Source organism: Caloenas nicobarica, chromosome 6 (genome assembly GCF_036013445.1).
Source record: "Caloenas nicobarica isolate bCalNic1 chromosome 6, bCalNic1.hap1, whole genome shotgun sequence".
NCBI classification, from domain to species: Eukaryota; Metazoa; Chordata; class Aves; order Columbiformes; family Columbidae; genus Caloenas; species Caloenas nicobarica.
In genome coordinates this window covers 22,221,205-22,293,293 of record NC_088250.1, presented here as the reverse complement: position 1 = coordinate 22,293,293, position 72,089 = coordinate 22,221,205, and the positions used below count along the sequence as shown (strand labels likewise).

General features: G+C 35.9%; 1 protein-coding gene across 15 annotated transcripts; it reads right to left on the bottom strand.

The window, feature by feature from the left end:
* Nucleotides 1–15,218: 15,218 nt before the first annotated feature.
* On the bottom strand, nucleotides 15,219–60,664 carry LOC135990089 (sodium channel protein type 2 subunit alpha-like). 15 transcript variants are annotated; one of them, XM_065637476.1, is made up of 26 exons: nucleotides 60,386–60,664; nucleotides 58,653–58,771; nucleotides 58,188–58,277; nucleotides 57,171–57,299; nucleotides 56,440–56,531; nucleotides 55,338–55,574; nucleotides 51,793–51,856; nucleotides 50,389–50,530; nucleotides 49,307–49,553; nucleotides 48,211–48,488; nucleotides 47,197–47,577; nucleotides 45,528–45,660; nucleotides 44,466–44,704; nucleotides 42,501–42,674; nucleotides 41,368–41,724; nucleotides 38,949–39,401; nucleotides 29,643–29,760; nucleotides 27,644–27,798; nucleotides 26,450–26,623; nucleotides 24,318–24,440; nucleotides 23,766–24,047; nucleotides 21,347–21,404; nucleotides 20,422–20,555; nucleotides 17,413–17,517; nucleotides 16,741–17,011; nucleotides 15,219–16,396 (listed from the first exon to the last, which is right to left on the bottom strand). In XM_065637476.1, exons 1-26 carry the CDS (start codon nucleotides 60,656–60,658, stop codon nucleotides 15,219–15,221), a joined length of 6,006 nt encoding a protein of 2,001 aa, XP_065493548.1. In that variant the 5' UTR covers nucleotides 60,659–60,664. The 15 variants fall into 15 exon arrangements, with proteins under 15 accessions (XP_065493548.1, XP_065493533.1, XP_065493538.1 ...); XM_065637461.1 differs by lacking the exon at nucleotides 56,440–56,531 and adding an exon at nucleotides 56,631–56,722 and having other exon boundaries at nucleotides 48,211–48,491; nucleotides 49,319–49,553; nucleotides 60,386–60,658; XM_065637466.1 differs by lacking the exon at nucleotides 56,440–56,531 and adding an exon at nucleotides 56,631–56,722 and having other exon boundaries at nucleotides 20,422–20,559; nucleotides 21,351–21,404; nucleotides 47,230–47,577; ... (1 more) ...; nucleotides 49,319–49,553; nucleotides 60,386–60,658.
* Nucleotides 60,665–72,089: the final 11,425 nt, after the last annotated feature.

Genomic DNA, 72,089 nt, shown 5'->3' with positions numbered 1-72,089 from the left:
TCTGCTTATCTTCTAAAGTAAGCTCCTCCAGGCAGGGACTGTATCTTTATACTTTTTACAATATCAAGTGTGCTGTAAGCACTTAACAATTAATAATGAATAGTAAGTAAATGCAAAGCTTGTGAGAGGTGCCAGCCTGATGTCCTGGAGAATTCTCTTGTCCATACAGAGAACAGGCAGAGCAGCAATGCATGCTTGTTTACACTGCCCCTCAACTCACTAGTGCATTTCACACAGGCTGCTGTCAATGGTAACTGCTCATAATCACTAAAATCTTAGAGAGACTTGGATTCCTGGCTTAATATTCTAAAGCTAGAAGTACGGGTTATACCTCATTGTCAGTCACTGAAATTAAGTAGCATCCTTTATTTTTAACTGGAGTAATACTACTCCAGGAAATGAGAGTTTTGTTAGGTACATCAAAAAATATTGCAAGTAGGATTAGAGGAACAGCTATTTGCCAGATGTCTGTTTATGTGCCATAGTAAGTGAGTTAAAAGTAACCTGTTCACTTTTTAGCCCTATAATTTTTATTTTAGTTAGCATGTCTTGTCATTTTCTGAAATGCTGTGGAACATAGACATAGTATAACTGGTGGCAGGTAAAATTCTTAGGTGATATCTAATCATCCTCTTTGAATTTCCCTTTAAAATACTGGTATGAAATGCTTTTCAAAGAAAACTTGAACAAAGTAGAAAAATACTTAATTCAGTGTTCTACTTGCTAGTAGTTCTTTGGATGGCAGTCAGGAGACAGGAGGACCTTCTTTAGGCTGTGCAGAATTAAAAAACAAAGAAACCCCAACTATTTCATCTGAAATTGTTTCCTTGTCTACATCATTCTACAGAACGATTAGTTTATCTTCACATCAGTTAATTAGCAAAGCAACAGCAAATCAGCTTATCTCTGTTACAGCTACCAAAACACAGTCCTTCTCATTATCCAATAACGGGAAAAAAGGGAGTAGCAAGGTAGCACTCTGTAAAGGTACCCATGTGCTTTTGCATTGAGTCCAGGACAGGGCTGGTGTTGAGGCAGAGTAAATAACGTCAATCTGACTGAAACGAACTCCTGCAGACCTACTCCCCCATGGCTGTGCACTCCAGGCGTAATGGGTTTGGGCACAGAACGGTACAAATGCATTTAAGTCTAACTGTGTCACCAAATGTTGAAGGCACCTGGTTTGTCTAGACAATATGGCTTTTAGGAAAAGATGTTGCACTAATTGCTACAACCCCACCCCATAGCTGTCGCTTCTAGAGAAGAAGCCCTTTTTAATAACAAAGTCGTCTTTGGCTCATAGGGCCTCTGAAGCCTGCATGCCTCTCTCCCCATTTGGCAGGTAGAAATGAACACCGCTACAGTTGACTTGTGATGCTGGTTTTTTAATTATCAATAAAATAAGGTTCAAAGTAATGTCTGTCTGCTCTGTTAACATGCATATATCTTCATATTTGACTCAATAATCATGTAGCAACCACAGTACTGCATGTGTTCACCCACTACACCAGCCATCAGCCTGCAGTTTTCTTGCTACCATTCTTGGCTATTCCTCAAGTTACCATGCACTAGCATTTCATTTGATGGTACATGTAATCAGTCGTCTAATTTTGCCCTGAAAAAAAATCATCAAAATGCAACTAATAGGCACATGTCTACCATTCACCTTGAAATAATAAATTCACAGGCACTATTCTCTACTTCCCTTCTACTCCCCGAAATATTGTGACAGTGAATAAAAGCTTTTTTTTTCCTTTTAATCCTGAAGTTCATTAGTTGATTAATTTACATTCCGCACTTGCAACAAAACCCACAAAAGCCAAAGAGTCACTACCAATCCATTCCTACAAACGTAGTCAATAGCACTAGCAGGCTTTTTATTATTTGTTACAATAACATAGACTCTTCCTTGAATCTGTATAGTGAAGAAGACATAATTTTAGCCAGTTCACACCTCTGGACTTCATAGTGTTAATTTACACTCATAAGCCTCTAAGGAACCAAGAGTTTATTGAATATTTCCATATTCTCTTAAAAGGCATCAGCAAAATCAGTGGATTTCTGAGAGCACAAACTGCAAAAGGTTGCTGTCCTAACCACACCTGCAAACTGCTGCAGCGCAGCAGAAATTCCTCGTCGCTCAGCAAGGCTGCTGCAGAATTAATCCAGACTCTCTCCATTTTAGCCCCCAAATTCCCAGTACATGTACTGAGCCTGGCATCCAAGTGATTTATTTGTTCCATTTTATTAGAATTTGTGGAGAGAAAGGTGAGATCTAATTTTAAAGCCTTCAGTCTAATTTTTTTGCCATGGTCAGGAATTTTGGCAGAGAGCTCAAGGATGAGGGAGGATGATTCTATCCATTCATAAGGGAGTACTGCTTTGATTAAGTCCTTTAAAGCTAGGAAAATATAGTTTAATTCTCTTAGTAGTTTAAGAGGCATATGTAATTACTAGATCTATGTTTGAATTTGGTTAATCAATTATTTTGAGATGTATGGCTTAGATATATCAGAAACAATGGTTATTCAAAGAAGTGAATTGATGCATGTTCTTTATCAAAAGGTTTATTGCTGCTAAAAGCTGAATTTCTTAAATTTAATGACTGATAAGGATTTCGTGAGATAACTCTATCAGGTTGACTTAAAAAATCACCATCTGGGAATCCTTGCATTCAGCTTAGGTACAATCTGCTTTCTGATGGTGTGACTCGGGTTGGTGAGCTGAGGTGGCCAAAGTAACAAAAAAGCCACTAGAGATAGGGTGGCAATACACTAAAAACACCTCATGGGACATTATGTCTTAATATTATTATCTGTCCTGTCAAACATTAAGAAGAGATTAAAAAACCACAAATCCCTAATTTTGACTCTAAACACCTTAAGAACAATTAGTGTAGACATTTTTTTAAAAATCAACTGCATAGTAATAAACATCTACTCAGCCTATTTTTTATAAAAAAGTCATGGAGATATTTTGCTTCATAAAAAGATCTCTGGAATTCTTTAATTGAATAAAACTCAAAATCTCTTCTGATCCCTGGAAAACACGGCTATAGCAAAGAGAGTTATGCATGACGCACTTCCAAGTTATGCAAATCCTAAAGAGGAAATCACATTAATCCCCAGATTCAATGCATTCTTCGCTAATAATTTCTTATGTATGCTCGAAAGCCAGAAAGAAACCCAACCTAGCTTTTTTTTTTTTAAGAAGTCTAAAATTCACAGATCATCATGGAATAAATAATACAGGGAGACACAAACAAAATATGAAAGTCAACTTGAAAGTGAAGGTAAATTCACTGAATGGATATCTTATCCCTGGCCCTGGATTTATACAACTGCCACATGCCAAAGGTATCACATCGCTTGTCTGTGGTAGTTGCTCTCAGACATTTTGTAGCTGAGCCACAATGATGAGTTCTGCTCCCACCTCACTAGGTCACTGCCTCTGCCTCAACCCACCCACCCTGCTGCCATCTCACCGTACCTGCCAAGGTACCTTTTCATGTCAGACAAAACCAGAGTTGTATGTACTACAACTGAGTAACAGATGAAGTTCCTCTGCTTTGAACTGGAGCAAAGTCCTCTTCTAAAATGGAAGTAGCCTGTGTTGGCTTCCTCTACCTCTATGCCCCTCTAAATATTCACTGTCAGAAACCAGTGTTTTTGGAAACTGGAAGTGGCACTACATATTATTTATGGACTGCATTGTAGTCATAGTTTCATCTAACTTTTTATAGCAAGACTGAGTAAGGAGAGGTAACTCCTAAGAAGGGCTATAAAGGATCCAGCTTTAAAAATCATCAGTCAGAAGAGTAAGTGATCAGCTACACATCTTCTCTTTCTCTTACAGGTAGAAGAAAAGACTAGCTGATAAAATCAGTAGCTACAGTTTCCATAAATATCTTGTTGGTTTTTTGTTTGGGTTTTTTTGTGGTTTGGTTTTGGTTTTGAGTTCGTTTTTGTTTGTTTGTTTGTTTTCCAATGACATCAGTTTATATCTTAGAAATTATAGTAGAGACAAATAATTCAGGAAAACAGAAAAATATAACACACCATATTAATTGATGTTTAATCTACAAGTCAGCTAGCATTTGTACAGAGGTAAAAATAGCATGGGGCTGGATTTTGAATAGCATGCAGCAGCCATGCTCCTGGGAATCATGGCACCAGAGGCTGGTGAGGCAGGTTAACTCATGACACCCAACTCCTGGCCTCTGAGCTGTGCTCCATGGGAGCTTCACATCTTGGCAAAATCCTCACTGCTTTAAGAGGAAGCGCCCTCTGGAGTCCACCGAGTTTCTCCTGCTGGATTTAACTAGTAACTGGGTACTTTTTTAAATAAAAGAGCTTAAAATAAATTAATCATATACCAATTTCTAACCAAATAGAATTTTGAGAATTTTGATTAATATTTGCTTTGTTGATATGAAAAATTTCTACTTTCGCAAAATGAATTTAATACCCAAAGTGAAGTTCAATTAAGATAAAAATGGAATTTTCATCCATATTATAAAAGTGAAAAGCTACCAATTTTAGTTAGCAAATTTCTTGGTTTTAAGAACAGACTATGTCAGGGGTAGACAGTATTGTACACTGAACATACACAGGTTTGCAGCTGATCTGCATTAAGCATAGGATACCACGGGGTCTGAATCCTGATTTTTAATTCTCATAGGTGCTTTATTGTTTAATTTGTAATTTTATTTCTCTTCTAGGAGGGAAGGAAACCATCAAGGCTTTAGCTTGAGAGAGCACCAAGAGATACCCAAAGCCATAGTTTCACAAATACCAATTAGTACAAGAGGGCATTGCTGCTGCTGTCCACATCCCTCTGTCTACCACAAGCATTTGTGCAGCCATATCGTGAATTGAATAGGGAAATTATCTAGGTTAAAGATGAACTTTTTTGTTCTCACTCAGTTTTCAGTTTTGCAATCTAGTCTGTTGTAGCACAACACAAATGGTTGTGCTAACCTGGGCAAAAAGGAAGAGCAGGGCTGCTTCTTTCACTTGCATTGCCGGCTTATGGCAGTCAAATATGTTTGTGAAACTATGGCCTAATTTAGACCTTCGACTTGACACTTAGTAAGGATGAGACACTTTCAGAGATGTCAGCTGTCAGAAGTGCTACTGAAACAAAAATCACAGTGAGTCACCAGCACCAGATCTTACTCACCAAAGAGTTCTCAAGAATTTTAAGAAGGGAAAGAGAAGGCCACAGATACAAAAAATATACCCATTCAAATGAAATTATGATTCTACGATAGTCAGCTTTATGAAAGTTATGACTGTCAGTATTACTCATACTATATTCACACTGAATCAGGAAATACAAGATTAATACATTATTTTTCAAGGAAGGAAACTGGAATACTGGAAAATAATTTTATGTAAGTCTATAAAATAAGAGAATAATTTTGCATTAATAATATGCAAGGAATGACATTTTCTTCCTAAATCACTCAACTTCAGGAAAAGTCACTTATTTGGTAAGATTTGACTTCTCTGTGTTCCATTCACTATCTAGCAGCTGTGTAAATGTCTCTTATATAAACCCCGAACACTAGAAGTACCTAACAGCACTGTAACAAATTCTTTTCAGAAACACTTTGACAAGGCTTTCCCATAACGTGTTTCACAACTGCGTTGTGAAAGAACTGCCAAATTGATAGTGTATCCTAGCAGATTTCTCAAGCCACTTATTCTTCAGTTATACTGGAATATAAATGTCCCCATATTTTTATCTGCTTTGAAAGGCCAAAACAAGTTTCTAAAAGTATTAGGGGACAGTGCTGATAAAACCAATGAGGTGACCCAACTCCTCTAAACTAAAACCAACTCAGATTAGGAAAGGTCAGTGATACAGAATGCTAACTGAAATACAGTGCACTGTGATAGTAATCATTAATCACAGTAAGCGTCAATGTAATTGACAGTAATAGATCTAGATTATTTTAGACAAATTTGTAGTAATCCCTTAATATATACAGAAATTGATCAGACGCAGCCAGAAACTCTTGAGCATGCGTGTATAATAAATACAAAGAAATTAAGCAATTGCTCAATACCCCTTTATCCTAAAGAATCCCCTCACTGAAATCAAGTTGAAAATTTTTCATATTTTGTCATGATTTTATGACATAGTTTTCCTTAATGCTAAATTAAACAGTGCCTATAACACTAGTCATAAACCAGTTCAGGTAATTCAGTCTTTGAGAGTCTGGAACAGAAGTTACTACCCTGCTTCAGTTTGTTCGTTTCCTTTGTGTTTGTCCCTACTCTGCCCATGTCCTTGAGAACTTTCTGAATTGAGTCGCTTCTCCTTTTCCTTTCCATGTCTTCCCTTATTTCCCTTCACCTCACACCCTGGTAAACAGTAAAGAGCATAAAACTGTGATTGAGAAATCCTACCTCATCCACAACAGTTTGCCAGTTCTGCACTCAAGGCTTTTACCGCAGTGTGCAAGGTGGAGGAATGAATTGCTAATTGTTGTGCTTTCACAAACAGACGTACTGAAGGATTAAGATTCTCTGCTCTTGTTTGTGATGTGCTGAAAAGACAGAATTTTCTACCTGCTTGGCAACTACCATAACTCATCTACTGCATCTTCAATGACCAGACTGGGAAGAATCAGAAAGCAATAGATTGGTCAGTCTCTCAGCCAGGCAATCAGCTAAGCTTTAGTTCACCTTTGTAACACCTTTGGTAGCTTGTTGTCATTAAAGGCACCTCAATGTTTCTTACCACTGAAATGGCCAGCAGCTAGTGAACCTCGAGGAAGGCTTTCCAGACCAGTATCTCAATTGTGCTCAGAAAGACTAGAAATTTGGACTAGAATTTTTTTTTTTTTAAATATACTTAGTGCTGTATAGATTTGCAAGATTTTAGAAAATCTTTGGGCAGTATGAGAAAACTTCTAAAGTGTTAGAGAAGTTTGTAGCTGAAATTGCCTTGACATTTAACTATACTCTTGAAACTGTTAAGAAAATGCAGTCAAACCTAAAGAAAGTCTCAAAAGATTATGAATAAATCAGATCCTTTCCAAAAGTCCTTATCACTTTCATCAGATGGGACAAGTTTTAAAAGGATAGAACCAACTTATCTACATGAAAAAATAAAGTACAAGCAGAAAGTAAACTGGTTATCAGTTTCTAAGTATGAACTATTATCTGCTTCTGCTCACAGCTTAAAAAGACATTTTAAGGTAGTATTTTTGTTATGTTTCAAAGTTTTAAAAAATCACTTCTGGAGTGTCTTCTACTCCCATAAGGGAGGGCTGAGTACTGCAAATCTGCTTTTCAAAGAATACCTAAACAAAGCTATAGTTTTATGTGGCTTAAAGTTACTTATAAAACTGAAAAGACTTCAACTCGTCTCTAATTTATGTTTCTAAATGTCTTTTTTCTTCATTCTTTAACTTTTCTTCTAATTGCTGCAGAAGTCTATTTGCTAATGAGGTTACCTACCACCATTTGCTGGTGCTGTCATATATGAAATAACTGCTACAGCTGATCCAATTACTCTTCAGCTCCACTGTCTGAACCATCTGCTGCAATGAACTGATTTCTGGTCTTCCTACTTGAAAGGCAACTCTTTTCTCTTCCAGACTGGGAACAGAACAGGGAGGAGAAGGAAAAGAGATGGAGACTGCATTATACTCTACTAGAATTCCCTAAAGTCAGAAGGGAAAAGAACCTATGGCTAAAGGAACAGGTGTAGGCTCTTAGACATAGCATTAAAGGTAGATGTATTGACCCCTTCATATCAAATAGGTGCTACATGAATTTTGAAATAGTTAACATTTTTTTCAACTGTTAGGCATGTATTTCAAAAATTCAGTAATTCTTTAGCTGAAGAGAGGAATGGTATCAGAACTGAGGAAGACTGAAAACTTAATCAAATTTAATCCATTGTTTTGTTCAATTGCAGTTGGCCCTCTAATAGATCTTTTCACTGGACTTAATATTCTAAAACCAAAATCTGGGGACTAAGAAAGAATTTGGGTATCTGAAACAGGATTTGAACTGCAGCATGCGACAGTATACTAATTCCCACTTTCTCCAAAAACAGACTACTCATTAAGCAAAAAGTGCTATACCTTTTTCAAGTTCCTTGTTCAACCAAAGGAACATGCATTTGAAACACAACATTTCTCTGTCCTTTGGAAGGGGAAAAAAAATATTTTATTTTACTTCATCATGGATTTTTAAAAGGAGTTCATTCATACCACTTCAGTTTGAATCGTAATATGAAATCTTCAAGTCATGCAAAGGAATTGATAGTGGAAAATGGAAAGAGAAGCTGGAGTGCCAGTAGGTACCAAGTAATACAGAAAAGTTGAGACTGCATGCCTTCCTATTACGCCTTTTCCCCTTTTCTTTTTCTTAAGAATTTTACACTACAGAATTATTAAATAAGTTTCTTTAATAATATACATATATATGTTTTGGATATTAACAGATATGTAAAGTATTTTTTGATCCTAGGTTTTAGTATGAAGTTTTCTCTCTGGTCACAAAAGCAAAACACATTCACTTGTGCCAAGACAACCACTTATAATTGTACCCTGCTGCAGCTTTTTCTCTCTTCCACGTTCTTTGGTACAATCTTTTAGGTTTAGAGTGCATCAACTTCCAATTAACTACTGAAACAGATTATATAAAAATAACCTTTCAGAAATATCTGCACCATAATTTCCTTTCCTGTCATCAGTTATTCTATGTACCTTTTGAAATTTCCTGTGTTTGAAGCTCTCCTTATACAGGGTAGAATTCAATTGTGAAATAAAGGTTTTAATCCTAAAATACAAGTAGAAAAATAATGTTAACATTTCATCTTTTTCCACATCTGCCATTAGTTACTATCCTTTCAACACAAACATTTTCAACTCCTTGTTCTCTTAATTTTCACTAAAAAGTAAGAAAATTCTAAAAGATTGTTGCAACATGGCAAATAAAATTTCAAGTAAATGCTTTTCAAATAAATGAGAAAGCAAGAGCAGTAAAGCTGGTGAGTTCACAGTGCTCTTGAGCATCACTCCCAAAATAGTTTTGTTTCTTGGATCTACATGCAGCTCCAGGTAGAGCCTATCAGGGGCCTGCATTTATCTGCCCACCCATTCATCAACACATAAATCACATCCAATTTCCAATCTTATACAGTTAGAACATGAGCAGCTGCTTTCTGTCTATATAAATAAATACACTAGTATTTGCAGCAATGCTGCATGAGCCTTTATACATCACATTTGACAGACATCAAGTCCATCAGGAAGTTAAGAGAAAGGTTACAGGGATTCGCAGTACCTATTATTGGAGAGAGTATTTTAACACTTTGCCTGCCTCAGACCATGAACATGATCAGCATTGGCATAGTCTAGTTTGCCTTTTGTGATGGACGCAGACGCAGAATTTACTAAACATTATATACAGATATTAATGCAAGTATTGATGCAGAATATGGACATAAAACTACAGTATATTTGCGTAATCAAAAAGTACCACAACAGGGGTTGCTATGGTATCTGCAAGCATGACATTTTTGTAAAGCAATACTGCAAACGGCAGCACAGCATGTAATTCTCTGACCGTTTTTGAACATGAATGTTACAGATACTTCCTACTTTGAAAATGAAAACAGCTTATTACATTCTGCTTCAGATATACATTTTCTGAAAAACGTGAGGGTTTTCTTAATCAGCTGTCAGATTCTACAAATATTATTATCAAGATTGCTGTTAAAGAGAAAGTAACATGCTTTTAAGACAATAGAAAATGCAAGTGCAGAGCATGTCTGGCACTGCTGGGTTTGATTGTTATAAATTGTTTATGAATTGTCATTCCTTATTTTCATCAAAAGCTTTTCTTGCAGCAGAGAAGTGTGCTTCAGCATGCAATTTTCCCTCTCTGGAACGCTGAGAATGTGCCGCAGTTACTTTGCTTGGGTTACACTGCAGTATTTTTTTTTTTAAAGGCAAGCACCAGAATACGCCTGTTCCACCGGGCAACAGCTCCCACTGACCAGGAAGGAAAAAGAAAATATGCTAAGTAACACAGACTGCATGCACAAAACCTAGCTCTGCTCAGAGAATGAGAGATGTGTACCATCCCCCACTGAAAATGATGTTGCTAATGCAGAGGTTTGTGAGCCATTAAATATTCCTACACTACAGATATTTCAGATTATTTCTCCTAATGCATTATAAAGCTAGCTAAGCCTTTCTGAGTATATACTACAGAATGAGTATCCTATGAATTTTCTATGTCCAAAAAACCCTTGCATTTTTAATAAAACTTCATGTTATTTATAACTGTTTGCCATGAAAACGAGAGATACTCTCATAGGTGACTCTTTTAGAAGGCTGGGGCTGATTCATAGGTGCACTGTGGAATTAAATGAATAATGCCTATTTAAAAACGTAAAGCTAAAGCCATCTGTGGAATTCCCCAGTGCATCAACACCCTTCAGTTATATTTCAGTAAGCTCAGGCAGGTGTGGCAGTTCTTAACCAATGTGGTGTCAGCTCTGGATATAGAGCCACCTGCCCTACAGCGTACAGAACCTAAATCGAAAAATTGCTGGTCTAGTCGCAAAAGTATTATCAACAAAGCTATCTTTACACTACCAGCCAAATTACCACGTCGTAGCTTCATTAGTTCACTAGAACAAAACACATATAAAATCTATAAATTCTCTGGAAAGCTATAAGCTATCCCCTGCGTCTGTGACTGCAATTTCTATTTCTGGATTCTCTCTGTGGCTGAAGACACCAGGCACAGTCCCAGGATCATCTGGCGGGTGCTTGTGCCCTCCACTGGCTGCAGCCAGGCTTCACTACTCCTTAGAAATCCTCCGCTAACAGCTAGAGAAGAGATGCTTTTACTGAATCTGATGTATTTATGGTACTCAGCAACATACCTTCCTGATTAAATATAATACAGACAACTCTCAGGACATATTTCACACCTCTTTACAAAAAAACCAAGTGAGCAATATCCTATCTTTTCCCTCTGCCATCTTTCCCTTTTATATTTTTTCAATCCAAGTAATTTTGTTTGCTGGATGCAGAAGTCTCGTCCTTAGAAGTGAAACAGAGTTTTGTTATAGAATTGAGCAAGGCCAGCAGTTTAAATAACAAGAGCTTTTCCCCTTTTATGCTTTTATGTCCCAATATAGTTTCAGTTTTAGGTGTTTTGGTTTGGTTTTTTTTGAGGGAGGGAGGGGGGAGGGGGGAGGGGAGATTGATGGCACCTTCATAAAACAAAACACATTTACATTCTTGGGTGGGTGAAAGAGAGTAAACAAAGCTCAATTCCGAGAAAATTTTAAGAGAGCCTTACTTATTAATTTTCCATTCTCTGTGAACTCACAGTAAGAGAGTGCCATGTCCTCCTGTTCTAGGAATTTTGCTTAATGCTTGCATAATGATATCTGACTGACCCATTATGCTGAAACATCTGTCTTCTATCAACATTAAAACATGAATATATTTTATACCTCCGGGTTAAGGATGAAGACGGAAAGTCAACTGTATCTTCCATACAATGGAACAAATTCAAAGAAATATAAAAGGATACCATTTTATTCAAATATATACAGTCGAAATCTGTAAATATATTACTCTTTTTGTGAAGGACTAAGAAATTCAGAATTTGAGTCAATAAAAATTGAGAGTGACTTCAATAGAATTATGTTTTCAATGAACATAACTTTAACGATGACAGATTTTATAAGGTAAAATGATTTTATAAGTGACCTCATATATTTCTGCGCATGACCAAATTAGTTGAAAAATTATTCCATACACATTTCTTACTTATTCCACATAGAATTTTTAAGTTAACTACGGACCTATCCATCCTCCACTTAAAAATTTGTTCTTTAAACAGCAATTCAAGAGTATGACCAAGATTTTTTAAAGCAATTACACAAAACAATAATGTAAATATTGTTAGCAACTTAGATATTAAACCAGTAACTGTTCAGGATTTAAAACAAACAAAAAAGTTTTAATTCAAATCAGATACAGTTACTAAAGACATATACACTGTCCTTCGAAGCACAGCGTACTTAAGGTTTTTTTTCCTGTTAGCTATATTGGCCCAAGTATACAACAGCTACTCTGCACAACAGAAATGAAAATGGAGAAACAAGCATTAATTACTCCATGCACAGGTCCACCTGCCTGTGCTCTGCACCATATCCTGCCACCTGTAGGTTGTGACCTCCTGCCAGAGCCCATGCCAGACTGTGTCCAAGCATCAACTGCCTGCGGACAGCTGTGGGGGCGCCACTAACACCTCTAACAGGCCTTTTTCCCTTCTTTTGGAAAGCATGGGTTTCTTGAGGGAGAATGGGATTAAAGTGACTCTGTTATCTCCCTGTGGGGCTATTTTGTCGACACATCCCAGACCACCCACCCCAGGGTGAGCAGTGTCTGCTGGACCTGCTGCTCAGCAACCATGTGGATACAGCCTTTATTGGACTTGGCCACCAGAGGACACCACTGGGCCTCTTCCTGGGCAACTCACAAAAATCTGACAAAAAACAAAGTTGGAATGCAATTCTTTTGTGAATTCTAGAAAAACTTCTCTGGTCAGGACAACATAAGCATTTCATTTCATCTAGATGGTGACAAGTTGATACCGATCTAAGTCATCAAGCAACATATGATCTAGATGTCTAAAACCCATTGCCTTGTTGCTAAAGTGGTTTCACCTTAATTTTGCCAACCATTACTTGTTAATCTGGATAAACTTCATACAATAAACACACAAAGACTAAAACAAGTACATTAAAAGGTTATCTTTATTCCTTTGGGTTGTTAGCAATGTAGTTATTTTTTGGTAAAACAACTTCCTGCATGCAGTTCATCAGTACAGTATGAGCCAATAGTTTCTATAAAAGCAGGAGCCCATTTATATTCTAGTTCTTTTGTAAGAAATGCAAGGTATTCCACTGTCCATTGCACAAGTCCACTATTCATTCTCACAAAGAAAGATTTTTAGTAACAAAATATATTTAAAGCACTTCTACTGCAGTAAGAATCAACAAGAAAAGCAGATTATGTGTGAGACTAACACGCAGGAAAAGCAATGTTTCTATGACTAAGATGACCCTGACAACTGACAGACAGGATTATAATTTCAAAAGAAACCCTTCCATCTTGTTTCCCATACAAAGACCTACTGACTGATCAGAAAAAGAACTGTACTGTCCATTTCTCTTAAAATTATTCCTAATTAAAATACGCTTAATACAATTAGCAGAAACTTGCAATTACCAATTCACTTTGTATCTAAGGTTTCCCAATGGTGTCACAGATAGACACCAACAAAAATTACTACCAATGTGAAGTTATGTGTAGTTTCCTATAAGAAGTATAAAATGTTATAAAATAAAACTATTTTCAAAATAACAAGAATAGATCAATAGATATATATTATAAAAGTTTTTTTCTAGCCCTACTTTTTAAGCAATATATTTGCCCTGTGTAGTCTGGACATTTACTGCATATTTGCTGATTACAAAACTCAAACAAAATAATATCTATAGTAGCAGCAAACTATTGCTTACTGGTATGAGGAACGATGGTCTCGTCGAACAGTTTTATTCTTTTTACCACTCACATGTCTTCCCATCTTAGCCTTTAATAGCTGTAGGATAATAGCAGCAAGCATGCATCAGTTAAAGCTTCCCAATTATGTGGAGTATTACAGAATATATCATATTATCTACTGAAATGTTATCAGCTATACTTACTAGGGTACGTATTAGATGCAATAAATATAGTGCTTAGGTCATTGCCTCTTTGTTCAAACAGGCACCACTGCGTAAAACAATTGATTAAATAACAGAGGATAGTTTACTTACATATATAGTGTCAGCCTTGATGATAAAAAGTCATCTAAACCACAGGACAAAGGACAAAGCTGACTTCAGTATCTCCTTTTGGTCACCCCAGCTTCCAGTGCAGATTGCATTACCTGCAGCAGAAAGCTGACTAAAGTGCCATGGGGGGTCAAAACCACCTCTGATGTTCACATTTTGTGTCTCTGGCATGACCCATCCTTCCAAAGCATGGAAACTTAAGCCTGAGGTATACATTAAGGTAGGATTTGTACCAAAAGATACTTTGCTATCAATTTATTCATGTAGCTTTGATTATTGTCCTAAGTGTGATATATTCTTGTGAAATAAGAAGTGTAGAAACAAACTTTGGAAGGAAGTATGGAAACGACTCATGAAATTACAGGGTCTACAGTTAAAACAAGAAAAAAGACTGATTTCAGTAATTCCCTGTAGGCACAATTTGGCATTCGTAGCTTTTCTGTGAAAATAACTGTTTAAATCTCTCAGGAATTATGAGATATCTCGGACTTTGAAAGTAACTATGTTTTTTTTAGTAGTTTCACATTTTTTGAAAACAGGAGTTACATGAGTAGCATCACTTATTTAAACCGCTATATCTGAAATGGACTGCATAATGAATTAAGAATTACTAAAAAGTATTAAACATAAGTATAGTAAAACCAAGAGACTAAACTACCAACCTCTTTTCTGTGAAAGTTATCCCCTTGGGTTTTTTTCTGATAAATTCTCTATCTATACTCTGTCCTTTTTTTATCATTTGTTGTTCATTTCCTCTAGGTCCTGAGGTTCAATAATCTAGAATCTTGTTTTTCTGCTTTTAGAAGTGGCTTGAAGAGAGCTATGTTCCCATTATGCCATAATTACATATTCCTGACATCTGCATTCCTCTGCAAGAGTATTTAGTTTTTCTCAGCAGAATTACAAATAGCAGTATGTACATTAAAGCAAATGAGATCACGAAAAAAACTGACACACATGGAACATCCATAGAAGATGAAATGTACACAGTGGATACACTTATTCCACAAAAATACAGACTTATTAGGACTGGTAGTTTTGCTATCCATTAAGGGTTCCTACAGGCCAAGTAGAAATGTTGTGCCCCTCTCCATTAGTGCCAGCTGATGATAAAAACTATTCCTGTGGCAAAGTTGTTTCCCTGTTACAGAGAGAGTTTCATAGTGAAGGGTCATTGTCTTGGTACAGGCACTGACTGTAGCAGCAGGTAAATATGTAAAAACTTGTAATTTTGGCATAATCCTCCAATAAGAGTGCTATTAATAAAAATTTCATCTTCTCAGGCTTGTGAACATTCATCATGGACAACCTCTTTGTGTCTTTTACTTTTTGTTTCCTTTTCTGTCTTTCCCCTTGTCTTCTTTTTCTGATTTGTCATCTTCATATTTTTCTTTTTCTGGTTTTGTTACACTATCATAAGAAGGTGGAGATGTGGTAGATGCAGACATATCCATTGGAGATGAGTTTTCACTTAACTTACCAACAATCATATCTTTTTTCATAAGCAGATCAACCCCATCTTTCCGATACATAAATGAAAGTTTCTTTACCGACTGCCTTAAAAGATAACGCCTATAGGCACGCTGAATGATGGTAGCAGACACTTCCTCCTGTTTTCGTTTTAACGTAGTTGTAATTGGTTCATAGGAGACTTTGGAAGGATTGGCTGCCATAAACCGATCTTCCATCTGTATTCTCAGGGCATCCATCTCATCACTGTCCCCCAAAACACGCTTTGTGAAGGCAAACAAGATGTCAAGGCAGTGAATTCTGTCACCGCTCACCATGGGTAGATCCATCGCAATAAGCTGAATTGTGTTCGGTTTTGGTATATTAAGAGGAGGATCCAGAGAAGCTGCAAAATCAGATAATTTGCTATATTCTATGAACTGTGTTGCATCTGGATCATATTTTTCCCAAACCTCATAGAACATCTCAAAGTCATCCTCGCTCAAGGGTTCAGCACTTTCTTCAGTAGCAACACTGAAGTTCTCCAGAATCACAGCAATGTACATGTTCACCACTACCAGAAATGAGATGATAATGTAGCTGACAAAGAAGAAAATCCCAACAGAAGGGTTGCCGCAGTCGCCTTTCACAGAGCTTCCCGGATGAGTTTTGTTAGGGTTACAGTCTGGCTCCCCACTGTTAAGAATTGGGGCAAGCAAACCATCCCAGCCAGCAGATGTGGTAATTTGAAACAGGCAGATCATGCTGTTGCCAAACGTTTCAAAGTTGAACATGTCATCAATCCCAGCTTCCTTCTTGACATAGGCAAAATTGTACATGCCAAATATCGCATAGATAAACATGACCAGGAACAGCAGCAGCCCAATGTTGAACAGAGCAGGAAGAGACATCATCAAAGCAAAAAGCAGAGTGCGGATTCCCTTAGCGCCTTTAATGAGACGCAGGATTCGACCGATTCTGGCAAGTCGGATGACTCTGAACAGTGTGGGGGACACAAAGTACTTTTCAATCACTTTAGCTAGAAACATACCTGTCAAACATAAAAATAACATTAAAAGGGTAACATCACAGATTACATTTTTCACAAAAAAGTATAATTAAAGAACAACTCTATCTATGGAATTAGTGGAAACTATAATTGGAGATTAATTTTATCTGCTACAGGTAACTTTAGACTTCCCAGCACTCTTAGGGAAAAAAAGTATTAAAATTAATGCAGACTTAAGAAAGTTCATACTCTAAAGTATGATTTTCATTTCTTAAATAATCAGAAGAAATTAAAATGTACTCTTTCTTCTATTTTGCAAAATTTGACAGAGATAAAGCATTTAATACACCTTACTATATTTCCTTTTGAATGTAAGGATTTCTTACCTACTATTGAGAGAATAACAACCACAAAATCAAAAATATTCCAGCCAATGGTGAAGTAATAATAACGGAGTGAGAACATTTTGAAGACACATTCTCCAGTGAAAAGGACAACAAAGACCAAGTTAATCCAGTATAAAATATTTTGCGTAAGTTCACCCTGGTCATCTGTTTCTATCATCATGGTGACCATGTTAAGACAGATGAGAACCATAATGGTGATGTCAAACGCTTGCTTTGTTACAATATCAAACACCAGACCTTGCAGTTTGTTCTGAGGGGAGAAAAAAGAAAAGGTGATAGTATCTTGTACGTAATGAACACCCTCCCATTTCCTTCCTCCTATCCCAAAATAGGCAACCACGCAATAGGTTGAACAGTCTAAGAAAAGCACTGTCCAGTAACTTCTTTATTGGCCAGCTCTAAGTTTTCCCCTCAGAACCCAACAGGTTTCTATTTCCTCAGATTCTTTGATTCTCTACTTCTTCGGGCATAACAAATACCAGAGATTTTTCCTGCAGAACAGAAATATGTACATTTTAATTCAGAATGAAGGACTAACTTGAGTTAGGCCTAAACCATTTTAGAGTTAAGGGAGAAACGTCTTTTATAGTTAAGGTACTGCTGCAATTTCTTCCCAAATGTAGATGACAGAAGAATGGAACAAATTCTTACCGCCGGTCTAGGTATAGGTTTCTGTGGTTTCTTGGACCCCAGTTTCTTCATTGCATTGTAGTATTTCTTTTGTTCTTCTGTCATGAAAATGTCTTGACCTCCGAGGTAAAATAGTAAAAATAAAACTGATTACAATCCATAAATTCACAGCATTGCAGAACATGTTTTTTATGAACCATGTGTTCATTCTTGTACATTGTTACCAAAGCATAATAAATTTATGAAAGATTGTTAAAATATCTGAGAATTCTTGATGGAAAAATAAAACAAATTAATAGAGAAAAAACCCAGACCTTTTTTTATTTAAAAAAAATACCTAACTGATTAATTCAATTAAATATGTACAAAAACCCCATAGATGCTTATACATTTAAATCGCAAACTCCACACTGCAAATCAATCAACCAGCAATACAAAAGCTGCAAAGGTAGAAAGATTCACTGAGTGCTGATTTGCCCTCGGGGAAACCATATAAGGAAAAATTACTGATGTGAGTTTTCAGGATGCATGTTTTATCATGCAAGTACCGGTATCTCAGCTCAGACTTTTTTTGCCACAAAAAAAGTAGTACTTCTACAGTGTATGTGAGGCTTGATCATCCTCCTACGCTGTACAGAGATCATCAGAAGCGTGGGATTACTCTGCGATTTCTTGCCTGAATAAGAGGGCAGCAGTCAAGTAAAAGGGTGTCTAGACTGGTATGTGCAATACACATATGGAAACACTTGTCAGAAATACAATTTATATTGACAAGTAACTGCCTTTTTTTTTTTCCATGCATTTGTTTGTAAGTACATTGCAGGTATTCATAATGCCAAAGCACTGGCATTTGGAAAAGAATTTCAGAGTCACTAGTGATTCTGTGACTTTGTCAAATGCAACGTCAATCTTATGGAGAAAGTAACAATGAATGTGGATGAAGATGTGTTTGAGTCTTTCAGCTGTGGTGACATATAAACATAAAGATTTTGGAGTCAAAAGAGATCTTGCTTAGCACACTCAGCCCACAAGCCAAATATTCAAGTCAAATTCAGTTCTTAGAGAGTAAGAGTTTTAGGAGAAAAACAAAAAATTAATTTGCTGATTATGGTGGAAACGTGATCTGGCTCTGTCAGGAGATTTTATCCAGTAGCAATTTTTAAAAAGGTGTAGAGGAACTGGCATTGAACTGGGGATTTCTTCTGCTGCCTCACTGATGTAATGGCTATCAAGAGTGAACAAGCCATCGTTGTCTCAGTGTGCTGTCCATAGGGAGCAGTCTCGAGATACACCTTATATGCTTTTCAGGACTGTAACTATTTGGAATTCAACAGCTAATGGAACATTTTTTTCCCATGGGAACTAAAGTAACAAAAGTAAGACACACATAGAGACAAAAGAAACGCACACAGTTTAACTACACGGGGACAGTATAGTGCAGCATCAGGTCTTTCCCATTCATTGCCCAAAATGAAGAGATCTCAGGACTGTGAAGGCAGAATAAAGACAAGAAAAATACTGCGAGGTAGCCATAGATTGTGTGATCTGCGTATTTCTGTGAGCAAGGGTGCATCTATAAATTCAAAGGCAGGTGACTAATATTTGCTAATTTGCTACACGAACCTGGCAAATAGCACATATATAGAATTTTCCCCAGCCTAATTGTAGTCCTTTGTGATACCTGTGGTATTTTACTTTCTTGGTGACAGTTACAACAGCTACAAATGTACAAAGGGTGTATACCACACTCTCAGAAAAAGCCCTTTGGCAGGAACCCTTCTCTGCCTTTTAAATCACGACTACAGTAGACAGTGTCTGACAAGCAAAATGAATAGAATTTATAATCATCTCATTCCTGAATAAGGTCACCTTGTTACATACGGACTGCCAGAAATGCCAATAGCTTGTATATAACATTAGTCTTCCTCTCCAAGGATAAGAAACTGAACCACATCCCTCTTAAGTACTGGAAGCCCCTGATGTTTATTCCAAGGGAGGTGCAAACATCTTGGAGGATGAAGATGGCATCAGGTTTGGAATCACAAACTCACCCTTTCTGCTACGTGGGTCTGCAGACAAGAGACTTAAATGGTCTGAAAAAGCAGCATATGAAGCTGCATAATCCAGTCTCAAGTGGAAAGATTTACTGGAAGTTTCCACTGCAGTAAGTCCAGCAATATCAATGAATCAAACTTGACAAACCATCCAGAATCACAAATTAAGAAATTATGTACTGCATTGCTATTACTTAGCTTACTTTAAAATTAAAAAAAAATCAATATTTCAGTGTGATTCTGCTCTAAATGTGTACAGAAAAATAAGACTACTGTAGACCTTAGACAGTATTTATAGTTTAAATAGCAAGTAGAATTTAATTTGCCATCATAATTTGCCGTTCTTGACATAATACGGTGTTCATTTGAATCGTGGAAATTATTTCAGTTGAAAAAAAAAAACAACACTCATTTTCAAATATCAACAATTTTCTCTCTCTTGCAAATTCACTACTAACTCATGAGACAGTTTCCCAATCTTCTCTAATCTTACAACACAAGAGCAGTAGTTCCAGCATTCAGCTTGCCTGTATTAGTCTGTTTGTAATTGAGAAGGTCTTCACAATACTGCTACACATTATCTGCTTACCAATTTTGACATTTGTAGTTTTGCATATTCTCTTCTTCCCTGTCATGTATTTGCTTGAATTAAGTCATCTGCTTTTTCACAGCACTGTAAGGCTAAGCTAATAACAATAGATAATTTTCAATGTACAACATATCATTGGGCTGTACAGGGATGTGGAGAACATTCAGACAATCAGTGTAAGTTTAAATTACTTCAAATGTCTTAAAAATCAAAGACTATTATTTCATTATTTTGAATAGAATAAAAGGAAAACGTAATAGCTGATTTCTTTTTTAAAAAATTTCTTTTACTATGAGAAATTTCAGACACTCATATTTATCCTTATATATGTTTGCTGACTGCTTAATAACAATGAAGCGTTATGAAAATGAAACATGTGATACTTATCTTCTTTTTTTGTTGGTTGAAGTTATCTATGATGACACCAATGAATAAGTTCAAGGTGAAAAACGATCCAAAGATGATAAAGGCAACAAAGTAAATATACATGTACAGGTTGTACTCATACTTCGGCTGTTTCCCTGTCTATGTAACAGAAAAACAGCAATATATAAAAAATAACAGTTAAGACAAATTATAGAATACTGAGCAGAAACAACAGTTGCATCCAGCTGAACAGTGACTCCTTGGCAAGGGGGAAAACCAGCTGTTCTGGAGCACACTTGCCTTATTTTTGAACTTGAAAGTCTATTTAATGCAGATGTCTATAACTGCACACCTGCCACTCCTCCCCTTTCTATCCACCAGTTCCTCTCTAATGACATTTGATGTTTCATGTAATTCCTACTAAATTCGACAGCAGCGTGCTCAAAAACAATTCAGTTCCCATGGACTTTATACAAATCAGGAGCTGGATTAGAGGACACATGCAAAAAAAATACTGACATTAACAGAAAACCAGGCAAAATTCAGCCATTTTATTTTTAGAGATCGCCAAATTCTGCAGCTCTGTATTAGCTATTGCAGGTCTTGTCATTTGATCATTGTGGTTATTTTTGGAGACACAGGAAAAACCTATTTCCTAATCTGTACAATCTCCGTGGCATATATTAATAGGAAAACAGATTTCATTAGTTTTTTTACTTACAGATGACTTATTAAATTAGTAATACTTTATGCAGATCTACTGATATAATTATTTTATCTATTAAAAGTATATGCACTGAACTACTTTCCAGTGCATAGATATATATAGAATATTTATCAAGGTTTTACGTTTTTATTCTTTATATCTTACTTTATTTCAACTGCCATTCAAGAAGCATTACATCAATCTTATGTTTGTTTTCACTCAGTAAATTTTATATTGCACTCACTTCTCTAGAATCAACTGCAGCATACATGATCAGCATCCATCCTTTAAACGTTGCCTAAAAACAAAGTTTGTTAATATTTTCGATCAAAGTTCCAGTTTTGTTAACATTCTAAATAAAATACTGTCTTCTACAATGTATTTGCACCCACAGAAAATAAAGATAAATATTAAAAGTCTGGTAAGACACAAGTGAAGTATTCACAGAATGTAATTTACTGTGGAATAATTCTCCCTAATATTTAAACACCGAATAAATTCTAATCTTCACGCAAATTCGCATAAACTCTATGTGGGATGAGTTGCAATCAGTATCTGAATATAACAGACTGCAATTTATAACAAGGATCTCAGTTGCTGACCACCAAAAAACTGGAGGAGAAGTCCAAAATCAGCCACCATGGGTTGGTGTTTTTCAGACAGAATATGCAAAGAATCCTAGAAGAAACTCCAGAAGATAAGTAGTCCCAAGAAATCTTAAGAAAATAATAGAATCATAGCATGGTTTGGCTTCAAAAGAACCTTTAGAGATGATCTAGTCCAACCCCTCTGCCATGGACAGGGATATCTTTCATTACATCACACACTTCCAATGGTAGGACATCCACAGCTTCCCTGAGCAACCTGTTCTAGTGACTCACCACCTTATTGTTAAAACAAACAAACAAAAATTCTTCCTAATATCCAACCTAAATATATCCTTGCACAGTTTAAAACTATTGCCCCTTGTCCTGTCACACTACAGGCCTTGGTGAAAATTTTCTCATTGTCTTTCTTATAAGACCCTTTTATATACTGAAAGGCCACAATGAGGTCCCACTGGAACTTTCTCTTCTCCAGGCTGAAAAACCTCAACTCTCTCAGTGTTTCTTCATGTGAGATGTGTTCCAGCCCTCCGATCTTTTTCTTGGTCCTCCTCTGGACCTGCTCTAAGATGTCCATTTCTTTCTTTTACTGGTGAGGTTGCATGAGAGTGGAGCGGAGGAGGAGAATCACCTCCCTTGATCTGTTGGCCACACTTTTTGGTACGCAGCCCAGGATACGATTGGCTTTTGGGGCTGCGAATGCATATTAATGGCTTGTGTCCAATTTTTTGACCACCGGTATCGCCAAGTCCTTCTCTGCAGGGCCACTCTCAATCTAATCATCCTCCAGTCTTCACTGATACTGGGGGTTATCCTGACCCAGGTACAGGACATTGCACATGGACTTGTTGAACTTCATGAGATTCACATGGGCCCACTCTTCAAGCCTGCAAAGGTTCCTCAGGATGGCATCCCATCCCTCTAAGTGTATAGATTTCACCCCTCAGCTTGGTGTCATCTGCAAACTGCTGAGGGTCCACTTAATCCCACTATGTCACCAATGAAGGTACTAAATAGTACTGGTCCCAGTGCAGACCCTTAAGAGACACCTCTTGTTACTGGTTTCCACTTGGACCTTAATACACTGACAGTAAATCTTTGGACACAGGCATCCAGCCAATTCCTTAGCCATTCAGTCAGCTTTCCATCAAACCTATTCCTGTGAGCTATGGTATTAAGTAAAAACAAGGTATGAATGGCACGTTTACTGAAAACATTACATAGCTGAACCATTCCATGTAAGAGATGTTACAAAATGCTCAAGCACTCGTGTTCCCAACAGTGGTGATTTATGCAATTGCCTAGTACTATTTAGCAATAGCTGTTGCTCCCCAGAGCAATCAGATGGTAGCCTGCTAGCACAGTACTAACTACTAAATACTACCATTTGTAGATTTTTAAAGACAGAATAATTACCAAGTGCTCATGAGCACAAATATTTTCCCAGAAACAGGTTGTCAAGCGAACTCAATTAGTGAATTCTGCAGGTGCTCATCTGAAGTTTAAATACAAGCTAGAAATTACCTTCAAAAAACCCACTTGACAATAATAGACAATGACTGGAGTAGGACTTGTAAGAATAATAAAATGGGAAAGAAGAGAAAGGAAAAGTGAATTTAAAAACTTTTTCTATATCAATAGTTGGCTCTCTTTTCATTTGAAGATCAGATGAGCCCTTGAATGCATCTGTCAGACTGCCATTGTAAAAATCTAAGTCAAAATGCCTTAACAGATCAAGAAAATTGAAGAAAATCAATCCCAGCTGCACTCCTTAAAATTTTTTTTTCATTTTAATTTTTAACTAGATACTGTATTTCTGTAGAACTCAAAAAGGTACTAGCAGTTGGGTGCAAAGGAACTTTCTATCTATCCGGCCACAAAATGTAGCAGATTTTTACCATAAGCAATATTATTAGTTTCATAGAACGCAATTATAAAATCAAATCTCATATCCATTCATATATTCCAAAATAACACTAAAAAATATGGAATTAAATGTTACTGCTATAAAGCTTAATACTGGAAAAACACTTTATGAAAATTTATACACTTACTACTTGAAGCAGAGAAAGATAACCAGCTCCAACATTATCAAAGTTCACTTTCACATTTTGCCAACGGACATCTGTAGCAGTGATGGTAAGATTTTCACACATAGTTACATCATCGACTTTCTCTGGTGGGAATGGCTCACCAGTTGTGGTGTTGACACAGTGATAGAACTTCCCAGCAAACAAATTTACTCCCATAATGCTGAAAATTAGCCAGAATGTAAGACAAACCAGAAGTACATTCATAATGGATGGGATTGCTCCAGTAAGAGCGTTAACAACCACCTAGTAGACAAAGACAGAAAAAAAAAAATTAAAACAGCATATAGGGCTGTAAAAAGATGATTTTCTTTCCAAATACAGCAAAAGATTTAATGTAAAACATTAAAATACATTGAAGTAACGCCAACAGAAAAGGAATAACACATGTAATACAATCAAACATGTTACCGTTGGCTTTGAACACAGACATGCAGTTCGGTATTCCTTCGTGATTTCATAATTAGGCATATTTTTATGGATTTGTTTTACACACTGCTGCTTCTTTTTTCTTACCCTCATGCCTTCAAAGCGTGATAAAGCTCTCAGAGGTCTCAAAGCTCTTAGAGTTCGGAGGGATTTAATCGCACTGAGTTCTGAGAAACCAAGGGCAGTAGCAACTAAGCTAACCAAGGAGACCTAGAGGAAAAAAAAAAAACAAAACAAAACCCACAATTTTTTTTTTTTTAGATATAGTCTTACAATACAAATGTAGTTCCTAGAGGAAAAAAACTCTGATCTGGATATCAGGAAAAAAGTTCATAAGGATCCTAAGCTTCTAGCAGAAGAAGAACAACAAAAACAAAAAAGTGTATATATATATAAAACCTGAATACAACATTGTGTGTATATACCAGAACATTTTAAACAAACAGACCTTAATCTCTGGAACTTTCATCACAAAGTGCTAGTCAGAAGAATGCACATCATACCTATGCCAAATGAAGGGCAATTTGGATAAAAAGAATTTGAATAAAAGCTCATCTTCCCAATAAACTCAGCCAAAGCCTGAAATGTACTGAAAAACTAATCCCATTCTACATGATGTTACAACAGTAAACAGTGCTGTACTACAGATGCATTATTATAGTCATGATAAAATGTGAGCCAGCAGCATTTGCTTCTGCTAATTCGCACTTAGAATAATTCACATAGTAGCAGATACATGAACCAGGAATTCGTATTGCCTACAGATGATGACAGACCTGAAATGGTACATACTCAGTCAGACAGGACTCCGACCTGCGTGACTCTTAACTGTACAACAGACACAAAGAAATACCAATGCCAATACAATTACCTAAAAGCAATGCACTCAAATGCACACAACACTAGACAGCACTTTTCCAGGAAGTAGAGTTATGAAAGGGTTAATAATTTAACTGTGAGCTACGGCTTCTTGTCTCTTCACAGTGCTGCAATCTGGATATTTAAAATCATAATATCAAACACCAGAAGAAAATCTATGTTGTCCTCCTTTTGGAAAAGATCACTGTTCCCAGTTTTTGAAGTTCAAAACTGAAGTTAAAAAACCTAAGTCCAGGACTGATCAAGAAGCTGGCAGTTACGTTTTAGAGTTATCTGCCTTAGAGTATTGAAATGGGTTAAACAATGGCACACTGTAAAATAATACATGGACAGTGAGCAGAAACTGGCTACATTTATGTGTCTTTTAAATGCAGCATGCAATGTTTTAATAAAATCAGGGGTGATTTAAAAAAAAAAAAAATCAAGACAACTTATTTGTAAGTCACGCAAACTAGATAAACCAAATTAACTCAGGGAACTCAACATCTGTGCAATATAGGAAATACAAGTCAGTGATCAATACAATGCCTTATCGTGTATGACTACAAACATGTATTTGTGAAATAACCCATCTAAAACTTCAGATATTCAGCTGTTGAAGGAATTATAATTAGACCACATAGTTCAAGAGGACTCTCTGTAAGCAATAGAGCCAAGCAAAACCAAAATCATTTCAGCTTCCAAAAAAGAATCTTTAGAAAGCCATGTGTCAATGAGAAGTGGAAGAATTGCACTGAAATTAGCTTTGCAGCCTACTACACAGTGAGTGCCACAACAATCAAAATGAGGACTGTGAATGAATGATTCCCACCTTTTTATACTGATCCATAGGCTGTGACTTTTCATTTTCCTCAATCCTTTTTACTCCAATTGCTGCCCCCTTCCCCCCAATCCCTCTTCTTTTGCTCCCTTCCCAAGTTGCTGATACCATTCTCCCCTGCAGTTCTCTGCCAGTGATTCATTATGCCCAGAACCAACTGTCCTATCTCAACCCTATGTGCTCACTTAAATTTCCCTTTCCTTTCTGTGTCTGCTTCCTCCTTGGTCTCTGTCACCAACTCCAGGAAGTCCAACCAGCTGACAGTCCTCACTAACTGGTTGGGACCCAGTCCAGTAAAACACAGAACACATAGAGTCAATGACAGCATAAATATAAAGGCAGATTTTTACTGAATAATTAGAGTGGAATCTTATTCACCAGTATGTCTGTTCTTTTAAGCCCAATTAATATTCTGCATTGTGTATATATACATCTATATATATATGTATCAGATTGGTGTTACATAAAAGGACCTGCTTAAACAACAGAAATAAGCTACTTAGGAAAGTATAGTACCTACATCAACAATCAGGAAGTCCATCCAGCACCAAGCATTAGTGAAATAAGTTTGAAAACCATAAGCCACCCATTTTAGCACCATTTCCAGAATAAAGATGTAAGTGAAGATTTTATCAGCATAGTCCAGTATGGTTTTTATAGTCTTGTGCTGTTCAATATATATATCTTCAAAAGCCTGTAAAAATGGGTTGCGTATGTCAGATATTCATAGGTCTTTGCAAACTACACATTAAACCAAAAGAACCAAATTAAAAATGGCAAAGTAAAATAACTTTCAACTTTAGATGTTTTCACTTGAAGAGGCAGCATTAGCAGAGATCACAATTGCATTCATTCTGAGTTTTAGGGTTTATCATTGCTTGATAATAGAATTACAATATAATGACTGAAGTTGCCAAAAATGTTTTTAGAAATTTCAATAACAGTCAACACAGAATAACAATTTGTCACCCTGAAAAGCCCAGTCAGGCTCAGTCAGAAGGCAGTCTCCCAATTATCATAAATTCAGTTAACAAAACTGAATAATGAGCTACACTGACCAAATATTATGTTGCTGATGATTGCTGAATTCCAATCTTGGGTGTTGGTGGCGGGAGCCTGCAGGGGTGGCCACCGTGAGAAGAGGCCAGGAGCTGTTCTGTGCCAGTTCCACAGTGGACCCACCACAGGGAGCTGAGCCCATCAGTGAAGGCTGTGGTGCCTCTGCGAAAACACGTTTAAGAGAGGGCAAAACCCTGCACAGCAGTGTGAGGACTGAAGCAAAAAGTGGGAGAAACTACCCTGCAAACACCAAGGTCAGAGAAGAAAGAAGGGACATGGTGCTTCAGGTGCCGGAGCAGAGGGGGGACAATTTTAACTTAGTTGAATAACTGTTCCAGCTATTGCATACAATTAATTTAGTACGATTTTTATAATTTCTTAAACAAGATTCTTAGTGTAAGCCTTTTCATAAGCGCTATCACACACACATATCACCTTGTATTCATCAAAAATTAATCTGCAGAGTGTTACTTGACAGCAGAATTTTAATGACTCCTTTTATATGCATTACTCAAAATATTCTGGGAATTTAGTTCCAAGCTCTCTTTCAAGCCAACTTTGTATCTTTTTCTCAATGAACACAGATTTCTTATAATCCTATCTTTGATAAAACATTTTTATAGGTACTGTTTCTATGGGTGTATGCTCTACCTACCAGAGCACCACTGCTGAGAAGAATCATGAAGACAATGAATGTTTCAAACCAGTTGTGTTCTACTATCTTGTAGCAGGTTTTTCGAAGGTTCCACCAGATTCTTCCTTTTGTGCTGTCCACACTGCCTTTACAGCATTTAAACTTCCGTATACAGCCTAATAACACAAACAATGACAAACTGTTAATACGGTAGAATTGTCATTAGGCAAAATCACTCTTGATTAGCTCCTGTTTAATGCGGAAGTCAGCACTTCAAATTACTGCGTGCTACCTAAACCATCCTTACCTTCTTGATTTGATACTTTGGATGTAGTAAAGTTTGCATGTACACAATTCTTCTACTACCCTGATGCTACACCAAGCTTAGAATCAAAAGGAGACATCTAATTATCTAATTTTCATTTATAAACATGTTTTAAAAAATATTTTCCATTTATATACAGATAATCAGAGAACACATGAGAATTGTCAGGGAGCAGAAACAGCAGCTTTCACATGAAGTAGTTCAAGAGTACAGCAGCTTCTTTTAAAAGTACTTTTGTCTCTCAGCTAAGGTTCCAATAAATCACACAGATGTGAACATCCTTTGTTTTGTTACACCAACGAATGACCTCTGCTTCAAGGGCTGACTAATGATACCTCTTTCATGAGATAAACAACTGATTTAATTGGAGACTCTGAGAGCTTTTCCATGTGGTACAGACTCGTGGCAACCATCCACAGAGTTCTGCCCCACCATGCAGAGCTCCCTACCTTATATTGGGGCCTCACAGCACAGTATCTGCCTGGCTAACAGTAGTCTCCTGATTTCTTTAAATATGATTAACCACAGAGAAACATAGTCAAGTTTAAACCATTTTAATAGGTCCCAAAGGCAGCATTATAGTAATCCTGTGTGTCATTAAGTTCATATGTTACAAATAAGTTATGCTATCAGCTCAAATAAAGCAGCTACCAACGCAAAGAGCATGACTGACTAACTTCAACTACTCAAAATGCCTACATTATGGAAAAATTAATCTTATGCCCAAGGATTGATAGACATCACATAAGGATAAGGAAGAACTGTAATGTAACATATTATTTGAGAAGTGTAATTTTTATTTAATCAAGAGCTTGATGTATTCAATATAGCCTCACTTTCCAAAATATATTTTTTTAAAGATGAGTGAAATAATATTTCAAAGGACAAGAGACCTAGCCTAAGTCAATGGTGTCTTCATAACAGTAAATCAAAAAGCATAGATAGGACTGAAGAGTTAATCCTGGAACATATTTTGTTTTGAATTATTTTAATCATGACTTAAAAGAAAGTAAAATCTGTAATACCACAAAAATGGGAAAGACATTCCTATACAGTAAATTTCAGTAGTCTCCTAAAGGATATAGCTGTTCAGAACTAAAATAAATGGAAACTGCTAAGGATGTGCAAGTATGCTGTTAGGACTTCTTTACTTGAATAAAAACATAGGATCTCATTTACCTGTTGCATCCCACATTATATTTATGCACGCCCTCCCTCCATTAATGGTGTAATGTCAAGATAATGACTCTACTGTTTGAGTCGAACTTTCCAAGATCTGAATCATCCACTCGATTGCTTTCTAGTCCTATGAAGGGACCATGGGTAATCACATGATTCTGGTTTGAATTTCTTAGTGGAGCAAACCTGGTGTAGGATTTGGTCTTGCAGATTTCACTACTAAGAATGTCATTTAAATCAACAGGATTCCTAATTGCTGAGAATCAGGTTACAAAATTGTGCCTAGTGCTTATTTAACAATATTATAAATGATCACATACACACATATGTAACTTTCTATCCACAAATGGCTCCATGGACTTCCATACAATTACCTACAACAGGCAAAATTAACTATATCATAAGTCTTGACAAACTAGGATCCAGGACTGCTGTAGCAAATAGCTTCCTTGAACTGCCAATGCTTTTTACAAACAACCAAAACATAAATGCTAACCCCCAATTTTATTTCCATACCTTCTGTAAAGCATGCCTGTAGCTCTGAGGCTTTTTCTGGTTCAGTTTCAGCTTTTTCTCCTCCAAAGAGAGCTAAATTAACTGTACTTCCTTCAGATGAGCTAGAAAAATTTAGCTTCTGAAAACAGAATTCAGTAACTGTTACACTTTATTAATATTTACATTTTTAGAATTGTAATTAACTTCAAGCATGCAACACTGTGTGCAAGTAATAGTAAGAACAATATTTGTCACCAGAAATACACACAAACATCCACATTTAGCAGTCAATGCTGTTGAAATGTGCATAAATCACCCACTTTTTACCTAGAGATTGCAAGGCATATTCTGGCCTAAATATAGCACAGTGTTACCATTCATCAAAGTTAACTACCAAATGGACTTTCTGATACATATTCTATTTATTTTGTTTTCTACTATTATTTTCCTACTGTAATTTCTCTTGCTACATTTTAAACAAATACTATTCAAGTTATACTGTATGCTTTAAGATGACTTATGTTAGTAGCTACTTCCATTAGAGAAGTCTCCTCAACCCGATGACAGTAAATTCTGACAATAAAAAAAAACTTTAAATTGTAAACTGTCAGGGTATACTGTCCAACGGAGAAAACGTAGTAGATTTTTAAGGACTGATTTTAATTCAGTGCCCACTACTCATAATACAAAAACAAAGGAAATGAATTATCAGTTATTTTTTTACCAGCATCTTAAACATCAGTGTGATGCAAGCTAACCACTTCAGGCATATACTACAATTTATAATGAAATTTGGTTACGTTTGAACACAGATAATTCAGTTACTTTTCATTTTAAGATCATTCTTATGATCTAGATTGGAAAATGCTAAAGTAAAATCAGGATTGAAGCCTTGTTTCAGATGTGAATTTGAACATTACCCTCAACGCATTCATAAAACAAATTAAGTCTACCCTGTCTTAACCCATAATTATAACTACTCTGTTAACACCTTTTATGCTTTTTCATATATACAGTTAAGCTTCAAAAAGGAAAAAGTATGATAAAATACATTTCAACTGGCATTAATTTGCATTCCTTTTTGCGAATGCACATATGTATTACATTGTGCATTCTGAAACTACCCATTACTCTGGTACACATATCTGTACAGTTAACACCCAGAAAGAAAGGATATTTTTTAATAATTAAAATTACGTAAGTCACATTAGTATGACAAAAGAATAAGCCTTAATTTATTTTTTATTTTGTAATCTGCATATGTATTGCAAAAAAATCAATAGTCTGGAGATTTTAAAGGAAGATATGGTGTCCTGTACACTTGATTTGAGTATGAGTACCAAACTAAGTCAAAGTAGTTTTGGTCACAGCATCCACTAACATCTTACAGTCTTATATGCAGAAGTACACATCAGTAATGAATTCACACAACTACATGTCTGTAGGGAATGATGTAAGCATACTTTGTAAAACAGCCTCTGTTCTGTAGAAATAACTATTTTCATTAATTTAGTTAGATTTGCATGATTAAGAGACATTTAAGATACAAAAGCAGACAAGTTACAGGCACTATCCAATCAAGCTATCTTTAGACCTCAACTGAGAAATGTGAAAGGACAAAATTATTTTAGGTATTAAACAATTATTTTTGCCATGTTTGTGAAAGAAGACAGAGACAATTTAATAAGAAAAAGTAACCCAGTGTTCTGCATAAACATTTATTAAAAATTATTCAGTAATATTGCCTACTTTGCCGCTACTTTAGAAACTGTTTATTTGGAATAGAACCCCAAAATTACTCATGTTTAATGTAAACACATATTTTCATTTTTAGTAGCATTAATTTTAAAATACCAATATTCACAGCGAACAGTTTTTCCTGTTACTAATCCTACTGAACCTGAGGATAGCACTATGTGCCTCCATCATTGTATTAATATGCTGCTTTCATCATTCCATGACATAGCTTATATGTTGCAACATGTTGCAGCAGTGGTGGGTAAACTGAAATAATGAATTGAATTATAAATCAAATTACTATTTTTTAAAAATATTTTTTTTTTAAGAGTAAGGAAGTTTTGCATCATCTTGCTAATAAAAATTAAAAACAACATGAAGTATCCTGGGTCATTTCTACTGTAGGCTACTTAGTACACTGTTTGAGCAGATGACATGAACACAACTGAACTAATACAGATTTTCATGAGTTAACAACATTAAAAGATGAACAACCAGGAATGGAAAAGAAACTGAAAAGAATCAATGTGTTTAGAACATGAAGTTTTATATCTAATTTAATACATGATAGAAGAATCAGAGATTAGAGTGGTTTTGTTGGTGGTGGTGGTGGTTTTGGGTTTTTTTTTAGTTAAGAAAGACAATTTTCTTGACTCTAGAAATCAAAAGGTAGCCTGGTTCCCTCTTTCTTCTAAGAACAGCATAGGATATAATCTTGTTCCTGAAGAGTTACAGATTTAATTAAACATTGTTTCTCTTTTTCATGTGAGGTACTCATATTTTTCACTAAGATGAAGGTATCAAACAACAACAAAAACAGATGGTAAAAACCATTATGCATAGAAGAGTTTCCTGTTCTAATTCAGTTAGTTTCTTTACTACATACAAAGTTCACAGAGATCTAACTGATTTTGTGAATTGCTCCAAGAACAAGACTTTTAGGAAAGACAGAAACGTTCATCCTTCACCTTCCAGGGCACTCAGCTGCTGTTCAAAGTTCACCGAACTATGGTAAGAAGCCGCATTTTGTATACACTCAGCACTGGATTGAATGGGACAACTCATACTCAAAAGCTGACAATCTGCCTTGACATTTGCAAATCAGCAGCTAAAACATTTTTGTTAGAGAGAATTCCCTCAATATAATACCTTTTTTCTTTTTTACTGTTGGCAGTAAAAAGCTATTCAAATTTTGAATAGATGAACTTTTTCAATACAAGTATCTACTGTATTATTGTAAGGTCAAAATTTGGAGCTCGTGATCTTTCTTTTTTCTGAAGGACTCAAGGTATGATGGCACAAATACTTGGAAGAATAATGTTACTACTACAAATCATCCAACTGAAGCCACTTAGGATTGCTTGAGGTAATTAGTAAAGAATCAATGTTTAGCGAGCATAATCTAAAAAATAATAAATGAAAGTGTATACAAAATCACAGGTAATGACTTTAAAGGAAAATTCATAATAAGAACTAATTATAAGTAGGTCACTAACTATTCACATGATGCCATCTACTGTGCATTCAACTTGTAAGTCATTCACATTTCGATATGCAAATAGTAAAGGAAAATCTGATGCTTCCTGAACTCCAAAGCAAAGAGCAAAGGTACCAGCAATACAGCTGACAATACAAGGAATAAAAGGGAAACGTTGTCTTGTGCTATTTAGAAAAAAACCAAAAAAACCCACAAACAAATAAACAAAAAACCAAAGGAAGACCGTGCTGCTTATTCTCATCTTCTTACCTACTGCAGATCTCTCTCTTTTTTCTTTTTAATTTAACTAGACTGAGTCAATTTTTACTTGAGAAGGAGTTAAAGTAACTGCAGTAAAATGTGAAAGATTGGTAACAGTGCTTTGGAGAGTATGTTCAGGAATCTCTTAGAAAAGAGGATCAGAAAACATTACTATATAGAAATGCAACAGAAAACCTCAGCACACCTGCGTTACGTCACTTATATTCCATCAATTGAATATTTTCCTGCTTAATCAGATCTATTTTCAGCAGGAAATACTTCTTCAAGATAAACAACCTAATTTTTCCATTTACTTTCAACTATTAATTAAACAACAAAAAGGACAAAAAGCACATTTTTTTTTAGTCATCATCTTTACTGCATCAGCTTGACTTATCACCGAGTATGGTACTCTTCAGTATAAACACAGTTGGTAAAGTCACTTCTACTGGGATCTTTTTATTTTCCTTTTCTGAAAAGAGTAAGAGTAAGTATGTTTATAAATAAGTTTTGCAAATTATTTACCTTTTAGAGAAAGCAAAAGCATTGTCCATAGAACGTACTTAGTTTTTTTTCACCAAACTAAACCCAAACCCTATGTCTCCTGGTCTACATAACTTCAAAAAATAAAAAGGGTGCGCATATTTATTAAAAAAAAAAAAAAAGGCACCGCCTTACTATGCAAGGAAGGTCACAGTAAGATAATGTGAGATACAAATGACAAAAAGTTTTTCAGTCAAATGATTACAAGCCCTGGGTTACTATTTTGCATGCTGTTCTATGCCTGTCCAGATACATGACAGCAGAACTTGAAGCAGTAGCAGTGTCACATAAATGATATCCACCAAATCAAAATCATTCCCCCAAAGTTAGCACCAGTAGGATGGGATAATACCACATTCTACTTTCCCCTACTTAAGTACCTTTTCTAAAATGGGTTGGAAAACTCCTTAGAAAGATATTTTTCCACTCCATCTTTCTGAATAGCTTGCAGGCCCCCTGGGCACAAAAGTGAGACCTGAAATATTTCCAATATACAATTCAGTGTAAAAGAATACAAGAAAGATAATGCAGGATTCCACAACAAAACCACATGGGCAAAATTCGTATTTGGAAAAGGAGTACCTCAATGACCCTTAATAGCACAGACAGGTAATGCCCAACTATCCAGAAGAGACCATGAAGAATAATAGCTTGGTACAATTAAGGTTTTTTTTACAGTTGTGGAGGTTCCTGAGTTTAGAGGTTTGGGAAGGTGCCAGTTCCTATTTTGTGGGGGGTTTTTTTGTTGGTGGTTGGTTGGTTTTGGTTTTTTTAAACTATCTTAATATTAGCCTTAGCCTGGCTTTCTCTATATTTTTATTTCTTTCTTGCTTGAACTTTCTAATTTGTACCATTTTAAAACACCCAGATATATTTAGACACTAACATAGAATCCTACATCGGATTTTCACTTTAAATTATGTTTTATGTCTGTCTTTCTAAAAATAAAGCAAATGGATTAAGTTCACAAATAAACAACTATTGACGATGAAGACCAAAACTGACAGAAATGATTCTCTAACTTCCAGTCTCACAGATATACACAAACTTCATGAGTAGAATGTAACTAAAGTATTACATTCATATTCCAAAGAACTATGTATATGTATAAAAACCATGTTTGATTGTTTCCAGGAGTGTATCCTTCATCTTATATTTTAGCTTCTCTCATATGAGAAAACTTGAATGTAAATTATAAAAACATTGTCAACAAACATGAAACAATTTATATCAAAAGATACAAACATGTTAGCATACAAGTAACTGTATATATGCAATATTATGAAGTCATTTTTCAAATGACCATGATCAACAATGTTCATAAACACATTACAGCTAAAAATATGGTTCAACAGATGAACAGAAAAAGTGAAGATTACCTTTCCATTTTCAGAAAATCATAGCCTCTTAACCTCTCTTAAACTTGAACAGTCATGATGCTTAAGGTTCAGTTAACAATAAAAAATCCCTACAAAGCATGCAGGTTGTGGCATGGAAGTAGTACAGAAAATACCAAAGATGTAACAAGGAGAGTGGAACATGTTTGGGTTGCCCTCAACCATGCTGTGATGTGAGTCATGGGACTCAGCTTACAGAGCACTGCGTGTGTTTCCACTATATTGCAATGGATGGGGAAAAATATATTGTAGCTGGGTAGCATGCAGGCCAATCAATCTCAAAAATGATCATATATGTATGATTTGTTTAGGTAACCTGTGTAAACATGCTGACACGTTGCTCTGCCTGGTTAAAAAGCACCAGATCTGCATTCTTGACTGATCCAGCTTGATTTTACTCCTGTGAGAAGTAAGAATGGTACGCAATGAAGTTAAAACAGGGTACCCTTTAGGCTGAGTTCTAGAAACAGCAGAAGTATGGATTCCTACTTATATAAATATGTGTTTACTAGATACATCACACATTTGCAAAACATAACATTTATAGTTGTTGATTAGAGCAACAAAGATTAGATATCCAAAGACATACTGAAAGAGATAAAATTAGCAGAATATCTGAAGCTCATAGATGTATACAGGACTTGGTTCTGAACTTTCAAAAACAACCAAACAAAAAACCAAACCAAAACAAAAAAAAACCAAACCAAACAAAAAACCATACACACACAAAAAACCCCAAACTAAAACCAACCAACTAAACAAAAAAAACAACCAACTAAACAAAAAAAACACACCACAAAAGAAACAAAACTCTCCCCAACGCCTCCCTCCCAAGAAAACGAACCCAAACCAAACCCACAGACAGATACAGCCACACTATGTATATTAAAGTCTTCATCATCCTAGACCTTTAAAATAACAGAAATATATTTTCCCTTGCATTTCATTTTCAAGGTTGTTCCTGGTCTTCACTAGATGCTAAGTATGTAACTAGGATACACTTTCAGAAAGAAGCCACAGGCAAAACAAAACAAATCAATCACATCAGGTCGAACACGAAAACTTCTGGGTAAGCAATTTTTCCCAGCTTTTTTAACTGCATGACTTAAAAAAAAAAAGAAAAAAAAGAAAAAAAGAAAATGTTTCAAATACTTTAATCACAGAATCATAGAATCATTTTGGTTGGAAAAGACCTTTAAGATAATCGAGTCCAACCGTTAACCTGACACCATCAAGTCCAACTCTAAACCCTGTATGCAAGAACCTCATGTAAGCACCTTTTAAACACCTTCAGGGGTGGTGACACAACCGCTTCCCCATACGGACTGTTCTAATGCCTGACAACCCTAAAGGTATATTATGGATTATAACAGACATATACAACATAAAAATGAAAAACTCATGCGTAGCAATAAACCTCAAATTTCCTCAAGTACCTCAAATCTAGCTTTTTCTAAGTGAGACTGGTATAAATCAAATCTCACTTCTTGCCAAAGACCTCTCAAAGGCTCATCAAATAATGTAGCTATCTAACAACCCCAATACAAACCGCTCCCATTTAAAGGGAAAGTCTGAAAGAACTGAAATAACCTACAAAATGAAAGACAATTTCATTACTATGAAATACTGTACATGATTTTTTTTAATCGATAATTTACGTATCTCTTCTGTTTGTCTTTCAAGTACGTCAATCCTTAGCCACCTTTTCCAAATTTCAGTGGGTTAAAATTAATGCTAGATTGTACTATCTCATAAACAGCTAATGCTGATATTTAATCTTCAATATCAGAGGTGAGAAGGTAAAGATTTTGTTACCTAATTCTTAAACGTAAAATAGTGAAGAACAAGGTGTCTTCAATTGCTGGATAATTTCCAGGTAAGGGTTAGATTTAACACAGTTATCTGAGCAAATTACCTGGATTCATCAGATATTCCTTCCACAAATCCAAGTTTTATTAAAACATATCAAGAAGGCCAGTATCCTTTATTCAGATTAATAACATATAAAAGATGTAGCAGCTGTTCAGCAGACTTTATAGCTTCCTTAGAAAGTACAGTTAATACTTTAAAACAAATTACGCACATTATTTGCTTTGCTTTGAAGAGGCCTCTTAGTAACTGTCACGGTTTTGGCTGGGATAGAGTTAGTTTTCTTCCCAGTAGCTGGTATAGTCCTGTGTTTTGGATTTAATCCCACAACAAAGGTGACAACACACTGATGTCTTTGTTGTTGCTAAGCAATGTTTATAAGTCAAGGACATCTCAGCCAGTAGGCTGGAGATACACAAGCAGCCGGGAGGTGGCAGAGCCAGGCCAGCTGACCCCAACTGGCCAAAGGGATATTCCACACCATAGAACATCAGGCTCAGTATATCAACTAGGGAAAAGTGAGCTGTGGGACCGCTGCTTGGGAACTGGCTGGGAATCAGTTCAGTGAGTGGTGAGCAACTGCATTGTGCATCACATCTTTTATATATTGGTTTATTATTATTATCATTACTATAATTATTATTTTCCCTTTTTGTTCTATTAAACTTTCATTATCTTAACCCACAAGGTTTACTTTTTTGTTGTTGTTCCCGATTCTCTCCCCAATCCCCCCAAAGAGGTGGGGTGGTGAGTAAAAAGCTGTGTGGTGGTTAGCTGCCTGTCAGGTCAAATCACAACGGTAATCTAAGGTCTTCTCAACTTAGAGGTCAACATAATATATGGAGTAACAGAATCTCCAAAATGTAGATGGAACAAATCAAGTGTCAGGAAATTGGTTGCTGAAATAACAGATGACTAATATCATTGAACACTGCACTCTACAATAAAAGAAACACTTAAAGAGTCACCTTATTACACCTTCCAAATTTAAGTTCAGTTTAACTACAGTTCGCTAGAACAAACTTATTTTCTAAAATTTGGAAAGAGTATGGGCAAATTCCAGTTCAAAACAACCAAAAACCTAAAAAGCCCACAACCAATCAAATAAAAATACCCCAAAAGGAAACAAAACAATCCAGACAAAGCAACCCAGGGTGAAGTACAGTAGTCTGCAAAAGCAGTGACATTCCACTAATGAATTTGTGTCTTCAGGTGCCAGTGGAGTTGATACCAGACAGAGTCTGCACTGCAGCCACAGTATAGCAATCTAAATTTTCAAAGTTCTCAAAGATCCCACTGAAATCCATGATTTTGCTTCTGCCCTCAGTCTGCAGCTGCTGACAAAAAACTACTTTCCTAAAGCTGGCCCAGTTTAAGATCAAGCAGTTGACTTTGAAGTGACTGGTTCAAACAAACTCTCACAAACAAGCAAGAAATTAATATTTTTTCATTCAGTAATTCTACTTTTTATCATTATTTTTACTTGACATATTCACCTTATAATACTGACATTGTTCCCTTGGCTTTCCCCCATCATTTTAACTTCAGGACTTGAAAACTGTTGTTACTGCTCTCATTAGCCTGAGTTAGCACCTCTGCTAGAATATCTGCAGATTTCAGTAAGCTTTAAAAATCAGATGCAAAGGGTATTTATATTCTTTATTAATGTCTCCTCTAATCTTTTAAAATCACAGTTTATTTTTATCCTCACTTCACGGAAATATTATGATGATGTAAAAAACCCCTCATGTCTTTTGTTTCTGTTTTGTTCTGTACATACATGCTAGTTTGTCTATCCAACTAAAAATTTAGAAAAGCTTGTTTTCAAAGCCCTTTATACATGAATTTATATATGTTTTATACAGTTTTGCCAGGATTTCCTACTCTCTTTAGCTCCACTTTCCCACTTCATTCACTCTCAGTACAGTCCAACAATCTTAAATCACAAACACTCCCTATTTCTAAGCAGGAAGAGCCACGCTATGAAAGAATACAAATGGTATTAATTCATTCATACGAAACATAAAAATATTTAAATCTTACCTCCTTGCTTTCCTCCAATTCTGAGTCACTGCTAAACTCTTCTGTATTCGGATGTTCGAAATCAGATTCTCCAACAGCTATTGGGACTGTAACAGTAAGGCTTGGGCTGTTTATGAATGATGTATAATCACTGCCACCTACAACAGTGGCCATTCCATTCTCATTTTTATGGTAATTTGTATCTATTCTCATTTCAGCAATGGTACAATTGGAAATGCAATGGTCTCTCTCACCATTCAACTGATCTGTTGCTGTTCTCTGATTTACAACAGCTTGTTTCTTCCAAAAAGACTTTTGGACACATTCACCTGCTTTTTTCTTCACATAATCTATTCCCTTCTGAATTCTTGCAACAGCAATCTGTAAGTTGTTCATTTCATTATCATCCTCTGTAGGAGAAAGGCTGTCTGAACTAAATGAACTCAGCAGCAAGGCCAGAAAAAGGTTCAGTACCTAAAAAAAACCAAAAAAACAAAAAAACAAAACAACAAAAAAAAAACAAAAACAGCTGAAAGCTGAATTTTCTCAATTTTTCATTCACATGCTGTTTCTATCACCCATTATGGACACAGGTTTCATGACTTCCTTTGCTGTATATAATTCTGGAAATCAGATACTAAGTAAACTAAATAAAGTGTGATTTAAGCACAACACCTGCCCTATACCCCAATGCAGTTTTTTTGTTTTGGTTTGGGGTTTTTTTTGTGGTTTTGCATTGCTGCATGACCGTGAAGACACTTGTAAATTCTTTTTCTGCTCATGTTTGTAGAGTGTCAGAAATGAATGATTCTTTGGTACTGACTGAACAGATCCAATATGTTTACTTCTTTGGCATAGGGAAACACTCTGCAACAGAAGATCTGTGTAGCTGATCTGTGCAGAAAACAGCTTGCTCAAATGCTGGTCCGAACTCACACAAATATTTTGCTTTATGTGACTTTAGAAAAGTGATGTTCACCCTATCTCCTAACCTCAAGTCATGCTCTTTCCATGGCAAGATAAAACATAGAATAGATCCCAATTATACAAGCCCAGAGCTTACCAGGAGCTCAAATCGTACAAGGATAGACAAAGCAGCAGAGTACGAGCTCTTAAAGCCTTCAGATCAGCTCTTCCATGCAGCTTTGAAGGCAACAGGGTAAAACTGTGTGTTGGGAACACTGAAAGTAACTGGATAACAGAGCCCCGAACTTAAAGCAGGGATTGTCTGCTCATGTAAGAAATTATTCTAGAGCTATGGCATAAAATCAGAATATAATAAACACTGTGGAAAAACTCAGAGACGGATACTTCATTCTACAAAGTTCTGTCTTCTGGTTTAGAAAACTATTTAAGGACGGTGTTTTGTTTGGTCAACCAATTTCACAGTTCTCTTCATTATACTACACTAGATTTGCAGAAAATCCTGGAGCAACTGGCTGTGCTACTAGTAGCATGACTGGTTTAAAGATAATTAGCTTATTCACGTTGTTAGAAATTTTAGTCCTAAAGAATGCCTCCAGGATGGCCAATTTAGAATCTCTTTTGTTACTAACAGTTACCTAAAGAAAAGATGCAGAATAATAGAGGAAGACTTAGTAGGCAATGCGAAAAGCAGAGCAAAAGGTGGAGCAATGTGGGCCTCAAATACTGGTGAGTTAATAAATATAAAGCAATTTTAAAAGACAAATTTATACATAACAATGTACAAACTGGTACATATCTGATGCTTTCCCCTGAAAAAGAAGATATAATACAGACCGCTTATAAAAGTGTCTGTAAAAAGCAGTTACAAAATACGAAGCAAAAAGGTGAAGAGTTGAAAGAAAACATGAAGTATGTGAATGTTTTTTCTGCAGAAATGCTGCTTTCCAATTCAAGTTTCTTTACCCCGTTTGTGTAAAAAGCTGGCTGCCAAGCAAGCAGGGCTCAAAATGACTTAAATTTCAGAATCTAAGAATGTTAAAGCATTCTTCTAGGTAGGAGAGAGCAGAAGTAAAATCAAATTAAACCAACGTGTGATTGGAAGTGATGCTTCAATCAGTTAGGGAGAAAAGGCCCTGCTGTTTCCTCTTCCGCAAACAGCAAGCTCCCGTCCTGGGAGCATAGCACTTGGGGTGCCTTTGTTCTTCTCTCTCCCTCTCTCTAGGAAACCAGGGGAAGTCCACAAAAACCTGAACACATGATGCTTCTCTCTCACCCATATCCTCTGAATTGCACTCCAGACCCCTGAGGGGGCCCATCCTCCAAGCTGAGGATTTTATATAGGATCACAAATCTTACGAACAGAAAACTCTATATCAGAACCCATACTAGCAATAGATTCAAAATAATAAAAAATAGATTTAAATAAAATATTTGATAATGCTTGAAAATTTCATTACTGGTTCTGTTACCATTCCTTCTCTAAACGATTTCTCAGATTATTTTGGCTACATACCACTAGGTTTCCAATCACCATGACCATCATGAAGACAATAAGGCACATGGTTTGGCCTGCAACTTCCATGCAGTCCCACATGGTTTCTATCCATTCCCCGCACAGCACTCGGAATACAATCAGGAAAGAGTGGAAAAAGTCATGCATGTGCCAGCGTGGAAGCACACAGTCACTGGAGATCTTGCAGACACATTCCTTGTAGCTTTTCCCAAACAGCTGCATCCCCACCACAGCGAAAATGAACACAATGATGGCCAGCACCAGGGTCAGATTTCCCAGAGCCCCCACTGAGTTGCCAATAATCTTAATCAGCATATTTAGAGTTGGCCAAGATTTTGCCAGTTTGAAAACTCGCAACTGAAAAACAAAAATACAGAGATGTTATTTGCAGTAGCTACAAAAACGCTATAGAAATCAACAGATTATGAACTAGCCACTCTCAGCCATATCAAAAAGAAGAAACTTCAACGTGATTCCAACAACCATCCCTTACACAGAACCAGGAGTTTTATAAAATCCACACTTTTAAAGCATAATACATTTTAGAATTTGCTTTTTTTTTTTTGCGTGTGGCATATCTGTATGCTTTTCTATATAAAAGAAATAGCACACCGGTTCAAAGTCTCAACATTAACTTCTCATTTATTAAATAGAAATATTTGTCTAATAAAGCATTCCTTTTTTTTTTTCCCCAAGAGGGAAGAGAAAAATCAATCTTTTTTAATTAAAAAAATATGAATTTTATAATTCTGACATTAAAAACCCCAGTTATAGTCTTTTTACAATTTCCAGATATGGAAGTAGACAGAAGGCTACTAATGTTTTATTTATTTATATCTCTCAATATGCACTAAACAGATTGTACACTTCACTGTGCTTTACCCACTCATGTTAAAACAATTACAATAAAATTACAGCTCCTTCCCTTGAAAAAATACTTAGTTGTTTCTGAAACATAAAATGGCACACACTGTTCAGTGATAACACGTAATTTTGTAAAACATGTTTGCAGAGATATCCTGTGACACTTAGGAAAAATGTAAAACTAAAAAGTGTCTTATTTACATGTGTACACTTTAAATACAAATACAATGCATTAGCAGATATATTATTATTATCACTAATTTATTTACCAATCTGAATGATCGGAGAACGGACAATCCATCCACATTTGACAGAAAAAGTTCCACCAAACTAAGGCCAACTATAAAACTATCGAAAATATTCCAGCCAACTTGGAAATAATAAAAAGGGTGCATGGCAATTATCTTGAGAACCATTTCTGCTGCAAAAACTCCAGTAAAAACCTGAAGGAATAACATTTATTGTTACTTTATAGATAAGTATGAAAAAGTCGAACCAGCAGACAAAGAACAACTTAAGAAGTATCAACCCTCTTACAGCAGGATGTAGGTGAGGAATATTATCACAAGCTGAACCTCAAGAAAAGGTAAGTGGCAACATCAAAATGAGCTGTAGTATAACTCTGTTAATTTTAGTTAAACTCCTGTTTGCTCCTCGTATCTGCCATTCATTTAATTAAAGGAAATTTCCTCAGCACGATAATGACAGTTGCTCTTGCTACAATGGAAGCTGCTTTATTAAAGATGTTTGGAAAAATATGAGTTGGTCATAAATTGGAGAGTGGCTGTTAAATGAAGCCTTTGTGAGAACTCACGGATACAGTAAACGTGTCTTCTCTTTCTAGCTGCCAAAAAAACCCCACCAGGCCAATTCCGCTGATGCTCATATATGAAGTAAAACTCCTTTCTGCTTCTGAATGCCTCTGATGCCTTCTGGAGCAGAAGGTAAAAAATGCCATTGAAAAGGGAGTAAATTAATTGTATTTACTGTAGATGTATGACCACCAGTATCTACAGAATGGAATAATTTTTTATCTTTTACTAGAAAGATGAACAAACTTTAAAAAAAATCAAGAGCATTCAACAGTCTTTAGTGCTACACAGTTTAAAATGCAGGAAATCAACTGCTGAAACTATACCTGTATTATTGTGGCATTTTAGCTGACTGGGAGTAAACACAAATTCTTATCAGCATAAAGGAACACATACTCACACAGCTCAAAATTAGATTAATACTAAGCTACTTTATCGCACATGAAAGGAAAAAATGGTTGTGTTTTCTGGGTTAAACACACAGCTCTGTGACAGCTATTGATCCTCACCTATTCATCTTCCCTGTCTTCCTCCTCAAATACATCCTGAATCTATTTTAAACAGCAACTTGACATGATTATCTTCCACAGACAATGAAAGACTCTAGGTTAAGGTGAAAGCTCTGAACTATGTCTGTATTGGCGAAAAATATCAGCATAAAATTAAAATGTCGACACATTAGCAACTCTGGACTTAAACCTGAACACATTCCCAACATGTACTAGAATTTGATATATTCTAATAACCAAATGGTTTTATTGTATTGCTACATCATAATCACCAGAATTAGCACTTAGAATAAGCATAGGTTAAGGAATATAGCAGATAACATTATCTGTATTACTGCCATTATAAAAGAAACAAACAAACCACCTCAAACCCAACAGACTGTGTCCACTAGGGAACAAAATGCAAAGTGTCAACAGACACTCTTGGAATAAGTCACACATTCTTTGCCTTCCAAATTGTTATGGACCAATCAAAGCAACATTCCTTATGGAAATACAAAAATAACAGTGCAAAATAATAATCCAAAATTACATCCAGCTCTTCTTGTGCTATCAATGATACTTATAGTAGAAAGGATATAACTTGGCTCCTACTTTTTTTTTTTCAGTAATACTAAACAAAAACAAGTCAGATTTCTTTTTTGGTTTTGTGTCATTCAAATTCTGGTTGATAAAACTATTTGCAGAAATCTTAATATAGAAATAGAACTCTTAAATACCATATATCTCAAACAGTATTTTCTATTCTTAGTACAACTAAATGCTTAACATTAATTTTATGGGATGATAATAATTTTTAAAAAACCAAAACCAAACCAAACAAACGACAACAAACAAGACCAATAAAAGTAATTTGATTTCAAAGAGAAAACAGGTTCCAAATGTATCAAATTATATAGTTTGATGGACTTACCTGATTTCCTATTTTAAGTACATTACTGAAATTATCAGTCATTGGATAATGTTCCATGGCCATAAACAGTGTGTTTAATACTATGCAAACAGTGACAGCCAGGTCAACGAACGGATCCATTACAATAAATTCAACCACATTCTTTACTTTTAACCAGGGCTCCCAACAATTCCAAATTAGGAAAGTGTGGGCAAACTTATACCAGCAAGGTGGACATTTTTGCCTGGATTCTTCAAGTTCTGTGAAGAAAAGAAATGTATAGTGAACACGTTTTGGAGAAAGTGAAGATAATTTTTTGTTTATCTGCTTTTTCAGGTTTTAGTCTTTAACCCTGGAACCATTAACGATGTTTGCAGGAACCTCCTCAAATTTCCAGGATTTTAACTTATTGCTGACTAAAAAGTTTTCACAAGACTAGAAGAAAAATCTCAAGAGTTTTGAGCGAATAATTGAAAAAGTTGTCTGTTTTTAATATCATACAATCCTGTTTAAAAAAATAAAACAAAACTATTTATGCTTACATTTAAGGATAGTTTTCTCAGTAAGACTTCCAACTCCACAGCCCTCTCAAATGTCTAATTATTTATTTGCAGGAAAAATAAGATTAATTTCACCATGAATAGTTTTTTGAAAACTATTCAGGCTTTTTCAAGAATTTCACTAGTAATAATTTCACTGTTCCAACTAATCCTAATACAAATTTCTTTCCTCTTCTTAACTAAGGCCTGGTCTTTAATTTTCAGTAACATTTTTATAGTATAGTTACTGGAAAATTTATGGCGAGGCATTCTTCCAATAACTGTATGGCTACACACGAATAACTACTATAAAACGCCTACACATTATCTATTTTAATTAGAATGTGTTTCTTAGTTTAGCCTGCTCATCAGATTCCTTCATTTCTTTTTTCAGTATGTACGTGCACTTTTGTTCTAGTATTCAGCTTATGTGTTTGCAATGGCTACATATCTTTTGTCTCCTGTATTTGCACTGTGATATAATACCTTCAAGCAAATCTATGACTATGTCAAGCAAGTTCATGCATCTGCAGTCATAACACACCTTCCATTGTATTTGTGATAATCCCAGCTATACTCATGGCTCTTTGCCTTAAATTGGGATCCTCCAGTAACTCCATTGGTATTTGATATGAACTTGTACGCCTCTTTTTTATTCCTACTTCTGTAGTAGTGCTCTATTTAAAAAAAAAAAGGCGGAAATGAAATTAAACTTTAGAAATACTGCAAAACAGGTATCAGAAAGACTCTTCAGTTTCAATGAATTTATAATATATAACGCTTTGTATTTAAGTGCTGTTACATCAGGACTTTTTTCCTTTATACATATAACATCAGACTAGTAATTTTTTTTAAATGGCTATATTCATGTTATACTTCCGAATACTGTTAATACTTACAAAATACTAAAAAAACATTTTGATATTTAGTTCCCGGATTACCGTTGCATTGCAGTTAATTATTAATAACTCCAAATTAGACACAAAGAAATTTTGGAGGAGGCCATAACCAAGGAAACAAACCAAGACTGTTGCAACACTGGAATCAGAAAAACTGCCCGTTCCTAGTTGTATGCTTTACCAATATTTCACTTCCCAACTAGTTCAGTCAGAAAATACTTACAATATACAATTTATGCTAGGAAGTTTGCTGCAATAACAATTATTCTCGAACAGTAATTTTTGTAGATTGGCCTTGACTTCTATGCCCATTCAGAACTAATTTAAATGATATCTTTTACATTGAAAAGCTATCATCTCTGATTTTTTTATGAATTTCAACTGAAGCAACAAAAGAAGTCTGACTTAATCAACCCAAAACCCAAATTCTTTTTGGTTTTAAGTATTTAAGTATTTTATGAAAAAAAAAAAATTTGAAAGCTGTGTTATACCATTGAACACACCTCAATTATAAAGAAGTTTCGAATGTATGAGCATACATAGATTAAAACGAAAGTATAATAAACTGCAAGAAGATTATAACTGTAAGGAATCTGGCTGATGTTCTTTCAGATTCCAGGTTTCTAGGAAAAAACATGCAATGGATCCCTCTGCTCCATTGCTAAAGCAGACTGAGGGGAAAGGGTAAACTGACCAGAGGAAGAAATGGATGAATTTGCATGCACCTTTTTTTTTTTTTTTAATTATACCCTGATCTAGGCAGTGAGAAACTCAGATCACCTCTGAGACCCAGGAGAAAAAAAGCTTTCAGAGCTTCTAAAATGTCAATATAATCTTAAAGGCTATGCTACATTTGCATGATACTAAATATAGGAGAGGTGTGGGGGTGGCACGCAGAACCAGCAGATTACTGATAGAGAATTAGAAAACACATTTAAAGAGAGGCTGAAACCATAAAGAAAAAAAAAAATCAAACCAACATAATAATATGCAGAATGTTTAGAAAGCTGAGCACCCTGTTTTGGGTTCTAAAACAAATTCAGCAATGGAACATTAGTGATTGGATTCACCATGCAGGTGTACGCATATCATTGATCTGTAAGTATATAAAAATGTGCTACTTTGTTCTCTTTCATTTTCATGCTTCAACCTCTCACTTTGCAGTGAATCACTGTAAACCCATTTCATTACAGTAAGATCTGCAAAAGTATTTACAATTTCTCAACCATGTTCAAAGCATTTAATTCCATTGAAACATTATCTAGGGCAATAAATAAAGGTCATGACACCTGGAGTAATTTAAAACTTTCTTACATTGTCATCAGTTGTTGGTTTATCTATTATGACCTCTGGCAGAAGCTGTCCTGTAGGTGACAACAGACCTGGTGGTCTATCCACTAAGGAAACCACCCCATTGCAATCCACAGTGCTGTGCATCTTCCCATTCACTGGAAACACTGCCAGCCTTCTTGATGACCTACTGGCCTGACTAATGTTACTACTCCGCCGTTCACCGTGTCTGTGCAGCAAAAAGAGAGAACCTCTTCTGCTCCCATTATCCTCAAACATGCTGTGCTCATCATCAGCAAAGTCATTTTCAGATCCCATCTTTCTTCCATATTCTCTAAAACTGAAAAGACTTGTTCTGCTACTACGTCTGGGAGAAAACAGGGAGCCATGAACACTCAGTAAAGACTGCAAAGCAAACAAACAAAATGACCAGCTGAAGATTTTAAATACACAAAATGCATGTCTATGTATTAAAAAAATAATTCATATTCCCCAGGAATCTGTCAGTGTTATTGTTAATACAGTGCCTTAGGTAGATATCTGACTAGAGATGAGAGTCATTTGAATGGCTAAATTTACCATATACCTTAATTATTAGAGAGAAAAAAATGAACACGTATAAGGCCATAGTAGTTTCTTTCACTGTACTAAAGAGAAAAATCAAGACTTCTAGAAATTCTAATGATCCACATAGATAATCTTAAAATACATTACTATCCTTAGTCTTCTATGTTGATACTTTCTACTTTAATTTTCCTTTTATGGATTAAAGAGAGATTTCCATTTCAAATTAACTAGGAAAATGTAATGCTGCTGTGCTTGTTAAGACCCACCAGATCCTAAACAATAAAATGAGAGAGATCAAAACACTTGTTTAGGTACACTCTAGAAAATAATACCAACAGTAAGTCAGTATTTAAAATAAAGCAATATTATTTTTTTCTTGGTTGTCTTACTTTGCAAACTTGCAGTGAAGTTTGTCATATATTACAGTTATCTCATAAACCTCCAAAATGACAACTGAACTATTCACAGTACCTGGTGGGGTGATGTGAATGGCTTCCCATAAGCAAGTCTGTTCCCATCAAAAGAAAAACGGAAACCTTTCCTTCTGATACTCCCATCTGATTCAGATTTTGGAAGCTTTTCATCCTTCATGTCATCCTCTTCTCCAGAGAGCTCCCTCTGCCTTCTTTTCTTCCTTCTATTTCTCCTTTCTTTGGCACTTTTTGAGCTAAGCTTGGATGCTTCTGAAGAGCTATCTGAGGGTCCACCAATCCCACTCTCACCGCTGTACTCAGTCATCTCTACTGCAGCTGCTGCTATTGCCTGTCACAGCAATTATTTAATGTGATGCTTTACAAATCACATTTGTTTAAAGAAAGCTAAGACTTAAACCAAATTGCTTCTAGATGTGTGACAAAAGCCTAGATGGATTTGTGCAAAACTTTAAATGGAATTCTGTAATGAGTTAAAATAGAATTGCAGTTATGAAAGTTGCCAGTTCTACTTCGCATCTATATCATGGAGTCAGCCTGCACTATATACAGTGTTCTGCCACAAAATTAGGTAGAAAATACATGAAAATTAAAAAAAAAAAATTAGAGTGAATGCAACTGCAAACGAAAGAGCTAAACAGAGTTATACTTCAGCCTGTATTAATTTAGTAAAGTAATTTAAACTGTTATTGTAAGTAACAGCTTCCTTAAGCTGCTCTTAGGAAAAAACATTGGGGTACTACTTCCAGTCTTTCATTCACTGGTGATAACACAAGTAGCAAAAATTAGTCAGAAACTTATGGATAAAAATATTTTAAACTCTAATCAAGGCTTGACAAGTATTTCATAAGTATAGCAATTATTTCTAAGATGAGAATTTGGAAATTTCATCATAAAAGGTTATTACATACTACCTCTAGATAAGAAATACTTACTTTAAAACTATTATTCTGATTTGGGAAGTACTTTTTGTTCTCAGTTCAGAAATTCATTAACACTTCAGACATTATACATTTCAAAACCAATAAGAGGCCATAGACAGAGCAGTCTATAGTACTTGTGAGGCATGTAAAAGAACGGGTTTTTAAAATATATATTAATTTAATTATTGGGTTTGTTTTGAACAAATAGCATACAAAGGAATATACTAAAGCTCAAATTCTTGTTAGAAAATACCTGAGCTTCTTCTTGCTGCTTCCTCAGCTGTTCAAGCATCTGCTGCAAGTCTGCCTCCTTCTGTTCTGCTTCAACCATAGTTGCTTGATTTTGTTCTTCGTAGGCCATGGCAACCACAGCCAAAATCAAGTTAATCAAATAGAAGGAACCCAGAAAAATGACCAGAACAAAAAATATCATGTATGTTTTGCCAACAGCTCGTAGCGTCTATAGGAGAAGAGGAGAAATTAACCATCTGGTGAAAACATGCATTAAGTGCTTATGAACTGTAGAACTACTGAATTTGAAAAGTGCAAAACTACTGTTGAGTTGTTCTTCCTTCTGTAGTAAGATCATACAAGCTTTCTGAATTACAAAGTAATCAAAATAAGGGTAGCACTCAGGTATGTGAAAAACATGTTTAAGGATCATGCTGCTTTGAGACAAGCCTCTTAATACCTAATACTCTTCAAAAGGATATGGGATCACAGCAATTAATGTAAATGACATATCACAGGTTGGATGCTTAGTATGCTCAGCAGGCATTAGCGGGCCTTCTCCTTGAATTAATCAAAAGAATTCAAGATGGCATCATTAATTAAATATTTAAAAGATAATATTTATTCTAATTAACAGATTTTCACATACCATATAACAAAAAACTATGGTAAGAAAAGTAATATAAATCAAAACACATGTACTTGATGATCAAAAATAGGATACAAGGTACAGAAATTAAGATAAAGATTTTGCTGTCACAGAGTATTTTTGCAATTTAAACACAATATTAAAGTTTTTGAAAATAAGATCTTTTATCATAAGGCACAAAATGAAATATACACTGTAAAAATTAAAGGATAATAACCTTGTGTCTCTTCAGAAACCATGTGAGATTCTGTAGTAAGTGCCCATGTCTGCTCAATTCTGCAACTGAATTTGGTTCCTTTCATACTGTTTTCAATTGCTAACAATAGCAATGGTATGTAATACAAATACAAATGGCCCTTCCATGTTTGATTTGGGGCCAGTAAGACACTAACCATAATTTTAACTATACACTCACCTGCTGATAAAGAGTTTCCCAAGAGTCTTGCGTCATCAGTCGAAACAGTGACAAAAATGCCCAACTGAATGTGTCAAAGCTTGTATATCCATAGTTGGGGTTTATACCAGCTTTCACACAGATAAACTCTTCTGGACATTTACTGGGAGGAAAAAACAAAAAAAAAAAAAGTGATGCATCTAAAAAATTGTTTCTAAATTATTGTATCTTGAGCATCTACTGAAGGTTCATTAGATCTAATCTATGAAGGGGGCTGCTGTTTGTGATTTACAACATTTTAAAAAGTAGTGAGGAAACAAAGAGTGTTCTTTAAAAAAACCCAGAAAAGAGCAAACAAATAAATGAAAAATATTTCATCCAAACTTCTTTCACCATTATACATAAAGTAAAACCTATTCCCAATAGTTCGGTTATTACCTCTGCAGATACCTCTTCAATGGAAATAATATGTTTACTTAACACAAAGATTCCATAAGGTGAATACTTCCGTGCAAATAAAAAGGAAGTCAGTGTACATATGCTGAATTTTGTCTGTCAGCAGGGTTGGCATACCAGATTTTTTTGTTTGTTAAGGTTTGTGAATTATTCAAGCCAAATTAACAAATTGTACCAATTTCTTAACAGCGAATAAGCATCATACTGATACTTTTATCTCCCAAAACTGTACATATCAGTTTTGATAGTAGGTGATCCAATCTTGATATCAACTGTAGGCACAGTGTTTGAGTTATGATTCCATTCTTGAAGGGTAGATGAGGTTCTTGCCTATAAAACCTCCATAGAAAGACACTATAAAAATTTATTTTCATATATATGCACGTGTAAATTAGACCTGTATTTACACACACACATAAAATTATCTGATAGTTACTAACATACATACACAAAATGTTTACAAAAAAGAAGATACATCTTTTTTAAACATATAACCAATCAAAACCAAGGGGTGTACTGATAAATCATTAGAATACAGAATGTGATTTTGTGACAAAGAACTGTCACAAAGAGAGAGCAAGACAGTGCCATGCATGCAGTCCACTGATAGAAGAATCCTGAAGATGTCTTCGCAAAAGTTGGTCATCAGCCCCAGTGCCCCACGTCTATTCTAGAGAAGAGAAATGGCACGCAACCCACGATAAAGAAGTATGCTCTTAAGTCACTGATAATGCAACAGCTACCTGCTGAAATGGAATTGTCTGGTTACATGAGAGTTTTTAAAAGGAATTTACAGCTAAGTATTTTCTAATTTAACGTTTTTACTTGTTCAAGTGTTTACTTACTATGAATCATGACCACATATTATTGTTTGTGAAGTTAGGTAGCTAAATTAGCTTTTTAAGTTTAGAGTGAATATTTTTTATGTTTTTTTTAAACAGTTAGTATGTAATTTTCAGTGTAACTTACCCTGCATCTGAGCTATTGCCACAAAGCAGGTAATCTTTTTGTCCTTCTAGGCGATAGAAATGACCTAAAAAAATATAGGAAGCGACATGATTATAAATGGAAGGAGTTTGTTGGATTTTGCTTGGTTTTTTGTTTTGTTTGTTTGTGGGGTTTGGGGGGTTGGTTTGTTTGTTTTGGTTGGTTGGTTTTGGGTTTTTTTGTGAGGATGAACCTATGTTCAAGTTATCATGGGTTTGAATGTTCATAATCTCTTATTCATGCTTTCCCAATAATGGGTTCAAATACTGGCACTTCCATAAAGGCAAGTAAATTTGCAAAATTAAAGAATAAAAGAAAAACACAATGTAAAAACAAAATCCTAGAATAATGTTTAGAACAACATAAGTTGCTTATATTCTCGAGTCATAGCAAACTGAATATCCTTCCAAATTCTCATGCTCAATAAATGAGAGAAAGAAAGTACAAAGCTTAAAACACCTCCTCTTATTCAGTAGGTAGACTGTAATCAGACAATTAAAACCTATTTTTTTAAAAATGGAACTATTTACAATGGCTGGCTAACAGTTTTGAAGTCAGAGCATTAGTTAGCACATATTGTGACTGAAAATACGTAGGTAGCATTTAAAATTAAGATGTATGTATATTAATACCAATGGTAATGTTGTAACAGCTGCTGTACTATAAACAACTTTACAGAATTTTTCTTTTAATTATAAGATGGTAGCCTTCAGAAATAAATGAATAGATTTTGTTATTAATGATTAACAACTGTGCTGTTCTTTAAAAAAAAAAAAAAAAGAAAAAAAAAGAAAGAAAAAAGAATACAGATTAAAAGATAAATTGGGGAAGAAGGTGACACGCCTGAGGACAGACCCCATTCAGAGGGACCTAGGCAAGCTGGTGGAATGTGCTGACAAGAGACACATAAAATTGGGCTGTATCTGAGGAGGAAGAGCCCCTTGCAATGACACAGGCTGGGAGCTGCCTGGCTAGGGAGCCGCTCTGCAGAAAAGGCATTGGGGTCTTGGCAGACGGGCAGGAAGGTGAAGGTGGAGCCAGCAGTGTGCCCTGGCAGCCAGGAAGGGCAGCAGCCTCCTGGGCTGCATGAAGAGAAGCACAGCCAGCAGAGCGAGGGAAGCAACTGTCCCGCTCAGCTCAGCAGTCTTTAGACTGTACCTAGAATACCATGGCCAGGTTTGGCTCCCGCAATGCAAGAAAGACATTGATGAAGGGAGCAAGTTCAACAGGAGGTCACCAAGATGATGAGAGGGCTGGAGCACTTGCCCTGTGAGGAGGGAAGGTTGTGAGGGTAGTTGGTAGAAAGCATCCAGCAACTACAAGGAGGTTATTAACAGGACAGAACCAGGTTCTTCTCCCTGGTGTTTGGCAGCAGAATGGCAGAGAATGGGCATAATTTGAAACGAGAGGTTCCAACTGGATATAAGGAAAAACTTTTCACCATGGCTCAAATGGCTCTGGTTTTCACAGGGTACAATACTATTGTAATATTTAAATAGCCAGAAACAGTCCATGGAATGAAGAATATGTGAAGACAGGAGGATTCTAAACTGAACACCTAAAGCAAATCTAGTGATGCCAAAATCCTACCATTCAAGAACAGTACTTATACAATGCTAGAAAAATTATAATCCTATTATATTTCAATAATATCTTTCGAGCTGGCCAAAAGTCTAAGTGTTCAGATCCTGATCTAAATGCCAGGTGTCAGTACTTAGACATGTGGATACAAGACCTGTGGATATCTTTTTGAAAAGTGAATCTGGCCTTGTTCCTAAATAAATGAACCCACACAGATATTAAGAAAAGCCACTAGAGGGTATCACACTCAGTCACAGCTGACCAGCATATGATATGCTGGAAGAGATCTCAGGAGGAGCCACAACTGATCCTAGTGCAGTTGTAATACAACTGACACATACAAATGATTAAGAACAGGTTATAGAGAAAGGAGGAATGCAAACACCACTAGATGGAACTGCCTTGCCTGCATCAGCACTCTGTAGCAACTCCCAGTAAAGTCAACAGCTGTAGCACAGGAAGCAACTGACTGATTTAAGCTCTGTCTTTTAGGTTTAGACTGCTACTTAGTGGGAAATGGAAACAGAGAATTTATATACTGTATGTGAAGAGAGAATTCACAAGTATTTTACATCATATAAGCTATCAGACAAAATTGTCCACAAAGCTGAGAGATAGCACTATCACCACTCCCTTTTTGCATCCCTTCTTAGGCAAATAGTTGAAATGATAGATCGCACATAAAATTTAAATAGAGTCACAGAATTTCCAGAACTTCAACCATTCAGAAGTATAGAAAGAAAACCTGAAAACACAGAAAACAGCAGAGATGTTAACGTCCATTTTTAAGTAAGGATTGAAATATGACTCAACAAAACTCAGCCTATAACAACTGTATTTTCTACTTTTGGGTCACTGAGGAGGAAAGCCAGCATCCATTATTCTACCAATTTATTTTTCCTTAAATATACTACTTTTACAATCAATTCCTAAGCAATACCCTGTAAATCCACTTCCAGCACAAACATAACAATCAATCAAATTTTTGGCAATCGGAAGTTGTTATAGTACATCTCATAGTTTATTGTGCATTACAACTTCACTGGTGCTATCACTTAAAATGAGATAGATAAAAAAAATAAGTGTCTGTGTGTTTCTGAACCAGTCTGAATGTTATGACTCCAGTCTACAGAGATTAAGACTGTTGAAAAATATCTGGATAAAGATGTCTTTGTCAGCCTCCTTAGTAACAACAACAGGTCCTACAGGTGAGCACCATCTCGTTCCCCACCAGAATCTTTACTTGCCTAGTGAGTTGTTTACTTTACAGAGAGCAACATGTTTCTTACCTCTACCAAAGTAAATCTTAACTAGGAAATCTCTGATATTTATCTAATGCTACTCTGTCTTAAAAATAACCTAAAGATACAAGGAGAAGCCAAGAGAATTGGTTTTGTTCACTGTTGAGAAGGCTCGGGTTGGGAAGGATCTTCATGCTACCTGCACACATGGAAGACTCTAAGGAAGATGTAGCCTGCCTTTTCTCAGAGGTACACACTGGAAGAGGCAAATAGCAAAACTTTGAGCATTTGAAATTCTGAATTGATATTAAAAACTGCTACTGTGAAACTGGTCAAACATTGGAACATACTGCCCAGAGAGGCTGTGGTATCTCAGTCCTCGGAGAAATTAAAAACTTGACTGGACATGGCACTGAAAACTGGACCTACAGCTGAGCAGAGTTGGTTTGGGTGACTATAGAGATCCTCCCCAACCTGCATGATTCTGTGATTCTAAAACCAACCTAATCCTATAAATATGTTTCTAAGTGCAATTAATGGAAAGAACAATCACATCAGCCTGAGTTTGGGATGCAATACATAAAAAGCCCTACTCTGTGTCATCCTATTTAATTGATTTTTATCTTTAGCCTATAGTATGAAACAGTAATCTTCTCTGTGAGTTTATACACAAAAAATTTAGCAAGTTATAACAGTACTTCTTACTTTGATTCCCAATGTATGCCGTCCAATCAAACACTGTACCATTAAAGTACGGAGCTATGTATTTTTTAAAAGACGTTGAATTTTCTGATGGCCATAACAAGCATTTATTCTTCAAATTTCCCATGAATAGTTGCAGTCCTATTAGTGCAAATACACTCAGGCAAAACACAGTCAGGATCATAACATCTGAGAGCTTCTTCACAGACTGAATTAGGGCTCCAACGATAGTCTTCAAGCCTGCAAACAGAGACAGATTTTTATTATAATATTAAATATTTACCTAAGCCGAAACGAATGTGAACTACTCCAACACACTTAAATATCATGCAAGCTTCACGAAAATGGTCTTAAAATATTTCCCAAAGCAAAAATGTACCAATAAGTCTCATTGTTCCTGACAAATTAATTTGAAAATATGAATGGGAATGAATGGTACACATTCCAAAGCACCTGCTCCTCAAATGAAAAAGTAACTTTTTATTCATGCTCTCTATACATGTAAACTACATGTAAAGAAAATAGTTCATTTTATTTTCTTCTTGATGCATCTTGCTCCAAACCTTTGCCAGTGTTCTATTCCAATACACAATGTATTGCTTCTATAACAGTGAACAAAACCAGAACACAATTGCATTGTAGCAAAAACATTAAGTATTGCATTCTATTGCATCCTGTTCAACTGGAGGTGGGGTTTGGTGAAGACAGGCATCTTAAGGTAAAAAATTCATCATGCGATTCCCATGCTACTCTTCATTTTCTTATTCCTTTGTCAGTGATTCAACTTTCACGACAGAGTGAAATTTTCAATCCCAATGTCTTCAATAAAGAGTAACATTCACATTAGTAAGAGAAAAATGAAAATAATTAATTTTGGTCCTTAAAGGGGGAGAGAAAATTTGACATCATATAGTGGAAATATACACAGGCTATGTAATTCAATTTCTCATGCAAGAATGTATTAAACACTGAGGCGGAGTGTTTTAGAGAATTAGAAAAAGGAATCAAATTGAAGTTAAGACTAAAACCTTGATGCTTCTGTTAAAGATAGGAGTTCAGCTTCTGTGGATTTTCAGTCAGCCTCAGTGTTTAACCTAGCTCTCACCTGGAATGACTGATATTGTTTTCAAAGCTCGGAGAACTCTGAATGTTCTCAACGCTGAGACATTGCCCAGGTCCACAAACTCTGTCACATATCTGTAGTGAGGGATTCCACACACAAACACAATGACAGCACACACAAAATTAAACAGAGGTGATACAGAACGCCTACCATTTTACACAGTTACTTCTTACCTGGGATTACAGAAATAGTTTTCAAAGCTCTCAATACTCTGAAAGTTCGAAGAGCTGAAACATTGCCTAGGTTTACAAATTCTGTTATATACCTGTAGGATTAAATCACAGTTATTCAGAATTAAGGTAGAGTGTATACTACTTACCTGGACCTGTAATCCAGACTATTTTTCTTTTTGGAAAGGTCAACTTTACATGACAGACTTACATTCATATTTTCCTGTTTCAATTAAGTTTTCCCTAAGAAATACACCCTTAAGTATTTTCCCTGAATATAAATAAAAAATGAAATGGATTTCTGTTATTTTATCATTTAAATACTATTTAAAATTGATTGTTCAGTGGTTGTTTTTCTTTTGTACTGTGGAACAGTCCACTAATTCTGTTGTGTGCTACAGTAGTGTAAAATATTAAAATGGAAAAAATTGAAACAATTCAACTATGATTTATTTTAAATAAGCTAAGATAACTCAAACAAATCATTACAGGTTAAAAAAAAAGTTCTAATTGATATTTTTCTTAAAAAAATTATATACTCACGCAAAGGAAATGACGACAAAATCAAGCCAGTTCCAGGGGTCACGAAGGCAAGTAAAATCATTTATACAGAAGCCTCTTGCAAGGATTTTTACCAAAAATTCAAAAGTATAAATTCCAGTGAAAGTGTACCTAGGAGAAAACATAAAAGCAAATGTTAAAGATTGTCATTCAATGATACATCATCACAGGTATAAAGGAAAATCACTCAAAGCAAGTGATCAGTACATGCACTGTAAGAGCAGTAACAAACTCATACAAACTATGACTGTTTTCCCACCATCTTTCTGCAAGATAATTGGATGTATTAATTTATTTATTTTGTCTGAAACATATTTTTGCAGTTTCTGGCACCTAAGATTTTGAAATTTCAGCACAAATAACAATAACCATGACTAACATGAAGAAAATATTTTAGCTCAAATAAAAATTTCAGCAAGGTTGCCATGTCAGCAGTAAAATCCATGGGTAAGTGAAACCTAGTGCTTACTAAAGTTAGTTGGTAGCCAACCAGGTAGACTTAAGAATGCCTAAAAATAATCCTCAACAGAGGTGTTTTCTTTAAAGATAGTGTGTCACATTTTTAGATTTTGTTACACAAAATGAAGGTGCTTCATAAGGGCTATAGAAAGCATCTTCCACACAGCAAAGCAGTAGTTTCAAGTTGAATGGGGTTTTTTTTTGTTGTTTTGTTTGGTTTGTTCGTTTGGGTTTTTTTTTAATAAAAATGCTGAAGGAACATCTCAAGAGGGATAATGCGTAAAAACATGACTCGTACAAACATTCTGAACAAGAATATTAATCAGAGTTTTGCTCAAAGAATATCACAGCTTCTCTCCTTCCTAGAGCTTGCAGGTCTGTGCTGCTCTGAGTTGCAGCTGGGATCAAACTCCAGGCTAGAAAAAGGAGAATACTGGTAACACACACAAGGGTAAGTAAAACTACATGGTCTAGCTCTTAATTTAGCTTTTCATTTTTAAACCGCTTTAAAAAATCATTAGTTAATTTACATATACTTACTCTACATTCTTTGTCCAGTCTGGAAGGTTAGTCCATGTCATAAACACACAGTTTGTCAAAATAGTGAGCATAATGAGCATGCTGAACAATGTTGACTGTAGTTAAGGAATATACTCTTTTTTGATGCTGAATTTGCATCATACAAAACATGAGGATTTGACCAGGCTATAGAATACTGACAACACATATGATACAGCTTACCAACACTAGCGAGGTCATAAATAATGCAAAGATGTTGCACAATAATACTAGCTATACTACTACCTGTCATCTAGGCATACATGCTGTGCACCTCTTCCTCTGAATTTAATCAGAGGGTTAAAGTGACAAATCTTAGTTCTGATTCATTTTGAGAGAAAGAATTAAGGGCAGGAACACATTTAAACAGTAAACAAAAAACTCCAGTATTATTAAATGTTTAAAAAGACCAGTAATATTTTTTAACAAACCACTTGAAAAGGATATGAATGAACCAAAATCTTAATAGCTCTTCTTCTAATGATATTGAAAGGAGATAAAAGGTACAAGGCAGGTGTGGCACTGAACCTGAAGATTGTCTTCCCCTTATTCAATACTATAAATGTCTTCAAAAAAAAAAGGGGGTGGGGGGGAGGAGGAAATAAGAAATTAAGGATACATGTTAACAACCTTGTCATAAACAGAGGCCGCAGTCAAATTTATTTTCAGTAGAATTATCCAAGCAAGTACCAGCTTCTACATTTTCACGAGCAATGAAAACTGAACACCATACAGTCTTTGTGCTCTTCAACAAAATCTGCATTTCAGCATTTTCTAGGATTATGCCATTACATTAAAAATATAATTAACAATTTGTAATTTTTAAACATTAAAAATTAATCCACCTATGTTACTTGCACTTTAGATCAAAGCTGGCAATGCAAAACAAAGCATCTAGTTAACCATTTTTGGACATTTAGGAGCAACTCTTTAACCATTTCAGCACTTTAAAACTGCTTCTGAGGTGAGACATCCTTGGCTTTTAAAGGCTTTACTGCCTTTATTGCCTGTGCAGTCATCATTAGTACCATTTATACAACTATTTGGGATTTTGACTAGGAGACACAATGAAAATGTCATCTAATGAAATCTTTATTCAATCGACATCTTATGACTATTCTCCCCAAAGGCTAATATTCAGAAATAAGCAGATTTTAACACTGAATGTTTCTGTTTTCTAATTATATTCTATTTTAGAAGAAATAGATCATTTGACAGTAGCAATTGTGTAACTAAAAAAATTACATCTGATTATTAGTCTTCAACATTCTGTACTAGAAAAAAACCACGGCTTTAACTTAGTTGCTTCTTACAGAGACAATATAGCTCTTAGGTCACTTACTTACATGCAAGATAGCAATCTCTTGATTATCCAGTTCTTCATTTCAAAAACCTCTTCTATGTTTTCAATTTGACAAGCATTTTATTGATTTACACAATAAAATAACCACTCACTGCTTATTTTGGACTGCCTTGTTAATGTAAACTCGGCTGTGCTTTCATTCTGAACATCCTTCCACTTCTCATGCCTACATTAAAACACCTTCATCTGGACTTGCCAAAGTCATCACCCCTGCCCTTGCTCATTTTGTTATCACTGTTATCTAAAAAAGAATCTGAGTCACATTAGAGTACAGAAATATAAATTTAGTTTTTGTCTTCAGGTCTACATAGGGCCTAAAACATAGACCCAATATTGAAACACAAAGTATACTGTTCTAGTCTTGACTGGCACACAAACTCACATCTGTAAGTGACATAAGCTGTTACCAATCCACAGAAATCACATTAAGCTGGCAGTATGTGAGAATAGTAATTTTTTTTACTTACGTCCCTCCCTAGTCAAATAGAGTTTAACATTTAACAAGTATTTCTATGAGATTTCAAGGAATGTTTGACAATTGATCATTTTGGCAGATGACTGAATGAGCACTTTGTCCAAAGACTACCCTACTGAACTAGATCTCAGGTGTTTGCCATACAACCCAGAAACTCAGTAGCCAGACACAGAGGAAGTTTTCAAGTGCTTCAGCATTCAACCAGGTTTGAAGAGATTAAAGGACATCTCATGCAAAATCCACTAACTCAAAATATCATAAGTAAACCTCAGACATTAAAAGAAAAGCTCTTTTTTAAATTAAAAAAGGTAACTCAAAACGCTCTTAATATAAAACACTTACTCTTTTATTGATATAATATGGATCCAGGTCCTCGAGAGGCTCAGACACCATTCCTGGAGGAATATCACCATAAATAAATGGCAGTGTCTTTCCTGCCTCCAAGTCACTACTTGGCTTTGGGTGATATTCTTCATGGCCACCATCATCTTTATGCTCATCTTTGTCACAATGAGCTGCTTCATCAGCAATACGTTTTTCAATAGCTGCAAGAGATTCCTTGGTGAAGTAGAAGAAGCTGTCAGATCCTGGTGGTACCAGCATTGCCTGTGCCATATTTTCATTCTGCAAATTTTAAATGCTTTTACACTCTTGTGCAAGAAGATCCTAGGAGAACAGGAGAAAAAGAGAAACAGAAAATAGAGGGCAACAGCAACAAAAATCTCCAAATCTCTTCTGCCTCTTCTAATTCTAAAGCACTGTAGCAAGAGGTATTTGAATTCACTGTCAGATCCTTAATAGGAAATTAGCTACTTTTGTTTTCCTAAAGTAATGACATGGCAAACAGACGCAAGTTATGAGGTAAAGAAAAAAAGTGAAAGGGAAAAGAAAAGATAAAACGATCAAATTTGCATACCGTTTGTCAACTTGGGTTAATACAAACCTCACAAGGAAAAACATTCTCTCTTTCCCAAGCCTAAACATTAAGTTAAAACAGACCTTATTGTGAAAAAGTAAGAAATGTGTTAACAGAGCTACGTACTGCAGTCAATGGTTACAAGTTCTACCATATGGATTAATACATCAAATTGGCACAGTATCTTAAAAAAACCTTGCAACTTATGTTACAAAAGTAAAAAGAAAAAATACGTCCTTTCTATTACTCTTCATTTCTGATGGCAACACTACTCCATCTGGTGGCTTACACTATGCTTGCTAAACTAATGTATATATTATACTATTAGACACATAGTACACAAATGTATGGTATATTTAAAGCCAGATGCACAAGTAGAAAGCAATTGAAGTTTAGTCTTCCTCTTTTTGGGTTTCCTGATTAGCATCTTCCTGATTTTTAATTGTAACTTTGGTGGTGCTACACTCCGTAGTTAAGGAAGCTACAATAGATGAAGGGTTTTAATTTATACAAAAACCACAACACACTGTGCGCAAAGTTACAGCGCTTTCTCTGAGGTCAAGACCTAAAACCAATAAATTGGTTAAATTACAACAAACAATAACTTTGCAATAGGTCTTTCTAGGCTTCCATTTTCTACAGCGAGAGCAGAGTTAACACTCACAGGTGCAATACCTCCAGAATAAACCAATGTTATGGACAGAGACAAAATGGAATCCAGTCCTGCTTGCTGACATGGGTAAGGGTTGGAGCCTTTGCCGACCCTGGTGGGCTGGCAGACTCCCAGCCAGCTGCTCCTCACTCCCACGCCTCAAAAGGAGCTCGGTGGGGAGAATGAAGTGCAAAAGCACATGCATCAAGATAAAGACAGGGAGATCACTTACCAATTACTGTCATGGGCAAAATGGACTCGACTTGAGGAAAAACAATTTATGGGCAACTAAAATAGATTTGGATGGTGAAAAACAAAGACAAACCTGAAAGAATTTCCTGCACCTTTCTTCCAGGCTCAAGTTCACTCTTTCATTCTCAACCCTTACACCTCCTCCCTTCCCACGCGGCCCGGGGAGGACGGGGATCGGGGGGCTGGGGTGAGGCGGCGGCTGTCCCGCTCTGCTGCCCCTTCCTCCTCACATGTTTCCCCTGCTCCAGCACTGGTCCTTCCCACAGGCTACAGGGTTTCAGGACAAGACTGCTCCAATGTGGGCTCTCCACATACCACAGTTCCTTCAAGGAGTATCCAGTGTGCTCTCCTCCACAGGCTGCAGCGTGGGTGTCTGCTCCAGCCTGCTCTCCACAGGCTGCACGCAATACCTGCTCCACCACGGCCTGTCCCGCAGGATTCCAAGCAATCTCCGCTCCAGCACCTCGAGCTCCCCCTGCCCCTCCTTCCTCTTTGACCTTGGCATTCGCGTGGCTGTGTCTCACACTTTTTTCCTCACACAGACACGTGGCTTTTTGCCCTTTCTTGCGTGTGTTTTCCCACAGGCGCCACCATCTTGGCTGAGGGGTTGCGCAGTGCCGCTGGAACCGGCTGGAAGCGGCTGGAACCAGCCGTGTCCGGCACAGGACAGCCCCAGCCTCTCCCCACACAGGTCCCTGCAGCCCCCCCACAAACGGGCACCCAGGACAGAAATATCGCAAATAGTGGTCAGCGGGCTGCGAGGCCTAATTCCCAAGAGGACAAAAAAACCTGGAACGGATTTACATGACTTGCTCCATTTGCTATCGGCTTCTGTCACCAAAAATGCCACAGATTGAGCCTGTTCTAGCCAGGAGGTGAGAGCTGGCTGAAGACATAATTTTTTTTCTGATCACCCTGTGAGCTCAATCGTGGGGGTGTGCTGGGAAGGAACAAAGTGTAACGGCACCAAAGTCAATTAACACATGATACCATGAATCCCAGAATTCTGCCTCTCCTAGGTCAACTTTTAGGTAACTTTTAGGTCAACTTAAAAAATGGAAAAATTCCTTAACTAATGTTAAGTCTCCCAGCAGAAACTAATTTCTCATGGATACACAATCTAACATTCCACAAGCCATCTCTTCATCAGAAGCAGCCGCTCCAGAGTGTGCGCAGACTTCACACCCCTGCTTTTTCAGCTGAGCTACAACAGCTGCTGAGTCCTTAGCAAATACTCTTTACCATGATAAAAGACTCAAAAGAGGGGTCTTTGCACAGGCTAGTAAAGAGATGAGAAATTTCCTAATAAATAGCTATAAAAATCCGACATTTTTCACATCAGCCATAAAACACTTTAGGAAAACAGAGAAATGTTTTTTTTTTCTATGGAACAGAAAGCCCAAGAATGCCAAATCTTCTCTTACTTATTAAAGAATGAAGAATTTCATCCATGCCATCTTAAAGTGATTTCCCATTCTTAACTGAAAGGTTTGATTGTTGTTTGGCCTTCTCCAGCAAACCTTTCTCAAAGCTGTCACAGCAGTGACCCTGCAGATCTGCCCAGCCATGCTCGGGCTGCAAACCAGCTGTGTCTCAAAGGCACTTTTCCTTCAGAAGCTGGATGACATCTGTGGCTCTAAATACTGAGGGAATATGCACCAGTAAAAAGGGGGAGGGATCTGTCTTATAAGGAAGGACACCAGGATCTTTTTCCATAAGCTTCATTTTCACCTAAGAGCTAAAGTCAGTAATACAAGTATTATTAGGTACCCTTAGGTCATTTATATAGCTTACAGCTCTGTTTTTTTCAGAAATAAAATGGGGGTTTTTCATTACTTGGATAAAGTCTTTACAAAACTTTAAAAATAGTTTTCTGGTCAATTTTGTGAATGTAGGCTCAGAAATTGACGAATACAATGCCTGCAGAAAGTACTTGTTATCAAAGGTGCACTTGAAATACATCGTTAACTGTTATATCTGTCTATACATTTAGGCTAAATTTACTCTTTAGAAGTCCACAATATGTAAAACTAAAAGTTCATGACTGTTCATTTTACCAAATGCCACTATAGCCTCACAGCAGTTTTCCTGAGCTGTTACAGATGTTATCAGAACGAAAACTAATCTTTCTGCTTGCATGTTCATATCTCACTGGTTTATTCAGCAAGGCTTAAGTGGTATCCTTAGGGCTGAGATGAACTCCAGTATTTCTCTCTAGAGACACCATAGCTAATGACTGCAGCACATCTCTCAGTGTTATCATAAAAAGGTTCTTTTGCAATACATAACGGGAATCTCTTCTATTAACGATTTACTCTAGCAGGCAAATCACAACCCATGCTTGGAATAAAGCCCACACCTATTAAACACATCTTGAGTTACAGTTCAGTGACCATATTTTCTTGTCATGACTTTTTTTAAAGTACTGCAAATATATAAACTCTGTAGCATTGTGGAGCAAACTGATGCAACTTATATCATTATCTCATGAAAATCAGTTTATCCAATAAAGAAATGGATTGAAAAAAAATTATGAAGACTGATGGATTGGTTTAATGACTTAAATGTTCTCTCTTTTCTGCAGTCTTGATGGGTTCTGTATTACGAACTAAGAGGTATAACAAATCAAATTAGAAAACAAGAAAGAACGTGAATCCTGAAGGAAGTGACACCTCTTTCCCCCAAAAGCCTTAAAAGGTCTTTCTGAAAGCTTCTGCCACCACAGTCCACAAAAAAATCTATTTTCTCAGCTTACTATTAAAAAATACTCTTCTAATCCAACATGGCTATATTGTGCATGTAAGCCTGAATGGAGACTCTTTCCATCAAGCAGGACAGAAAAAGCAAGTTATAAATGAAAAGCTACAGACAACTGCTGCCACTGTCTAGTAACGCAGCACTAGAAGGAAACTCCTGGATCCAGGAACCAGACACTAATGTAAACATTGATATATTCTTATTGAATGTGGTTGAATGAGCAAGAATAATTTTTAAATGCTCTGCATCAGGGTCATATTTATGTCATTTCAGAAACACTACAACTCTCTTATTACTGCATTTTCTACATTTGACATGCAAACAGATTGCTGCTGCCGTACCTTTTCCACTAAATTGTTGTTTTCTATAGGACTGCACAAAATGTTTATTTTAACCTTTACAAAAGTAATGGTCAAGTTTAGACTGAAACCATACAGCAATGAACCCTCGATACTGAGGAAATGTGTTTCCCATACAGACACAGTATATTTATCTTCATATTTTTCAGAGCTAGAAAAACCACATCTGCTCTTACTACTGTGTATTCCATAACATAATGATGAATTTTTACAATAAGATTTTCAATGTTCTCTGTACTATGGCACTTTTCTTAGTGCTGTTTGAATAACTTGAATAAAGTTTTCAGCATACTAAAGAAGCCAAGTAAAATTACCAAGTCTCAATAACCATATAAGTCTCACATGTATGAAAGCTAATTAAAACTAAGAAGCTACCACCATGACAGCCAGCTGAAGATGTATGGTAAAATTCGGTAAGTCATAAGCAAACCTACACATATATTCTTTGCTATGCTCTTTTTTATGCATGTGTGTATATAATATAATATGGCATTTTTCAGGGATATTGAATTTTACTAGCTAAATTAAGACTTACATTATTAACTACTACCTTGTCATTTTTTAATGATGCAGCCTTAAAACTGTTACAGCTTCTACAGAAAATAAGCCGGTTTTATCCCTGCTACTTAAATATTACTGTTCTGTGATTGTTTGCAAAACATGAAGCAGGATAATACAAAAATCCAGAAAGTTCTTAGGCAAATGGGTTAATTTAGAAAGCGTCTGCTCTAATCAACAATTAACAATCCAGTATTCTTTCTTTTCTCAAATAATTTCCTGTCTAGATGCTAACAGTTCATACACTCTGTGTCCACTTACAATAATAAACATCAGTGAGAACTAAAACATTTCTGAATTATTCTGAGACTGAATAAATTAAACCTATAGTACATTTCACCCCGATACTTCTCGGCGCACGACTGTGGCAATACAATAGGACTAAGTGGGACTTTGAACAAAAGATTTTGCCATGTCCTTCCTTTATCAGTTGTTTCTTTTTTCTCTATAGCTTGTTCATGAAAATAATTTTAAAAACTAAAACAAGTGCTTATGGAAGACAGACTGAATATCTGTTCAGTTCTAGGGATTCAGCTTCTTATATGCAACTCACTTTACATGACCTGTGTCTTTTCCAAACAAGCTATTTTCAATTCAATAACCTCTGATTTCAAGGTGTGAATTTATAGTAATATGCAGAAGATACCTGAAAAATACTAATATTGCATGTTTAAAAGGTAGAAAATGAAACAGCCGATCTTAAAAAAGAAAAAATTTCTAATATAAGTCCATTTTTAGACTCTGCAACCACTTAGGCAACCTGATCTGCCTCTTTCCTTTATGTCAGAAAATGTATTCAAGCAAGTGCAGATCAGGAAATTCAGTCCTCACAAATAAGCAATCCAATCACTGGTGTATCAAACAGAAAATCTGGAATAGAGCCAACGCATAGCAAATACAAATCTGTGAAGGTTTTTTCTTGTTGGCAACACAATGAAAACCATTGAAAACCAGGATTTACGTTGTCAGAAATGTGACATGCACGTATTTTTATTCCAGCAAGTATGATATTTCTGTCATACACCTGAGTGACTACCATGACATTTTTTCAGACCAGAGAAATACTTCTCAAAATCTCAAGACACTGCTTCTAGCTAGATCCAAATAAGTCATGTAGATGAGTACCTGGATAATAATCCTAACTTAAATCTTCCTCAAACCATTAATTCCTTTTACAATCTAAAGTCAAGTTTATATCAGATTTGCTCCTACACTAAGGCTGTTCCTCACTTCAGTAGCCCATCAGCCACTGGTGCTTCCTACTTTCATGTACTGACCGTAAAAATTCTCATCTCTTAAATTTTCATCTGGTGATATGAGTTCAGTGAACCTTTTCTTTAAGTCGAATAAATTATACCAGTCATTGAAACTTATTTTCACATTTTTTCTGTTTATGTTATTTCATGGTACAGATTTACTTTTTTAAATCCTGGTGTTCAGTCTTGCAAGGTTTCATTATCAATATGCTGCATTTTTTTTCTCCTCAGTTCTCCAGATTCAATTTGCTGCCATATTTTTGTGTCATTAAACCAGCTTATGGTAAAATAAGACTTTATGTAGTTTCCAACACAGAGCACTGATAATGTATGCTGGGTGACCTTTGCTCCAAAACACTTCTGTTTTATGACACTAAAGATGATGAGATCAGGTTACTTACATTGTGACCTTGACAATTCCAGATAACTTTTCTCTATAAATCCATAGCAAAGACAAATGCCAAAGCTTTTAAATACTATTTCTGTCTATGGATTTAAATGAGCATGCATCAAACTCCTTGTTCTGATGCTTAAAAGGCAAATAGAAAAATTAAGTATCTCCGTGCATATCACACAATACTGTAGCTGCTTAGAGATTAAGCTATGAAACAATTCTCTGGATATGTATTTTCAAATAATCATGGTGCTTGCACAGTGTAACGTAGTTTCCTTGTATTCATTAGAGAAAAGAGCATGAAGGAAAGACAACTATCATACAGGATATATTTATTTTCTTCACACGGAGTACTTATTACCCAATAATTGTTTTCAGTTACAAAACTGAATAAGCCACTTAAACTCACTTTAGCTATAGGAACTCTTTAGGATGTAACTGCCAGATTCTTCAAATGATAATCCAAAATATATCTTACCCAGATATTGTATGGACTTGATCTTGTATCATTTAAATCCTGTTCATATTTTCAGCAAGTTAGTGAAAACACAGTGAAAAAGAACTTTTATCTTTGTACAACAGAGAAAATAAAGTTTTAGAAAAGGCAGGTTTAGCAGGATGTTTAAAGGGAAATTTAAAACAGGGGGGTGTCTGTCTCCCTAAGCATTCAAATTTAAAGGAAGGAATACAAATGTTTAAAAAAAAAAAAAAAAAGAAAAAAATATTTTTTTAGAACTACTTGCTCTGGTCTCACAGAATAAGACCTCAAAGGTACAAGAAAACCAAGAATGTCAATGACAACAGTGCAAGTTACTTTTAAGAGTTAGATTTCTCTTGCATTACAGATGTGCTGCAGTCATTCCAAAAGCCAATAACACTTTCAGAAAATAAGAAAGTACTACAGTACTTCTAGATTAAGTTTTCAGAAACTCTCTGGCTCAGATTTCACCTGCACCAAATGAATACCAGCTGAAAAAGAAAAGCACATTTCCTTGAAAGAAAATTGTGAATGAAAGAATTGCCACAATAGGCAGCAGTATTGATTTAAAATGTTCTGCCTACACAAAATCCAGACATTCATGGAATTCTTACAGCTAGTAGTCCTGGCATCATCACCAGCACTTGTGCTCACTTCATATTTTTTTTTTTTCCCCCATATGCGATTTTAACAAAGCTGTGTGGTCCTTAGCAGGACTCTGATCCACGGAATGAGAAATTAATATTCACATACAAGTACAAAGAAATCCAGAAATTGCACTATTAGAAATGGGAAAAATATTTCTTTCAAGTTTACAAGTTCATTTATTATCTGCCAAATGCTACGTTACAACTTAAGACCCAGAATTTGGTCCAAGTTCCTAAGTCAATAATTCTTATTTGATTTAGCATACATATGAGAACTGAAGCTTTTAACATAATATCTAAAACTGTTTATGCAGATCCTCTGTTCACAATGGCCCATTTATTGGAAGGTGCTCAGCTACTCTGCTTTCTCGCACAGCAGAAGAAGCAGCCTAATTGTATACGGCATTATGTTACATGACTAATGTTAAATTAATTTTATCCAAAGCCACTCGCAACTTCCATTAACATATGAAGAAGGTTAAAATAAACCTCAATTATGTTTAAAGTGGTTAAGGTATCCCAAACAGTCTTTGTTATCAAAAGTGAACATTTACAAAGAAAATACCTTTGCAAATTATAAACTTGGAGACAATAAGCAACTTCTTTTCTAAACTAATGGGAGAACGATAACTTTTACAAGAAGTGAATTTGCTTTGTATTACAGTTCAATATAAACCAGGATAATATATTTTAACATATTAAGGGATGTGCTTAGAGAAGGACATGTTAAATGAAAAGCAGAGGCATTCTTCCATGCATAAAATGCAAACTTCCTGCAAAATACAATGGACGTGGCAACAAGATACATAATGTTTGGACTAACATCTACATTCTGCCGAGAGAAGCCTCATTGCAAAACCACAGCCATGATACTTCTCTATTTTAAATATCTTCATGTTGAGTTCAAAATCCAACATAGTTTCAAGGTTGTGTGTAAACTGTGGTCTTGTCAGAGATCCTTTTCACTATTGTTTCACAAAATGAAAATCAAAGGAAAAAACAAACAAAATCCACCCAAACACAGAACCAGCACGACTACCTACCTGGCGATGGAGTGAAAACGCTCTGTTTAAGACTGAAACATTAAAGAGTAAGTCAGAGGCTTTTCCCAAAACCTGAAAAAAAGCTGAGCATCAGAAAGCCCCAGGCATCAGTTAACCTTACAGTACATGAGCAACCTGCACAAAGTTACCTATAGAAGAGCAGTGTTACACTGCAACCAAAGACAACAAGCTAGTCAAACCAAAGATGTTCTGAAATATTTCCACTTCACCAAAAGCTTTAATTCTGTGGATGTGTTATCTCCAAACAATGGTGATTCAATTATTTTAAACAGCTTGGACAAATGGAACATAGTTTTCTTCTTGTATGTCTTGTATATAGAAATTTCTGTGTGTTCTTACAGGTAAGAATTTTCTGATCTCATAGTAAAATGCAGCTGTATCTGGAATAACAAACCTGATGATCTCTGAAGCCAAACAATTATTACTACATAAGAAGCTTATGACTTCCCACTTAGGGATATTATTTCCCCTGACACAGGTCACTGCCTTAAATTACCCATATTCTGCTTTTCTGCAGAGACAGAAACAGAGAATTTTTTTGCCTCCAGCAGCTAGAACTTCATATCTATATAATGCAAGCAAACTAGGAACTAATCCTCTTTCAAAATAAATATATGATCTACCTGAAATTTTAAATGACTTGAACTTCTAAATGAGTCTCCCCTGAGAGAGAAGAACTCAACATTAAGTAAATAGAGGAGGATGAGTTAGGTCACACTGCACACCATGTCAGCAAACATGTCGCAGTGAACGGAAGGAGATGAGCCTGTCTCAGCTACCTGCATTCATTCCTTAAAAAAAAGGCATTGTAAGTTAATCCATATGATACAGTAGTCTAACAAAAGCTTGGCAAGACCATTACATCAAACATAGTATGAGTTTTCAATAACCTATTTTGTTGATTTTATTTTCTTCGTTATACAGTGGTACTGCTAATGGCCATTTCTTTTTATGATTAAATGTATTTTTCCATTAATAATCAAAACTTTATTGGGGTCCACATATCTGACCATGTTCCTCACATGGTTAGCAATGAACTATCATCATACTAATATCTACAGAGCTCTGCCTGTGACCCTGGAAGACAACCCAAATGTATTGATTGTCCTTTCTTACCAACTGTTAGATAAAAAGTCATTACACAGGAGGAGCTGCGCATACCAAATAGAAGCAAAACACCTCCAATAAATTAGTTATTCTAATAAGGGTGCTATTTGAGAAAGAATTCTTCAAGGCATATGGCTGAGCCTCTGCATTGGCATCTGGGGAAACCCTCGTGTCCAAAAGAACTGCTGTCAGTAATCACTACAATACACCAAGATGAACCCGGTTTTTTGAAGGCAGCTCTCTGGATTTTGTGAAATTTATTAGTTTTCAGGAAGGATGATAATTCTTGGAATCAGTCACAGCTACAAAAGACACAGAACATTTACTAAAAAAATGACTTATACCAAGCTTTTGATAGAAAATTAGGCAACCCAACAACACTTTCAGATTCAGTTCTCTCTCATAAAGATAAATAGATAATCCTCCCTTTAAAGGTGTTTTCACTGTGGGTTAAAGGACCTAGGGCTGGGAGGAAGGGAAGAAACTGAGAGTTTCTTTCACCTTTTTATAGCTAGGTGCTGGAATTTTCACAGTGAATCCATCGCTGATTCATTAAAATATATCCTCTCAAAGGTTATTTACTGTCCAGAGACACTGCCTCAGCAGCAAATCAGAACTGCTCCACAATTTGTTCAGACCTCATAATTTAGTATTAATGAATTATTAATACAATAATAAATAAATTACATCCACACAATATTACAAAGTACCTAAGTACTGTCTACAGCAAAGAAACTGCACACATCCATGTACATGGGACTTTTCATCATCTTATAAGCACGGAATCGAGAAGTCATCTGTTAATTCACGTACATCGGAATGTTCCACGTAAACTACTCAAAGTTTGTACATGATACTCAGACATTGCAGAAACATCTCCAAGTGATTTATTCCAATGAATGGCGGTGTAGCACTTGCTACAATTCTTTTAGACTTTAGACTGTTACGTGGTTCAAAGTTTTGTTTTAATCATTCTGATAAATTTACTGTAAAATAGATTCAAAAATAAAATTATCTTGATTGCCTTACCAAGCAGATTAAAGTTAATGTATTAGGATCCCTCTGACTGACCATACCAACACCATCTTTACATCAATGAAACTTTCGTTAATGCAGAAAGTATTATTGTGAATTACAATCTATTTCATGAAAGTCAGAAAACACTGAATTTGGCTTTTCCACACAGGGAACATGTATGCCATGTCTAAACTAGAAGATTCAGTTTATTGCACTTGCAGGTACTGATAAAAAAAAGTCAATTTCTGATAAAATTTTTTGTATTTATAATCAGTTATGTAAAATGAGATTACAGAAATAAGAGAAAAAAACCAGTTTGGGAGGCACCTTTGGAAGCTCCAGACTAACATCACTAACATAAGTCAGCACTGCAAAGCAACGGCAATAAATGATGTCAAACCAGCACAGCTCCCAAAAGAAATGCAGCTGAAAGCTTGGCTCCTGAACAATGAAGATGAATTAGGAACTGAAAGGGAACGAGATCTTTAAAGTACCACAAATCATATTTTTTTTTAAAAAGGCAGAGAAAAATGTAGCAAAAACTAACAAGACCCAAGTTAATAACAAGACACGAGTTAATAACATACTA

Excerpts from the sequence above, each read along its gene's own strand:
- LOC135990089 (XM_065637476.1), bottom strand. The coding sequence starts at position 60,658 with ATGGCACAGGCAATGCTGGTACCACCAGGATCTGACAGCTTCTTCTAC. Across the intron at positions 27,799-29,642 it reads ACAGGCATGCTTTACAGAAG|GCTGTATACGGAAGTTTAAA; the intron begins GTATGGAAATAA and ends TTGTGTTATTAG. Across the intron at positions 20,556-21,346 it reads AGTTGATTCTAGAGAAGTGA|GGAAACAGCCGAAGTATGAG; the intron begins GTGCAATATAAA and ends TTACATAGACAG.